General features: G+C 44.6%; 1 protein-coding gene across 1 annotated transcript; it reads right to left on the bottom strand.

The window, feature by feature from the left end:
• Positions 1-27362: 27362 nt before the first annotated feature.
• On the bottom strand, positions 27363-30819 carry LOC144684910 (dispanin subfamily A member 2b-like). The gene is made up of 2 exons (XM_078549315.1): positions 30474-30819; positions 27363-27744 (listed from the first exon to the last, which is right to left on the bottom strand). The coding sequence occupies exons 1-2, from the start codon at positions 30672-30674 to the stop codon at positions 27586-27588; spliced, it is 360 nt and encodes a 119-aa protein (XP_078405441.1). The 5' UTR covers positions 30675-30819; the 3' UTR covers positions 27363-27585.
• Between the last annotated feature and the right edge of the window lie 25582 nt (positions 30820-56401).

The raw sequence follows: 56401 nt of genomic DNA, 5'->3' as shown, positions 1-56401 counted from the left end.
GTCCAACTTTATTGTAGGAGTGCTGCTAATTTTAAATTATTAGCACATAAGTCCATACAATTATAAGTCCATAAAATTAAAGCAACAGATTATGAATTGACTTAAAAGATTCTCCAGCTGTCCCTTCATTTGTATTCACCTTTCATGGATAATTCTTTTAAAGTATTCTCCCTAACCTTCAATTGTCCCAACCTAAATCCCTTACTTTTATTTTACTCCCTCTGACCAACTTTTAAAAAAATTTTCACAGGATGTGTTGTTACTGGCTAGGCCAGCAATTGTTGTCCATCCTTAATTGCCCTTAAGAAGGTGGTGGTGAGCCACCATATTGATTGTCTTAAATCAGTTTCTTTATATGGGATGTGTTGATTTCTTGATGATTTAAAAATGTTGTCTCATTCCAGTGGCCACATTAACCATTCCATGGCATGCTGACTGGTTGCATATGTCTGAGACCCATTCTTCACCATGCATTTTGGCAAGTTAGTTGCTTCTTATGTAACAAACAACACTGATATCTGTATCCAAATATCATGCCACACATGCTCCATGATACAAGCTTCTTGATTTTCAGATAATCTTCTCAAAAGACCTATCTGAAGATCTTTGCTTATCTCTCCCTGCATGGTCCTATGTCTCAGGTAGCGGCCAGATTATCAAATGCAATTTTCTTAAAAAGCTCATAGACAAGGACACAGGCATCTCCAAGATGAAGCTATTAACATCCTAGTCTCATCTACACTTTCTTTTCACTAGAATGTGCATCAATACCAGATTGATATATTCTATTGAATTACATCCAAGGTGAGTTATTCCAATTCCCATTTGATGGTGTCGTTTTCCTGTATCTATCTTTTATTCTAAATGGGGCATCCTGTTATTTATCATTCTATCTCATTCAGGAGCCCTGGAGAAACTTTACTGAACAATACAGTATTCCCATTATATATTTAAAACAGAAATCAAACATTCCCATTTGACTCCAGGCATTAACATTGTTTGCTTGTTTGTTCTTTATCTTAGATGACATTTTATTTACTTAAAAGCAACCCACTAAATTGTGTCTGACATTTTAAAACTATCCCAAATTCAAATCGCAGTGTTGTTGGGCTGACAGGGTTTTTTAGTGTTCAATTTATTTTTCTCCAAAAGAAACTTTATTTTTAGGAATCACTTAAATTGTTTTTCCATAGCTTTCTTTTTTGAAAATTAAATTTGTTTATTCCCTTAAACTTCAGGCAAATTTCACTTTGAGTGCTAGAAATAGCAACTCATATCAATTTATTTTATCAATTCCAACTTCAGAAACAGTTATGCCTAGGCTTGGTGTTTTTAGGCAGTGCTTTTACATTAGGGACAGAAGTGCTAGCAATCAATTTAGAGATAACTTCCACCATCTCTCATTCTCAAGCACTTTGTCTTGGAAGATAGCAAATGGCCTGAATGGTTAAGGCCAACTCTTTGAAAGGCAAAGCCTTCAATCCATATTTGTCATCATGCTGTGCTTTAATTCTCAAAGCTGCTGGATTCCTTGCTGCAACATCAGCATTCATATGGAGCTAGAAAACATTGTCACCAAAATCGCACCAACAGGTGTGGAGAGGCAGTAGGGAGATTGAAAACAGCGTGAGAGGACAGGCAGTCAGGAGATTGAAAACAGGATGAGAGGAGAGGCAGTCTTACCTGCGTGGGAGCACCCTTCCTGAGCTGCTCGGTAGATTTGAAAGAAGTGTGAGAGTGACATCATAGGAAAAGTGATTTGTTCTTGAGCAGCTGCCGTTAGGGATTGTGTTTCAACCCCAGTAATTTTGAAAAACATGAATTTCTAAACTAGCACAGGGAAAGTAAGAATTTATAGGCACAGGAGGGGGAGCTGATTTGTGAGTAAGGGCAAAGAATTTCTACTTTCTATTAATCTCCAGTTTATAGTTAATAGTACAAGAGTAAGGTTAAAGTAAGTTAAAGTAAGTTAAAGTAAATAAAGTGATTTAAAAGTTTAAGGTTAAGGCATGGCAGGACAGCTCAGCCAAGTGGAATGCTCATCTTGTGGCATGTGGGGAGTTGTGGACATTTCTCGTGACCCAGACGAGCCCATGTGCAGGAAGTGTCACCGGCTGCACAAGCTTGAGCTCTGCATTTCAAAGCTTGAGCAGCAGCTGGAGTCACTGAGGTGCATCCGTGAGGCAGGAAACTACCTGGATAGCACGTTCAGAGAGGTGGTCATACCGTAAGTTAGGGGCAAGCAGGAGGTAGGGAATGGGCGACCGCCAGGCAGTACAAGAGAAACAGGCAGGTAGTGCAGGAGTCCCCAGAGGTCCCATTCACTAACTGGTTTTCCATTCTGGATATTGGTGAGGGTGATGGATCCTTGGAGGAGTGCAGCAAGAGCCAAGTCAGTGGCACCCCGGTGGCCCAGCTGTACAGGAGGGGAAGAAGAAGAGGGAAGGGCAGTACTGATAGGTGACTCTTTAGTTGGGGAACAGATAGGTGTTTCTGCAGCCGTCAATGTGACTCCAGGATGGTTTGTTCCTTCCCTGGTGCTAGGGTCAAGGATGTAACAGAACGGCTGCAGGACGTTCTTGTGGGGGAGGGCAAACAGCCAGAGGTCATGGTCCACATTGGTACTAACAACACAGGTAGGAAGGGGGATGTGGTCCTGCAATCAGAATTTAGGGAGCTAGGTAGAAAATTAGCAAGCAGACCTCAAATGTAGTAATCTCTGGATTACTCCCAGTGCCACATGCAAGTGAGTACAGAAATAGGAAGATAAGACAGATGAATGTGTGGTTGGAAAGGTGGTGCAGGAGGGAGGGTTTTAGATCCCTGGCACGCTGGGGCTGGCTCTGTGGGAGATGGCACCTGTACATGTCAGACGGGCTGTATCTGAACGTTTTGCGGCGCGTTTTGCTAGTGCTGTTGAGGTGGGTTTAAACTAACTCAGTCAGGGTGTGGGAACCAGGAGAGAATATTAGAAAGTAATACCAGGGTGCACGGAATGCTGGGAGAGGCAAATAGCACTAAAATAGAGAATAGCAAGGTAATAGATGGAGTTGGAGTAAGGGACCAAGTAATGAAGCCTAAATCAGGGTTACATTGCATATATGTGAGTGCATGGAGCATAGTTAATAAAATTGGGGAGTTACAGGCACAGATTGCCCTTTGGGATTATGATGTTGTGGCAATAATGGAGACCTGGCTTAAGGAAGGGCAGATCTGAGTGTTAAATATTCCTGGTTACAAGGTGTTCAGAAAAGATGGGAAAGGGAAAAAAGAAGGAAGGCTGGCGTTTTTGGTTAAGGAGAATATTGCAGTATTGGAGAAAGAGGATGTGTCAGAGGATTCAAGGACAGAATCGATTTGGCTAGAACTAAGAATAAGAAGGGTGCAATTACATTGCTCGGTGTAATATATAGACCACCAGCTAGTGGGAAGGATATAGAGGAACAAATATGCTGCAAAATTACAGAGAGGTGTAAACATCATGGAGTAGTTATAATGGGAGATTTTAATTACTTGTATATGGACTGGGATAGTGGCAGTGTAAGAGGCAGTGAGGGGCAAGCATTCCTAGATTGTGTTCAGGAGAATTTCCTACAGCAGTATGTGTCCAGTCCAACAAGAATGGTGGCACTGCTAGACCTGGTTCTTGGGAATGAGGTGGGCTAAGTAGATCAAGTGAGAGTGGGGGAATATTTAGGGGACAGTGATCATTGTATCATAAGGTTTAGGATGATGATAGAAAATGACTTTGGTCAATCCAGAGTAAGAATGGCGGAGAGTGGATTTCAATGGGGCAAGAACGGAGCTGGGCCGAATAGACTGGAGCCAAAGGTTGGCGAGAAAAATGGCAGCTGAATAATGAGCTATCTTCAAAGAGGAGATGGTTCGGGCACAGTCAAGATATCTTCCCTCAAAAAGGAAGGGTAGGACAAACAAACCCAGAGCTCCCTGGATAACAGGAGGTAGAAATTAAGTTAAAGAAGAAAAAGTGTGCTTATGACAGGTGTCAGGTAGCAAATACAACTGAGAACCAAACTGAATACAGAAGGTTCAGAGGGGATGTGAGAAAGCAAATACAAGAAGCAAAGAGGAATTATGAAAAAAGACTGGCAGCTAATGCAAAAGGAAATCCCAAAGTATTCTATAACCACATCAATAGTAAAAGGGTGGTAAAAGGAGGAGTAGGGCCGATTAGGGACCAAGAAGGGGATTTACACATAGAGGCAAGAGGCATGGCTGAGATGTTAAATAAATACTTTGCATCTGTCTTTACCTACGAGGCAGATGCTGCCCGGGCCATGGTGACAGAGGGGGAAATTCATTCACTAGAAGGGTTTAAAATTGATAAGGAGGAGGTAGTGGATGAGCTGTTGATACTTAAAGTTGATAAGACACTGGGGCCGGATGAGATGCGTCCAAGAACATTGAAGGAAGTGAGAGTGGAAATTGCAGAGGCACTGGGAATAATCTTTCAATGTTCCTTAGATTCAGGGGAGATGCCAGAGGACTAGAGAAATACAAACATTAAGCCCTTGTTCAAAAAAGGTTGTAGAGATCTGCCCTGCAGTTACAGACCAGTCAGTTTAACTTCGGTGGTGGGGTAACTTTTAAAAACAATTATCCGGGATAGAATTAAATGTCACATGGAAAAATGTGGATTGATTCGGAAGAGTCAGCATGGATTTGTTAAAGGAAAATCGTTCTAACTAACTTGTTGGAGTTTTTTGAAGAGGTAACAGGGATGGTTGATGAGGGCAAGGCGGTGTATATGTGGTGTATATGGACTTCCAATAGGCGTTTGATACAGTGCCATACAACAGACTTGTGAGGAAAGTTATAGGTCATGGAATAAAAGGGACAGTAGCAACATGGATAAAAAAAATTGGCTGAGGGATAGGAAACAGAGAGTAATGGTTAATGGGTATTTTTCAGCTGGAAGAAGGTTTGCAGTGGAGTTCCCCAGGGGTTGGTATTGGGACCCCTGCTTTTCCTGACATATGTAAATGATCTAGAACTTGGTGTACAGTGTAGAACTTCAAAAGGATATTGACGCATTGGTGAAGTGGGCAGATAGGTGGCAGATGAAGTTCAATGTGGAGAAGTGTGAGGTGATACACTTTGGTACGAAGTACATGGAGAGACAGTATAAAATAAAGGATACTATTCTAAAGGGTGTGCATGAGCAGAGAGACCTGTGTGTATATGTACATAAATCATTAAAGGTGGCAGGACAGGTAGAGAGTGCTGTTTCTAAGCTTCATTAATAGGGGAATAGAGTGCAATAGCAGGGAGGTTATGATGAACTTATAGAGGACACTGGTTGGACCTCAGCTGGAGTATTATGTACAGTTCTGGGCGCCACATTATAGGAAGGATGTGAATGCATTAGAGAGAGTGCAGAAGAGGTTTGTGAGAATGGTTCCAGGGATGAGACACTTCAGTTATAAGGAAAGATTGGAGAAGTTGGGACTGTTCTCCTTGGAGAGGAGAAGGCTAAGAGGAGACTTGATAGAAGTTTTCAAAATCATGAGGGGTCAGGGCAGAGTAGATAGGGAGAAACTGTTCCCGCTTGTAAGTGGATCGAGAACCAGAGGGCACAGTTTTAAACTGTTTTGCAAAAGAAGCAAATGCAAGGTGAGAGAAAACTTTTGCACACAGCGAGTAGTTATGGTTTGGAATGCACTGCCTAGAAGTGTTGGGGAGGCACGTTCAACTGAAGCGTTCAAAAAAGGATTGGATGGTTATTTAAATAAAAACTATGTGTAGGGTTGCGGGGAAAAGGCAGGAGATTGGCACTAAGTCAAAGTGCTCAGAGAGCTGGTGCAGACATGATGGACTGAATGGCCTCCTTCTACACCATAACAATTCTGTGATTCTGTGAATTAAAAAAAACACAAACAATCCATTGTGACTTTGGTTATGAGTACACTGGGTGAATTTGTCCAAACACATCTGTAAATTTAGAAACTTTAAATTTAATAATGTGCAATATATAAAGTTACATTTAGCATTACAAACGTTGTGTGATTAATTTTAAAAAAGCTTTCAACTGAAATGGTTAACTTTTCTTCTTGTTTTTCTGAGGGTTGGAACAAAACATTCTCAGATGCACACAATTGTGTCACTTTATAATGTTTTTCAAAACTTTCCTGATCAAAAAAAGAACCAAATGCCATTTTAAACTGTGCTTTTTCCCCAAATTCTTGTTATATTCAACTTTGCACACTTAAATTGTAGAAAAGGGGACAGGATCTTTCCCATATCACTTTTATTTATCCTTTAAACCAATTTTCAAGTTCTGATGTTTGCTGCTTAATCCCATATGAAAAAGGTCTTTAAAGACAAGTACTTAATAAACTACCTTAAAATCATTTATGAGTTCTCGGCTGCCTATTTTGTGTAATCAGTGATTCTCAGGGAATATGGACTTTTTAAATTTGTTCATGGGGTGTGCGCATCGCTCGCTAGGAAAGCATTCATTTCCCATCCCTAGTTGCCCTTGAGAAGGTGGTGGTGAGCTGCCTTCTTGAAGCACTGCAGTCCACGTGGTGTAAGTTCACCCACAGTGCTGTGAGGGAGGGAGTTCCAGGATTTTGACCCAGTGACAGTGAAGGAACGGCGATATATTTCCAAGTCAGGATGTTGAGTGACTTGGAGGGAAATTACAGGTAGTGGTGTTCCCTTCTGTTTGCTGCCCTTGTCCTTCTACATGGTAGTGGTTATGGGTTTGGAAGGTGCTGCCTAAGGAAGCTTGGTGAGTTCCTGCTGTGCATCTTGTAAATGGTGTAACTGCTGCCACCGTATGGAGGGAGCGAATGTTTGTGGATGGATTGCGAATCAAGTGGGCTGCTTTGTCCTGGATGGTGTCAAGCATCTTGAGTATTGTTGGAGCTGCACTCATCCAGGCAAGTAGAGGGTATTCCATCACACTCCTGACTTGTGCCTTGTAGATGGTGGACAGCCTTTGGGAAGTCAGGAGGTGATTTACTCGCTGCAGGATTCCTAGCCTCTGACCTGTCCTTGTAGCTATAGTATTTATATGGCTAGTCCAGGTCAGTTTCTGGTAAATGGTAACCCCTAGGATGTTGAAAGTGGGGGATTCAGCGATGCTAATGCCATTGAATGTCAAGGGGAGGTGGTTAGATTCTCTCTTGTTGGAGATGACCATTGCCTGGCACTTGTGTGGCACAAATATTACCTGCCACTTGTCAGCCCAAGCCTGGAAAATGTCCAGGTCTTGCGGCATATGGACATGGACTACTTTAGTATCTGAGGAGTCGCAAATGGTGCTGAACATTGTGCAATCATAAGTGAACATCCCCACTTTTGACCTTATGATGAAAGGAAGGTCACTGATGAAGCAGCTGAAGATGTTTTGACACTACCCTGAGGAAGTCCTGTAGTGATGTCCTGGAACTGAGATGATTGACTTCCGACAACCACAACCATCTTCCTTTGTGCTAGGTATGGCTCCAAACAGTGGAGAGCTTTCCCCCTGATTCCCATTGATCCCGGTTTTGCTAGGGGTTCTTGATGCCACACTTGGTAAAATTCTGCCTTAATGTCAAGGGATGTCACTCTCACCTCACTTCGGGAGTTCAGCTCTTTTGTCCATGTTTGAACCAAGGTTGTAATGAGGTCAGGAGCCAAGTGGTCTTGGCGGAACCCAAACTGAGAGTTAGTGAGCAGGTTATTGCTGAGTGAGTGCTGCTTGATAGCACTGTTGATGACCCCATCCATCACTTTACTGATGATGAAGAGTAGTCTGATGGGGCGGTAATGGGCTGGGTTGGATTTGTTCTGCTTTTTGTGTACAGGACATAACTGGGCAATTTTCACATTGCCGGGAAGATGCCTGTGTTGCGAGAGCACGTCTCCTGCTGTTGGTCTAGTCTGTTTTCCTGTGACTACTGAGTTCCTGTATCTGTAACCAGCTTTTTATGTCCTCCATTTTCTATGGGGTCTGACAAAAGCTGCCTCTGCCTCTGGTACCTCCTCCTGCTCACTAGTGCTGTGGTCTACACTCAATCTCACCAGATTTAAGTATGTGGAAGAACCCGCTGAAATGAGTATATCTTCACTGGTGGTCAATGAGCTTGTAAACTGTATTGGGTTAATGGCGTTTCTTCTGGTTATCTGGGAACATGGAGGAAGAGGGTGTGTTTTGGTGGATGTCTGCATCTGTGGAAGGCACAAGAAGAGATCGTGAGGGCTTTGGAGAGCAGAAGCGCCACAGTGTTGAGGTTTCCCAAAGCAACTCAGTGTTCGGTATGTTGTTGGATTGGGTGGAGTGCAATCACCCCCTTAAATGCATGTATTGGACCCTGTAATCACCATCTCCATCATGAGTGCCCATTTCACCAGGACCAACTTCCTCATGGTCTAAGCTCCTGACTATTTCCATTGCTTTCTCCTCCATTGCTGTAAGGATCTGAAGGTAAGGTACTCACCATCAGTTTGAACCTTCTCCTGGGAATTAGGTGCCAATTTCTCTTGAAATGACGAAAGGGACTGAGATACGGCTCTGCTGTGTTCTGTGGTCAATAGTAGTTGTTCTTATTCATTAGAAGCTGCATATTTCAGTGCTGGCAAGTCCTCAGCAGCACTATGGCTCTGAGCCATTCTGAGGCATTAGTTAAGTACCCTGGGCACACAACCACCCCATCGTCAAGAGCAGCATATGCCCTGAGGTTTCTCAGCTGGTGTGTCTGCTGGAGGGTCAACACCCACTGGCCTTTCCTGAGGGGGTTGGGTTCCACTCACCTTAGCAGAGCGAATAAAGTAATTGAATCACATACACTGGATCCAAATTCATTTTACAATGCTTCTAATGCTGACAGTGGCTGTGATTTCTACCCGGGCCTGTTTTGTCTGGGGGTGTGGCTTCTTGGAAGAGGACCTTCCCCTCTACCTTACAGCCTCCAGCATGACCTCTAGATTACCGTCAGAAAAGTGCAGACTGCCCTCCTCAGGGTTCCAGGGTTCTGGCTCCCCTGAGAAATCATGGGAAACAACAATCCAGTCCAACGTTCACTGAGAATCTACTCTCCCCTCTTCCAGCTATGAAACAGCAGCCACAGTGATGCTGCCTTGAATGGTTGCCATGGTGAGTTTAAATTGGAACTGCACTTCAGTTGTCCAGCCTCTGTTCCCACCCCAAGTGTGAAAATCCAGCTGAAAAAGGCTGCAAAGAACATGTCACGAAAACTTGCTTTATGTCAATAATGATTTTTAATCCACTGGCTGGAAATCTGAATTGAACTTATTAAAAGCAGATACTAAAGCTGACTTGAGCTCGCAGCCAAAGATGGCTACCCAATTTGCATCACTGTACCTTCCACATTCCAATTCATTAATGTGGAAACCCAGGTCTACAAAGACTGAAGGACAGTGACCAGGGGAATATGAGTGAACCACATACGCTGTCCCCATTAACAAGGCATCAAAGCAGCCACCTGAGGTATTCAGCTGGTGGAGATGAACCATTAAACCTCATTGTTCGGACAATGGGACTCTACCTGAGAAGGGTTTCCCAGGCATGAGCTCATCAAGTTGCAATGGGAAGGCTGTAAGCCCAATCACTTGAACAATGGGACCCTGGCTGAGGGGGAATTCCCAGACATCAACTGATGAAGTGACAAGGGGAAATACACTAGAAATGACCATGTTTGAATCATGGGTGATGGCTGTGATAGGCCCACCCTTTGTGTGTTTGGGCTTCTGCTTTCTCTGATGTAAGAGGACAAGCGGCTGAGACTTGATGAGAGAAGACCTGAGTGGTGACCCTCTTTCTTCCCTCTGTCTCCAACCTATCTTGCAAGTTTTTGAATCCTCTTTTCTGACCGTGACCATCCATGGACGACCCTGCTGCAGACTGAGACTCCTCGAAGGAAATCAACCTTAAACTACTGTCTCCAGAAGGACAGCCAAATCAGCAGGCTATACCCTTAAATCGCAACAACGAGGGAAAAAGCAGGACCAACAAAATCCATCCTGAAGCCAAGCAAGTCATCAAACTACGGACCATATACCTCTTCCATTTCTTTGGATTCTAATTTGATTAACCTATGTGCGTGTGAACTTTGTGTGAGTGTGTGCAAAAGTCGGAGCGTATTTTATTATTTTACTTAGACCAGGTTAAGTGCAATAAAGCTAACATCTTTCTTTGTTAAAGAAAACCTCTCTGATTGGCTCTTTTACAATCACAGTACATGAGCACTCACTGAATTGTCAAGTATATCCTTTTCACAAAAACCCTGTTACAGTCAAATGAGGAGTGGGAAAAGGAGGGGAACCATTTGATCCCTCCTCAACTGATCATAACAGATATAGACTGGTTAAGTGAATGGGCAAAAATTTGTATAATATTGTTTATAATATTATAAATGTATAATATTGGAAAATGTGAGCTTATCCACTTTAGTAGGGAGATTAGAAAAGCAAAATATTGTTTAACTGGAGAGAGGCTATAAAATGCCATGGTATTGAGGGATCTGGGTGTCCTTGTACCTGAATCACAAAATGTTAGCACAGAGGTAAAGCAAGTAACGAGGAAGGGAAATGGAATGTTGGCCTTTATTGCAAGCAGGATGGAGTATAAAAGTAGGGAATGTAAACAGAAAACGCTGAAAAGACTCAGCAGATGTGGCTGCATTTGAGTACAGAAGGATAGAGTTAATGTTTCAGGTCTCAATTCTCTTTCTCTCCATATATGCAGCCAGACCCACTGATTACTTCCTGCATTTTCTGTTTATATGTCAATTTCCAGTCACACAGTGTTTTGTTTATGCAATTGCTGCTGACTAGATTGGCCATCACTTATGCCTCAAATCCCGTTTGTCTTCAATTTCTGGTCAATAAATTCATGTAAGGCAACTGCAGGTCAGCATCAATTGTTGGATGACTATATTCTCATTACAGCCATTAGTTACGATGTCTGGGCCCCACAGGTTGAAAGCTTAGTTTTAATTCAAACCTTTGATAATGAGGCTTTTATTTTTCCATTCTCATTTTCTTATTGTTGCCCTTTTTTCTGTCTGATCCCCATTTCTGTTCCTATGCAGATGTTGTTGCATTGTCTAAGCAGTAGAGGGAACTCTTATCTGATGAAGACTTTGCTAAACACTCTCCATCTGGAGTTGTAATACGATCACATGGCTACGAGCCAATCACTCTGCATGCACACTTTAAATGATTTTGTTTAAATTAAAACAAACAGGGAAAGCCTGAAAGCCAGAAAAGGCTTGCTTGAAAACCTGTGTAAAGTTGCTGTTTTATAGAAGGACAAAATGGTGGGGAGTGTAGTGATTTTTTTATGGGTAACAAGGTGATGGAGTTCAGGACTGCACAATGTTAGAAAAGGGGAATTAAAAACAATGTAAATGGTCACATGATAGTGGTTTACAGCTGCACATTGCAATGTGAGGATTTTGTTTTCACAATCATGAGAATGCAGGGCGGCCCACGCTCTTAAAAAAATATTTGAACCTTACACCACTATAAGTTATCGCCCACTGGTGGTTGGGTGCTCCGCTTCCTCATGGGCGTAGCCATCTTGTCTCCTTATATTGTGGCTGCATTAAAAATTTGATGTTTGCACCTCAACACTGTTTGTATTGTGATTCAGTGTATGCGGCAATGCGAAACTAAACACAGCCTTCTGGCGGTGTTGGAACATTTTCACACATCTCTCCAAAGTAAATTGGTGAGTTTATTTGGCACTTTTACTTGGATATTGACCAGTATATAATCCACAATATTACAGTATTGTAACAGTGGAAACTATGGCAGCCACGCACTGGCACTGAAGCAGTGGTGCTTAGGAAAGATTGAGGCAGTTGATTCATTTGAATATTGACATCAGAACCTAATTTACACTTTGACGCTTGATCTCAACTTCATTCCTTCCTCGATGATGGTTTCACATGGGAGAAGAGAACCAAGGATAGCCCTCTCCGTGGATTCAGAGACGTAGAAGATGAAGGGACATTGCCAAGACTCACTGCCCAATGAAAAGTTAACTTGTTAGACCTGATTCTAGGGCTGATATTGAATTACTGCCACATGATATCACACAGTTAAAGCATCTACTTCTGTCATATCAATATGGTAGGCCATCTGCCAACATTATGGTTTCCAAGCCACCGATGCCCACCTTTTAGATCTGGCTGATTTCAGATCGCAATCAGATGAGAAACATGAGGATTTGTGTAAACATTTGTTGGTTTTCTTTGAGGATAATCTCTTGCAGAGAGGTGGGCTCAGTCATAATGATCAAACTCTTGACAAGGATGAAGAGACGTCATCCTTACTGGAAAACGTAGTGGTTCTAATTTGCCTACAACTCATTCACCCTAGCCTATCATGTCTAGTGAAGCAAAGATATGACACTGAGCTCAGGTCACGCACCCTGCCAAACATCAATCCAGAAATTTCTCAAGCCTTGGATTTACTGTTAGATAAGATTCACGCATTTGCTCGTGTTGCCGCTTCCTCCTTCTAGGAGCACCAGACTATTTCACCTTCGTCTAACAAGACCAGACTCCAAAACTCTGCACCCTCACATACACATCAGGTATCTTGCCCATTATGCAAGCAAGCGTCCGACCTGATAAGCATTTTCTCAGTAAATGCAATTCTTTACCAAATCAAGCCCGCAATTATATGGCTAAAGCTCGTAAGGTAGCTGCTATCTTGGACAAACATGATACTGAGAGCAGATGCTCGTTCAGATGACGGGGATGAAGAACCTCCTGAATCATCATTGGAATCATCTGCACATACTTTGAGCACCGTGCTGGTGACCATTGACAGTGGAGCCACCAAGTTGGATCTGCGAATGTTCCTTCAGATTTTGCAAGGCACAATGCAGCTGGCTGTGAAGACCCCATGTGCCGAATCTGTTCCTTCATACACCAGAGCTCAGATTCAACTGTTCACTGAATATCCATTGAAGACATTGTGTCAGGCTCCATAAAACCCCCTTTCACCAGCAGGCCAGCATGGCTAGCTATCCAGTTTGAATGTCCCTTCCTTCGTCACAAGTATGCCCACCTGCCCTTCAAAGAAGCTTACCAACATTTGTGATGTCAAATGCCACCTCCAGGTTGCTCCCATTGCTTGAGATGGTTTGCTCATCATCCGGTGTGATGAACCCCTTCCGCCCTTCAGCGAATGCATTACCGTTCCATGCAATGTTCTGGAAGGCCTTAACACTGCTCTCCACCTATGTCTTAGTCATCTGTCATGTCATTAGTGAAATTGGTCACCCACCGACATCTCTATTTGCTTGACATGGAGGTTTCCATTGAACGGGTTACAGCTAACTGCCAGACAGGTGTTGCACTCCGGACGATCCCACACGCTGTCATCCCCCAACCCTTGAGTGACTCTCTGGAGGTGGTTTGTGTCTCATTTGCTGCTGATGTTATCAAGCGTGAGTGACAACTCATTTTGGTTGTACGAGAGTTGTCACATTTTACATGTCAGTTGCATCGTTGGCGACGAAGGACACGACACCTTAAGGGATTCCCTTCTCCAGTTGTGCTTCATCCACTGGATGGTCCCCTAGCTTTCATATGGACTGATCCTGTCCCTGGGTTTTCTGCCCTGTTAGGGGATAAGCTGTTTCAGGAGAACCACATTGCTATTGAGCTCGGGAGAGTGAAGAAGTCCAACAAGTAGAAGACAGTACAGGAATTGGAGGATGAGCTCTTACACCACAGACCACATGGAGACCCTGTCACATCTTTAGCCCTGTCCATCGCCAGTGCACGACTCAACTCATGTCTTTGTTCACTAGGGCCTTTTTGCTAGAGATATGTAGACACAGAGAGACCAGTTCACCAATGTGCAGATTCCCCTGTCTGACAAAAAGGTTATTGAGACTTGACATCAACTCCATCAGGTCAATCATCGCATAGCCAGAAGTCCGAGGCTCCCCTTGCAGTGTAGCCAATACTCACTTCAGTTGATATTGGTGATCTGGTCTACCTTCCCACCAATCACAACAAGCCACAGGCCTGCCAATGCTACTTGGTCACCTCCATCAATGACAGCTGGTCGAATGTTCGCAATTTCATCGATTGCCAGCTCGATAGCACAACTTACTGAGTCAAGAGATCAGAATGCAACAAGGTCCTTTCCTTCTGCACTGGCTCTGTGATCTGCTCCACTTCCGGCTATCATGGTGGATGCTTCTAGCCTGTCTAGCCTGTTCCTGCAAACACTGACATGTCGGCTGAGCCATCTATGTGGTCCACAGCTCCAGTGGTGTCGGAAGTGTCAGCCTTTGGGTCTGCCATGCGTACTCCTGCAGAGGATCCCAGAGTTCTGTCTCAACCAGTGCCTTAGCTGACCCCCAATGTGGAGACACTGATATCTGACCATGGCCTTTGTCTCCTACTCCAGTATAGCAGCCCCCAGCCCAGGATCCTGATTCTATAGCACTGGCTTGTAACAATCCTGGCCAGCTGTCTACGTGCACCATTAGCCCTGTTCCCTTGGTGCCTATTTGAAGATGCTCCACTCTTCAGAGATGTCCCCCATCTAGCAAGTTTCATACTTCTGGATTGATGCTGGTCTTCGGGTGCTGAATAAACTCCAGTGGCTGCAGGGTAGTGCACCCCTGCATTTCGTTGTCCAATTTGCACACCATTTGTTGCAATTTCTATGCATGTGCTTGGACTGTCTTTCTCAAAGACGTTTTTGTTCCTTACATTTATGATGTTGCCTTTTGGCCACATACGTTCACTTATGAGTGCATTTTGATGCAAGGACATTGTTTACGTGTATTTATCTAAGTTGATTTTTTTGGGCATTTTAGCACAAGGTGTGATGTATAGGTGAGAGAGAAAGAGAGGGAGAGAGAGAGAGAGAGAAAGAGGCCACGCTCTCTGGTAGCTGGGAGCAGGGCCCAGGAGAGGGGAGTGCAGATGGTGCCAAACATTGGGACCCGGGGTATAGGGAGGGCTCAGGCTCAGTGTTTTAAACAGAGTTCTCAAGTTGTCCACACTGAACAGCAAGAGATGCAGACCTGAAAAACAGGCTTAAAAAAACACACGGATCAGGCTGAGAATTCTGAATTTTTTAAAGTTGGCTTGTCAATGTCAGGTCAATTTCACTGAGTTACTTCTCTGCTGTTTGCGACCTTTAGTCAGCATCGTGATTCTGAATTTTTTTAAAAGTCCGTCAGAAAATACTGAAGCTGCCCGAAGGTCAGCAGTAGCAGCGCAGCAACTGAGGGTGTTCTTGCTTGAAAATGGGAAGTGAAATCCCTGTAATTTTAGAACCAATTGGACGCTGTGAGTATGTTTGTGGGAATGGTAGGGGAGCATTGGAGGGAGGTTGGGGGAGGTTAGAGGGGGTTTTGTGGGGGAGGTTGGGGTGTTGGAAAGCATGTTGGAGGGGATTGGGGAGGTTGGGGGGTGTTAGAGGGGGTTTTGTGGGGAGGTTGCAGGTGAGGTTGGAGGGGCAGTTGGAAGGGAGGTTGGGGGAATTTGTGGGAGGTTGAGGAGGAGGTTAGAGGGGTATTGGGAGGAGGTTAGAGGGGTTTTGGGAGGCTGGGGGAAGTTTAGAAGGTGGGGTGGGGGAGGTTGGAGGGGGGGATTAGGGGGAGGTTGATAGGGGTTTGTGGGGAGGTTAGCTACAGAGTTGAATTGTTTTGTAAATGTAGAGATTTTTTGTAGCCACTTTCCTCACATAATTTGATTGCTCCATGATTAATTGTATTTAGAGAATCAGCATTGGACAAATTTCATCCTTGCCGCACTCACTCTGAAAATTGAATGCAGGTGTAATGAAAGAAAGACAAAACCTGCATTCATACAACACCTTTCATGATGTCCTAAATCACTTTACAGCCGATTAAGTACTTTTGAGTTGCAGTCACTGGTATAACGTAAGCAATGTTATCAAATCACAGAGCAGGCTCGAGGGACCGAATGGCCTACTCCTGCTCCTAATACGTATGTTCATGTATCATTCTGGATGAATGAAATTAACTGGGCTAGATGGACTTTTGTCATTCATAATTATCTTGTGAACAGAGGATGGAATCATGGCTGGAGTTCCATTGATTTTGTGGCCAATGAAGGTTTACTGTGAGCGGGCTTTGAGGGGTGACATTGCCAGCACAGGAGTGCATATTGGGCTCATAAGAACATAATAAATAGGAGCAGGAGTAGGCCATTCGACCCCTCAACTCTGCCCTATCATTCAATAAGATCATGGTTGATTTGTCCCAGGCTTCAACTGTGAATAGTGAATCAGTAACCTCTTTTACACAGTACATGCTTCTCAAGAGTCTTTTCCATTGACATCACTCATCCTTCTGTCTACTTACCTATTATGCCATTCTACCTTGTTGCTTCTTATGAGTTTTTTGAGGCATTGAATATTGTGATCAAGGTGTGTTGCATAATAGCGATTGAAAATATATTGTAGTGAGAAGCAACAATCAGCAGTCTTCAGGCTTTATCGAGAAAACACAGAAACAATTGTGTGTCCTCTGGCCTCTTAAAAGTTATGCCGCACAAATACCTTAGGGCTTCTCGCTGACAGTGAAGACCTATGTTGTTCAATCATTCCACTTTGTTGCTCAGGAGTAATTTGATCTTCCTACCCTGTGAGTTTACTGATAAAATAGAACCCAATTGCACCGCTTGTATCAAATAATTATATTGAATAATATCATGCACTCAGGTAGAAGAAAATCTTAGACCGTAAGACCATAAGACATAGGAGCAGAAATTAGGCCATTCGGCCCATCGAGTCTGCTCCGCCATTCAATCATGGCTGATAAGTTTCTCAACCCCATTCTCCCGCCTTCTCCCCGTAACATTTGATCCCCATACCAATCAAGAACCTATCTATCTCGGTCTTAAATACACTCAATGACCTGGCCTCCACAGCCTTCTGTGGCAATGAATTCCATAGATTCACCACTCTCTGGCTAAAGATGTTTCTCCTCATCTCTGTTCTAAAAGGTCTTCCCTTACTCTGAGGCTGTGCCCTCAGGTCCTAGTCTCTCCTACTAATGGAAACATCTTCCCCACGTCCACTCTATCCAGGCCTTTCAGTATTCTGCAAGTTTCAATAAGATCCCCCCTCATCCTTCTAAACTCCATCAAGTATAGACCCAGAGTCCTCAAACGTTCCTCATATGTTAAGCCTTTCATTCCTGGGATCGTTCTCGTGAACCTCCTCTGGACCCTCTCCAGGGCCAGCACATCCTTCCTGAGATACGGGGCCCAAAATTGCTCACAATATTCTAAATGTGAAACAAAAACAGAATTACCTGGAAAAACTTGGCAGGTCTGGCAGCATCGGCGGAGAAGAAAAAAGTTGACGTTTCGAGTCCTGATGACCCTTCAACAGAACTGAGTAATATTAGGAGAGGAGTGAAATATAAGCTGGTTTAAGGTGGGGGAGTGGGGGGAGAGAAGTGGGTGGGGTGGGGTGTGGTTGTAGGGACAAGCAAGCAGTGATAGGAGCAGATAATCAAAAGATGTCACAGACAAAGGAACAAAGAGGTGTTGAAGGTGGTGATATTATCTAAACGAAAGTGCTAATTAAGAATGGATTTCATTCTTAATTAGCACATTCGTTTAGATAATATCACCACCTTCAATACCTCTTTGTTCTTTTGTCTGTGACATCTTTTGATTATCTGCTCCTTTCACTGCTTGCTTGACCCTACAACCACACCCCCCCACCACCGCCCCCCACTTCTCTCCCCCCACCCCCCACCCCCCACCTTAAACCAGCTTATATTTCACCTCTCTCCTAATATTACTCAGTTCTGTTGAAGGGTCATGAGGACTCAAAACGTCAACTTTTTTCTTCTCCGCCGATGCTGCCAGACCTGCTGCGCTTTTCCAGGTAATTCTGTTTTTGTTTTGGATTTCCAGCATCCGCAGTTTTTTGTTTTTATATTCTAAATGTGGTCTGACCGGAGCCTTATAAAGCCTCAGCAACACATCCCTGCTTTTATATTCTAGTCCTTTCGAAATAAATGCCAACATTGTATTCGCCTTCCTAACTACCGACAAGTTAACCTTAAGAAAATCCTGGACTAGGACTCCCAAGTCCCTTTGCACTCCAGATTTCTGAATTCTCTCCCCATTTAGAAAATAGTCTATGCCTCTATTCTTCCTTGCAAAGTGCATGACCTTACACTTCCCCACGTTGTATTCCATCTGCCACTTCTTTGCCCATTTTCCTAACTTGTCCAAATCCTTCTGCAGCCTTGCCGCCTCCTCAATACTACCTGTCCCTCCACCTATCTTTGTATCATCTGCAAACTTAGCCAGGATGCCCTCAGTTCCTTCATCTAGATCATTAATGTATAAAGTGAAAAGTTGTGGTCCCAACACTGACCTCTGCGGAACTCCACTAGTCACCGGCCGCCATCCTGAAAAGCACCCCCTTATCCCCACTCTCTGCCTCCTGCCAGACAGCCAATCTTCTATCCATGCTAGTACCTTGCCTCTAACACCATGGGCTCTTATCTTACTGAGCTTATTTTATACTTATCTTCTTTTACTTCTACAGAATGGAAAAGATCTTGTGCCATTTATCTGGGTTGCAAATATTCAGTCTTTCCCCCATATATGAATTTACTGCCACCATGTCCATATGGTGCAATGTGCAGCACATGTTAATGAAGGCTGAGGCAGTCACTGAAATCAGTGTCATCATCTGCACAGTGTAATAAATAACTAATGGGATATTTTCCTGTCAAATTAATAATATTGCACAATGCTGTTACACTAAAATTTGTACTCTCTGGTTTGTTTGATAGTCACAGTGGAATCACCTATAAGGTGCACACAAACTAACACTGCATTATATTGTTGCCACATATAGATCAGATGATATTTATAACCAGATGCCAACAATAGATGTTATCATTTAATTAGAACCTTTCCATGATTGTTTGGTGAATCTTGAAAGGGGAAAAAATATCAAGCATGATTGAGAGGGAAGTGGGAGGAATAAGGAGCCCAGAAACAGGAGAAGCACCTAGGCCCATGATTTTTCTCGCTGGCCCTGGTTCGGAGCCCAGGTTCCGTTGTGGGCGTGGCCATCTTGTCTTCTTGTATCTTAATCCTGAACTTTATTTTTTTAATTTCTTAAAGAAAATCATGCTTTGCTTTCTGATAATTCTAAGTTGCGCATGATCAAGAATGAACTTCAAGCTGACTGTTAATAAAAAAGGACAGTTGATCATTTATGACATATTACTTAGTTGTTTGGTGTTACTGTTGTTTGCATTAAAAGTTTGACGTTTTCACTTCAACACTGTTTGCATTGTGATTCAGTGTATGTGGCAATCTGAAAGTAAGTACAGTCCACTGGCATTTGGCAGAGCAAGAGATGCAAGTCACAAGCTTCAGTGTCAACAAGCTAGAGAAATGTCAGCCAAAATTTCCATAACAGTTCCTCCTCAAAAATGAATTCATGTGTAAAAGACGCTTTGATTTTTATTTGAAAAATACTGTGCAAATCAGCAACTGATACAGCACAGGAGGTCATTTGGCCCATCATGTATGTGCCAGCTCTTTGAAGAACAATCAAATTAGTCCTACTCCCCTGCTCTTTCCCCATAGCCCTGCAAATTTCTCATTTTCAAGTGCTTATCCAATTCCCATTTTGAAAATTATTAAATCTGTTTCCGCTACCCTTTCAGGTGCTGCATTCCAGATCATAAAACGTGCTGTGTGAAACAAATTCTTTTTTTTTTGCCAATTACCTTAAATCTGTGTCCTATGGTTACCAACCCTTCTGCCAATGGAAACAGTTTCTCCTTATTTTCTCTAAAAAAAATATCCATGATTTTGAAGATCCCAATCAAATCTGGTAGTGACGGGACTAATGGTGTCCCGTGGGATTAGTGCACATGCCTTATCTTTTCCCCATTTCGCTCAATGATTTAGGTAAAGGGATAGAGAACAAGTTAGGCAGCTAATTTGCGCATAATAAATCCCTACAAACAGCAATACGTTAAGACCAAATAATCAGATTCCTGTGATGTTAATTGAGGGATGTAATGCCAGAGATAACTCTCCCGCTCTTATAGAGTTGCAGAGTAATTATGGCACAGAATGGAGGCCATTTGGTCCATCCAGTCTATGCTGACTCTCTGTAGAACAATCCAGTCAGTCCCATTCCCCACTCTTTCCCCCATTGTCCTGCAAGTTCATTTCCCTAAAATGGCCATCCTTTTGAAATCATTCAGGGTCTCCACTCCACCACCCTTGTAGGCAGCAAGCTCCAGGTCATTATCACTCACTATGTGAATAAGTTCTTCCCCAGAACCCAGTATCTCTTACCCAAAACCTTAAATCTGTGTCCCCTACTCCTTCTACAATCAACTAATGGGAACAACTTTTCTTTGTCTACCATATCTAAACCTGTCAAACCTCTTATTAATGCTGCCCCAATCTCCTTTGCTGCAAGGAGAACAGCCTCAGCTTCTCCAATGTAACTTGATAGCTAAGTTCCTGCATCTGTGGAACGACTCTGGTAAACCTCCTCTTTATCTTCTCAAGGACCCTCACATCCTTCTAAAATTATGGTGACCAAAACTGGACACAACACTAGCTCTGGCCTGACTAGAGCATTATGAAGGTTCATCATAATTTCTCTGCTTTTGTACTCAATACCTGAATTTATGGAGCCCAAGAACCCACGTGCTTTGTGTTGCAAAAATGTTTAATTTCATGATTCAAATGTTTTGGGATTGATTTTTTTTTTAAAAGCAAGATAAATGGGAAAAAAAACCTGGGTTTGAGAAACTGATAAACACCCCTAAAATGATTACCATTAAAATGATGGCCCATGTTTATTTAAAGGGATTAGAGTTAGAGATATGAAACAATAAACTACAGGTGATCCTCTCAACTTCAGATTGGAGCCAGCAAATCTGGTAAGATTAAAATTCATCAGATCAAGGAAAGGTTGGAAAGTAACTGGTGAACAAGGGAAGGTCTTAAAGTCTCCATATACTTTTCAGATCAAAGGAGAGGTTTTAGAAGTTAAAGCTCATTAGTTTGTATCTCTATTTGGGACATCCCTGGGGTGCCACACTACCATGGAGATTGGTTTCAGGGGAGGATTCCTTTTGTGTTATATTTATTGAGGTTTCTCACAGACACAGGCAGTTTTATGTCTGGAGCTGAAATAGTTTGGAAACAGGTAGAGAGAGATAGAAATCTGCCAGGAGCTGTAGACCACTAAGCAAGAAGGCAGTGAAGCCCATGCTTGAGTTGGGCTTCAACCGTGAAGTGCTTAAGGAGAGTTAGAGTGTCACCTGGCCGACTGTTAGTGGAAAGACTCCAAGAAATCTCATACCTTGGAGAATAGCAGGAACACCAAGGAGAATCAAAGTGAATTCCTAAGAGCTGTGCCATACCTTGGGTTAGTCCCAGGAGAAGTGAAGGAACCCTCAAAAATCCTGTAAAGTATAGGGGAACTCTTGGGCAGAAGTAGAATGGGGAGTGACCTGTTGAGATTTTCAGGCTTAAGGAATAAATGTTTATGAAATAGTGTTAAGTTAGTAGTACTTGCTTTGCTAATTTTTGTACTGTGAAAGATTTTGGTTTAAAAACGTGAAACCTTGTGGCATAGTTTTTTCAGGTAACAACGAGGAGTTTGAATTTCTTTTTAAAAGTCAATGGTTTACCTCCCGATAATATTTGCTCATTACTCATTTTATATGTCCTGCCAGCTTCAAAGGTCTACACAACTGTTCCTGTACACACTTCAGAACTGAGTCTACATTCCCTCCCACATCCCTTCTGCCAAAATGTATTACTCTACTCTGTATAAACTTCCATCAGCCATTTTTCTGCCCATTCTGCTAGCCTATATCCTGTTGGAGTTGAATGGTATCATCCTCACTGTTTCCCATACCTCCAAGTTTGATATCACTGGCAAATGTTGAAAGTTTACTGTATTCCAATATCCAAGTTATTTATAAAGATTTAAAAAAGTGGTCCTTGTATTGACCCTTGAACACCACTGTCTACCATCCTCCAGTCTGAAAAATAACCATTTACTATGACACTTTTCTGTCCTTAAGCCATTTATTTTCAATCAAAACTGACACTGGCCCTTTGATTCCATGAGCCTCAATTCTGTTAGCCAGCCTTTCATGCAGTATGTTGTCAAAGGCTTTCTTAAAATCCCAATAGACAACATCCCTTGCATTCCCCTCAAGTTTCTGTGCTACTTCTCAAAAATATTTAATTGGATTAGTCAAGCATGTTCTTTCTACCTTTTACAAATATGTACTAGTGCTCCTTACTTAATTCTCCAAGTGCCTGTTAATATTTTCCAAGTTTTTGAAACATTACCCACCACTGATACTAAACTGTCTGTAGTTACTAGAAATGTCCCTACCTCATTTCTTCAAAAGAACTTCTCCCAAATCTAGGGAAGACAGGAAGATTATTGGCACTCTTTTGCTATCTTTACTCTCACTTTGCTGAGCAACCTGGAATGCAAGCCAACATGTTATCACCCTTTTTGCCCCTATGATCCACCACCCTCTTGTTACTGGCATAACATTTACATACTAGGAGATTTTTGGGTTTCCTTTTCTGGTAACTGTCATTCTATTCTCATTCTCTCTTTGCTAGTTTTACTTTTATTCCCATATCTCCTCAACTTAGAGTTTGACTTTGTTTTCACGAAGAATTCACCTGGATATGCATCATACACCCTCTTTTATTTAATCATATTCTCCATCCAACTCAAAGGAACCCTAGCTCTGGCTCCTTTACCATTCACCTTGTTGGAATGTTTGGAATGAAACATCTCTTCAAGGATCACCCATTATTCTGTTACTCTCCCGCTAGTCCTCAGTTCCATTTCACCCTGATGAGATCCCTTATCAGCACATTGAGGTAAGCCCCCTCTTCCAAATTAAATGAATCTTTAGATTCTTGTATGTTTTTATTTATTACTAACCTAAGCCTTTTTTAAATGGTGATCACTCTTACCTGAATGTTCCCCCACAAACACTTGGTCACCTTTATTCCCCAGCACCCGATCCAGCAATGCCTCTTTCCTCATTGGAAAGAGAACCTACTGGCTAAGGAAGCTCTCCTGATCATATTTCAGAAATTCCTTCCCCAATCAATATTACAGTAATTGAACTCCCCCCATATCACTAGTTCTTACATATTTGATTTCCCTGCACATTTGCTCCTCTTATTTGGAGGCCTATAGAATACCATCTGTAGTGTGATCATACCCTTTTGCTTCTCAACTCTAACCAAATGGATTCTGTCCTTGCCCCCTTAAGGGCATCACTCTTTTCAACACCACAATATCTTCCCTAATTAGTACTGCCATCCTACCTCCCTTATTCCCTTTCCTAAGGACTTTGAATCCATAATTATTAAGCACAGTACTCACCATTTTAAGCCACATTCCATTATAGCCACAGCATCAATTTCCCGTGTGGCTATTTGTCTTGTAGGTCACCAATTTTATTCACCACACTGTTTACATACATGAATTGTAAGTGTCTTTGTATTCTTCAATCTTCTTTTGTCTGCTTCTACCCAATATGGCACCAGTTCCTTCTCTAGGGCTATCCAAAACATTGTGCTGCTTATTCCTCCAAGTTCTATGGGCTAGTGTCACCCCCCTGCCAATTTAGTATAAATCTTCCCCAACCACAAGGGTGAATTTGTTAGGCCCAGTATTGTTGAGGTGCAACCTATTTACATAGATGCCTGCTGCCCAGAACCGATCACAATGTACCAAGAATTTTAAATCCTTCCTCCTACACCATACCTCAAGCCACACATCGATTCTCCCCAACTTATTTCGATTCTCATTAACACATGGTACTCAGATTACTACCTAGTGGTCCTACCTTTCAAATTTCACCCTAGCTGAAAATTTGACTACAGGATCTTAATATCTGCACTGTATTGTTGGCACTGACATGTACAACAACAACTTCTAGCTCACTCCCCCCTGTAGAATATTCTGCATCCTCTGCAATATCCTTTACTCTGGCAACGGCAAGACTAGAGTACAGAAATTTCAGTCACTTCCCCCCACCCCACCAAACCAATGCACACACAGGTTACTTGTAATGTAGTCCCTTACCCTTTGTTGCCATGGTCTGATCTGCACACCTTTAAGCAGTCATCAATCTCACTGGTCTCCAACACCCCAAAATCCCCTGCACTTCCTGCCTCTTTGATGGCCATCCACTATCCTGAACTCTGCCTAAGGAGATGCAGCCTCCTGGAACACAGAAGCCAGGAAACACATCCTCCCTATGCTCCACAGTGACGTCTTTGAAATTGTGGGGTGAGATTTTTGTATCTCGAGAGCACAAATGGGACCTCGATTTAACATTTAGTGGCAGTACTCAGTGTTGCACTCCCACAATGCTGCATTGGGAGTGTCAGTCTAGATTTTTGTGCTAAGTTCCCACTGGGACTTGGATCCACAACCTTCGATTCAGGTGAGCACAATGACCTGCTGAGCCTAGAATAAAGCCAGTGCTAAAAGGATTAAATCGAGGACAGATTGCATAGATGTGGGTTGCATTACTTCACGAATGAGGATTAAGAATCGATAATGATTTTTCTATCTATCGAGACTATTTCCTCTGGTTGGTCACTACATGCTGAGGTTCTACCTGTCCCCGGTGTTGCGAAGGATGGGTCTGGCCACGCTGCTGCGGAACGCTCCAAGTAGTTGGACCGTGCCATACCACCTGTCCCTCGTGGAAAAATTTATGCAGAAAAACACCTTTGACCACAAGTCCATCAGGCAGTGGTCGGCACGAAGCGTCTTACAGGCCCTGCAGGAAAAGGAAAGGGTGGATCCTGTGGGATGGTTCCCCGAGCAGACTGTCAAAGTCATTTGGCAGAATGCCTCATCGCCAGAACTTTCCAACAAGCACCAAAACGTAGCTTGGCTGGTGGTGAGAAAGGCCCTCCCCGTCAGATCCTTCCAACACGCCAGGAGTCTCACCCCCTCTGCATGTTGCCCTCGAAGTGGCTGTGGTGGGGTTGAGACCGTTGTTCACCTCCTTGTGGATTGTGCCTTTGCAAAGAAGGTCTGGAGAGAGATGCAATGGTTTTTGTCTAGGTTCATCCGAGCAGTTCTGTGACACAGGACTCTATGCTCTATGGGCTGTTCCCAGGGACACACACCGACACAAATATCAACTGCAGCTGGAGGATCATCAGCTCTGTGAAAGACGCTCTTGGGTCTGCCCGAAACTTGTTGGTCTTCCAGCGCAAAGAGTTGTCCCCGACCGAATGTTGCAGACTGGCACATTCCAAAGTCCAGGACTACGTGCTGAGGGATGCACTAAAGCTTGGGGCAGCTGCCGCAAAGGCGCAATGGGGAATGGTCGCTGTCAAAGACCTTTCTGCCATTATGCACCAAGGGGCTGGGAACTGTTGAGAGCCCCTTGGGCTGTACAGCTCAAAATGAATGTATGCAGTGAATACTAAGTGTCTTATAAATGTATTGAAGCACCTCAGAGTGCAACATGATGTATGTTGATAACTCCAATGCCTTTGTCTGATTGTCTGTAATGACCATATTGAAATGATTGTAATATTCATTGATTGTATTGATGCACCTCATTATCCATGTGTAAAAGTTGAATCTGATGGTATTTTTTGTGAAGGTGCTTTTGAAATGTTTTGTAATGTTCTTCCAGATATTTTATGAATAAAGTATATTTTTTTAAAAATCCAGAATAAAGGGGGTGAACAATGGTCTCATCCCCACCATAGCCACCTCGAGGGCAACGTGCAGAGGGGATGGAAGGATCTGACGGGGACCAAGTGTTGCAGACTGGCACATTCCAAGGTCCATGACTACATGCTGAGGGACGCACTAAAGCTTGGGGCAGCCGCCGCAAAGGGGAAAGGTTGCTGTCTAAGACCTTTGCAAAGGCACTGCATCTCTCTCCAGACCTTCTTTGCAAAGGACCGATCCTTTGTCCCATTCACCATCAGGGCTGACAGCCTGAAGGTGCTGGGGATATGGTTTGGAGGGACCGGAGCATACGTTAGAAACTGGAAGGAGCGAGTGTCTATGGTGAAAAGAAAACTGGGCATGTGGGAGCGACGCTCCCTCTCCATTGCGGGTAAGAACTTGTTCATCAGGTGTGAGGCACTCTCGCTGTTGCTGTACATGGTGCAGGTCTGGCCCATTCCACATTCCTGCGCGATGACAATCACCCAAGCCATCTTTCGCTTTAGCTGGAGGTCGAAAATGGATCATGTCCGCAGGGACACGATGTACAAGCCTCTAGATAAGGGAGAAAAACCTGCCTAACATCGCCCTCATCCTGATGGCCACCTTTGTGTGCAGCTGCATCAAGCTGTGCTTAGACCCTCGGTACGCAAACACCAAGTGTCACTGCGTGCTGAGGTTCTACCTGTCCCTGGTATTGCGAAGGATGGGTCTGGCCACACTGCCGTGGAACACTCCAAGTAGTTGGACCGTGCCATACCACCTGTCCCTCATGGAAAAATTTCTGCAGAGAAACACCTTTGACCACAAGTCTATCAGGAAATGGTCGGCACGTAACGTCTTAAAGTCCCTGCGGGAAAAGGAGGGTGGATCCTGTTGGCTGGTTCACCGAGCAACTGTCAAAGTCATTTGGCAGAACGTCTCATTGCCAGAACTTTCCAACAAGCACCAAGATGTAGCTTGGCTGGTGATGAGTGAGTCAATGACCTTTCTGCCATAGTGCACTGAGGTGCTGGGAATTGTATAGACCCCTTGGGCTGTATGGCTATAATGAATGTATACATGGAATACTAATTGTATTGATGCACCTCAGAGTGCAACATGATGTATGTCGATAACTCTAATACCAATGCACTGTCTGTAATGACCATATTGAAATGATTGTAATATTTATTAATAGCATTGAAGCACCTCGTGAGCCATGTGTAAAAGTTGGATCTGATTGTACTTGATTGTGATTTAGAAATGCTTTGTAATGTTCTTCCAGATATTTTATGAATAAAGTACATTTTTCAAAAAATCCAGAATAAAGGGGCATAATCTTAAATTAGAGCTGGGCCATCCAGGGGTCATGTCAGCAAACAAAGGGTAGTGGGGAATTTGGAACTTGCCCCCTCAAAGTGGTTATGCTTGGGGGCCAATTGAAAACTTCAAAATTCCTATGCTAGCAAGTACCAAGTGTAACAGAACAAAGACAGGCAAAATGGAGTTTAAATAGAGAACAGTCATGATTAATTGAACTGGCTCAGGGGGCTGAATGACCTCGGTTCTTAAAAATGCTGCATCTTGTAGATGCAAGGTTTCAGTGGGAATTTTTAAAAAAGCACAACAAGTTTTACTGCACTAATCATTGTATTTTATTGGAATACCATACAGAAGTGTTCTTTACAGAAATTAGAATACAAGATTTTGGAATTATTTGGAAAAGTTTTAGCCTCAATTATTTTTGAATGACATTATTCAAACATTACAAGGACAAAATAAAAAGGTCAATGATTGATTATGCATTACTTCACAGTTGAGTCACTGTTCATCTTCTTAAGTGGAGCTCAGTCCTCAACGAGGGTGAATGCGGATCACCCCAGCAACCAACAGCCCAAACAGGATCACAAACACAAGGATAGACAGAAACGTTGCAGCTATATTCAGGGTTTTAGATGTTGAGCTGTAATGTTCAGCCCCATAATTATCTCCCACAACTTTACGATCTCTAGACTGCAAATGAATGAGAGAAAGAAAGAGAGGTGAAAATTTCCCAATGTTCTTTGGCCCCCAAGATTCAGCAACATCTCCCACCAGAGATACCAGTTCCAAAACACTTCAAAATCACCACATCCTCCTCCCTCCACCCCCACCCACTAGCACACAGTATGCAGCACTTAAAAAGATGCAATGCAGAAACTCATGAAGTCGTCTTCAACATGACTTTCCAAAACCATTACCTCTACCACCTAGGACAAGATCAGCAGATGCATAAGAACACTACCACCATCTGCAAGTTCCCTCCAAGTCACACATCATTCTGACTTGGAATTATATCCCCTCCTTTCACTGTAATTGGGTCAAAATCCTGGAACTCCCTTCTCAGTAGCACTATGGGTGTATTGACACCACTTGGACTTTAGCAGTTCACCACCATCTTCAAAGCAATTAGGAACAAGTACTGGTCTTGCCAGCAACACTCATTACAAGGACAAGTTTAAAAAATTGATAGTGCATTGGTGCAACATTGGTTGCAGCCTGGTGATGCTCAGTAATAGCTGCTCTGAAGGTTCTGATCTTGTAGAGTGGTGATAGGGCTGCAGGTACTGTTACAGGGACCCATGACTGATTAAGAACAGAAACAGGAGCTCAAGCCAGCCATACAGCCCCTTGATTCTGCTCCACCATTAAGATCATGGCTGAACTTCTATGTCAACCCCACATTCCTCAATTCATCTAGTGCAGTGATTCGCAAACTAGAGTCAGAGACTGCATGCCCACAAATTAACATGAAATTCAACCCAAGGGTAGGAGCAGAGTGCACCTGCCATATGTACAGAGTGGGTTGGCCATCTCACCCAGGAGGGAGCAGACAAGGATATACAGACTTTGTAGCAAGAAGCAGACATGCCCATCTCTGATATCTGTAAGCAGGCATCCATTTTTTCCCCCTAATTAGTATTATTAAAACACTTCACATGCAAACCACCCTCCTTTAAAAAAAATCAAGTAATATATAGCATTTAGATGGCTAAACTGAGATTACCAAATCACTTGGAATTTATAGATTTCTTAATCAAATGCTTGAGAACTTGTTACCTGAAAAATCTACCAACCTCAATTATAGTCATTGGAGAATCCACAACCCTCTAGGGTAGAAAATTCCAAACATTCTCAACTCTCTGAAAGAATTTCTCATCAGCCCTAAATGGCCAACCCTTTAATCTGGGACCATGATCCCTAGTTTTAGACTTGAGTTGGGGAAACCAACCTCAGCATCTACCCTGTCAAGCCCTTAATTGCATATGTTTCAATGCAAGTACTGAATCTTTATTGGAAGCACTGGAAAACAAAACTATTTCCATTTTACAAACCTTGCACAGGGCTTCCAGGTGAGCTGGTCAAGCTTCACACCACTCTCTCACCACACTATTGTCTCAAGAGTAACAACCCCTTGTTCCAGGTACTTTCCCACTGTAGTTAGTTCTGTGGACCTGCCTCTTTCAAATCAGCAGATTGCTGCAGGCAACAAAAAGGTCATTATTCTGACTAAGGGGAAGGGCTAGAAAGCTCTTGAAGGGGACAGGACAACACATCAAGCCTTGAAACTTTCCTGGGGAATATTTGATACAGATGCTTAAAAAAGTGCTTGGTGCTAAATAAGAAATTGCTTCTCATTATCTGAAATTCCCCTTGTTTGGAGAAGCTATGTCTTTTTTTAAACTTGATGAAGGAGCCAGACAGTTCAAGTATCATACAATGATACAGCACAGAAGGTAGCCATTCAGCCCATGATGGCTGTGTTGACTCAATGGCTATCCAATTGCCTGCTCTTTCCCAACAGCCTCAAAAATACTTTTTAGAGAACTGGTTAGACCTCAGTTGGGATACTGTGTCCAATTCTGTACACCTTTCCTGAAGTGTGGTGCCAAGGGTAGAGGGGATTTACTAGAATGGGACCAGAAATGAGTGTCTTCAGTTGTGTGGGGAGACTGGAGAAGCTGAGATTGTGCTTGGGGCAGAAGGTTGAAGGGAGTTAATAGGTGGTGTTCAAAATTCTGAATGGTTTGGCTAGAGTGAATAAGGAGGAGATAAATTAGAAAGGTAACAGGCAAAAGTACCAGAAGGGAGACAAAAATCTTAAAAAACGCAGCAACTTACAACCTAGAATGCATTGCAAAAACATTCAATAGTAACTTTCAAAACGGAGTTAAGCTTAAAGGAAAAATTTGTTAGGGCTATGGGGAAAGAGGGTGGGGGAGGCGTGGTGGTGGTAGGGAGCAGTACTAATTGGATAGCTTTTACAGAGAGCCAGCACAGGCACGATGGACCGAACGGTCTCTCTTTCTGTGTTCATTATGTTATGATTCTTTGAGCTGTTTACATAAAAGACGTTAGTCAAGGGCAATGATCATTGAACCTAGTGAACACAGGTACGAGCGAAAACAAAAACAGAATTATCTGGAAAAACTCAGCAGGTCTGGCAGCATCGGTGGAGAAGAGTCGACGTTTCGAGTCCACATGACCCTTCAACAGAACTGGAAGCGAAATCGGGGTCAAAAGCTAAAGTCTATTCCTGCCCCACCCGCAATCTGCAGCTCTGCCTTAAACATACACCCAGTACGCGTTTGTACAGAATTCTCAGACTGTAGTCTCTCTCTCTCTGACACAGAAACAATAACTATAGCGATTTGTTGTTTAGACCCCTATAGTTTTTTTTTAAAAAAAAGTTAAAAACTCACCTTCACTGAAAAAATCAAAGCCAAGAACCCAAGGCAACAGAAATTACAGTAAACGAAGTTGAAAAGAGACCAGAGTACGTGGTCTTTGACAGGCAGAGTACTGAGTCCCACCGTGGTGCTGGGCACATTGACGATGTGGTGTGGTCCCTGGAAAACGTGGAGCCCGCTATCTGCAATGGGCTGGTTCATTTTGTTCTCCATAGCAGATTATAGCTAACAGCCGCTAGCAGGAGGTGAAATAAGTAATACGGACTCCCTGCTCTTTATAAGCAGCCGCACAGGGGCGGGGACAAGAACTATGTAATCACAACAGCAATGAAACTTCTCATCCGAGCCCGAGGTGTTTTAAACGAGTATCGATCCATCAGTCTTATATATCAAAGGGAAGTCATTCTGGGCGGGCCCAAATGATTTCCTTAAAATCATTAAGTCTACAAAATTTCGCTCCAATGTCTGAAAACCAAATATTTTCTCACAGGCGTAGGAAGCGCAGTATCCACAGCTGTCCAGCACAAAGATTAAACAGGCAAATGAGTACAGCCCAATAGGAATATCACACAATTAATTATCCACTATCCCTAGACCTATTGCTACCACACAAACCCTCTGACCACCAAACCCAATTTCTTTGTTCAGGGACAATCACACAGTTTCCAGTCCAATGAAATGAACTCCACCCCTGCAGGGAATCTTCCCTTCATCAGCAGGACTCCAGTGCCCATAATCCATTTTCCTGTAAACAGAGCCTGTGGCTGATTCCATAGGAATAGCACCTTGATACTGCACTGCCATTCTATGGCAGATCTGTGACCTAACTCCATAAAGTCACCTTTGCCCCATATCCCTTTGGCTAACAGGATGATTAACCATCAGGGACCTATGGGATTGCTCTGCAGAGATTCAGCATGTCAATGGACCCAATGAACGTCTTCTGTGCACTAATGAGTCTATGATGGCATAGAAGTAATGCTACAGGACAAGTAATAATACTCTGGGCCATGGGCAGAATTATGCCGTTGGCGAGCAGGGGGCTGATGTGTAAAATGACGCAGGATGGTGTTGGGCAGAACCCCTGACGTCATGCCGGTCCATTTAAATTTTCAGGAAGGCGGGCCAGCAGCAAATGCAGCTGCGGCCTGCCGACCTGTCAATGGCCAATTGAGGCCATTGACAGGGTCTATTGTACAAGTAAAGGGCCTGCCCATCCAAGTTAAGGTTGGTGTGCAGGCCAGTGGCCCCAGCGGCAAATAGAAAAAACATGAAACCTCATCCAGCGGCGGGTTTTAAAAATTTAAGTAAAGTTATTAGGTAAATTATGAACATGTCCCATCTCATGTGTGAAGGGGACATGTTAGGGAATTTTTTTTTCTATTTTTAATATTTTTCAATGTGGAACCGATCTCCCTGAGACTGCATTTAGCCTCAGGGAGATGTGCACTCTTTTGTGCGCATGCGCGAAAGAGCGTACTCTCGCTTTAGGGGAATCCCCCTCCCGCCCGCACAGGAAGCCCATGGCGCTTCCCGCCGGGCATCATGCTGGGTGGGCCTTAATTGGCCCGCCCACATAAAATGGCGGCGGGGCCCACTTCTCTGGAGGGGATCTCCCTGCCCGCTGGAGATTGGGCCGGGCCCCCCCGCCCGACAGGCAAAAAATTCTACCCCATGAGTTCAAATCCCACTATTGCAACTGGTGGAATTTAAGTTCATGGAATTAATAAATCTGGAATTGAAAATAGTCTCAGTAATGGTGACCATGAAACTACTGGATTGTTATAAAAACTGAACTGGTTCACCAATGTCCTTCAGGAAAGGAAATCTGTCACCCTTACCCAATCTGGCCTACATGTGATTTTAGACCCATGTGGTTGACTCTTAACTGCCCTCTGAAATGGCCACCGATTTGTATCAAACTGCTAAAGAAAACTCAAAATAGAACACTACCAGACAAAGTACGGAGCATGAACCAAGGCACCAGAAATTACATCAGCACACCCTGCCCAGTGAATAATACACAGTCCTCCTCTAACACCGGGGGGCGCTGTCCACTCTTGATCATCGAGTCTGCCCCGACATGTGAGAAACACATGAGAAGTCAATGGGAATCAGGGAGAAAACTCATCACTGGCTGGAATCATACCTAGCATAAAGAAAGATGGTTGTGGCTGTCGGAGGGCAATCATTTCAGCCTCAGGACATCACTGCTGGTGTTCCTATGGAACACAACCATCATCAACTGATCTATCAATGACCTTACCTCCATCATAAGATCAGAAGTGGGGATGTTTACTGATAATTACACAGTGTTCAGTACCATTCACGATTCCTCAGGTACTGAAACAGTCCATGTCCACATGCAAAACCTGTACAATATTCAGGCTTGGGCTAATAAGTGACAAGTAGCATTCATTTCATACAAGTGCCAGGCAATGACCATCTCCCCTTGACGTTCAGCAGCATTATCACTGAATCCCCCACCATCAGCATCCTGGGGATTACCATCGACCAGAAACTTAACTGACCAGCCACGTAAATACTGTGGCTTCAAGAACAGGTCAGAGGCTGGGGATTTTGCGGTGAGTAACTAACCTCTTGACTCCCCAAATTCTGTTCAGAAACTACATGGCACAAGTCGGGAGTGTGATAGAACACTCCCATTTGCCAGGATGCGTATAGCTCCAACAACACTCAAGAGGCTTGACACCATCCAGCGCAAAGCAGCCCGCATGATTGGCACTCCATTTTTTCGAAGTTTTATGTCATCTGCAAAGTTTAAAATTGTGGTCTGCACAACCATGTTGAGGTTATTAATACAGATCAAGAAAAACAATGGTCCTATTACCGATCCATGGGGAACCCTGTTATATACATGGCATTGCATGGCACCAGGGAATTCTTGGGCAGGGGGAAGGGGATCAGACCATAAGACCATAAGACATTGGAGCAGAAATTAGGCCATTCAGCCCATCGAGTCTGCCCCGCCATTCAATCATGGCTGATAAGTTTCTCAACCCCATTCTCCCGCCTTCTCCCCGTAAACTTTTATCCCCTTACCAATCAAGAACCTATCTATCTCGGTCTTAAATGCACTCAATGACCTGGCCTCCACAGCCTTCTGTGGCAATGAATTGCATAGATTCACCACTCTCTGGCTAAAGAAGTTTCTCCTCATCTCTGTTCTAAAAGGTCTTCCCTTTACTCTGAGGCTGTGCCCTCGGGTCCTATTCTCTCCTACTAATGGAAACATCTTTCCCACGTCCACTCTATCCAGGCCTTTCAGTATTCTGTAAGTTTCAATCAGATCCCCCCCTCATCCTCCTAAACTCCATCAAGTATAGACCCAGAGTCCTCAAGCGTTCCTCATATGTTAAGCCTTTCATTCCTGGGATCATTCTCTTGAACCTCCTCTGGACCCTCTCCAGGGCCAGCACATCCTTCCTGAGATACGGGGCCCAAAATTGCTCACAATATTCTAAAAGTGGTCAGACCAGAGCCTTATAAAGCCTCAGCAGCACATCCCTGCTTTTATATTCTAGTCCTCTCGAAATAAATGCTAACATTGCATTTGCCTTCCTAACTACTGATTCAACCTGCAAGTTAATCTTAAGAGAATCCTGCACTAGGACTCCCAAGTCCCTTTGCACTCCAGATTTCTGAATTCTCTCCCCATTTAGAAAATAGTCTATGCCTCTATTCTTCCTACCAAAGTGCATGACCTGACACTTCCCCATGTTGTATTCCATCTGCCACTTCTTTGCCCATTCTCCTAATCTCTCTAAATCCTTCTGCAGCCTCCCTGCCTCCTCAATACTACCTGTCCCTCCACCTATCTTTGTATCATCTGCAAACTTAGCCAGAATGCCCTCAGTTCCTTCATCTAGATCATTAATGTATAAAGTGAAAAGTTGTTGTCCCAGCACTGACCCCTGCGGAACTCCACTAGTCACCAGCTGCTATCCTGAGAAGGACCCCCTTATCCCCACTCACTGCCTCCTGCCAGACAGCCAGTCTTCTATCCATGCTAGTACCTTGCCTCTAACACCATGGGTTGTTATTTTACTGTGCAGCCTCTTGTGCGGCACCTTGTCAAAGGCCTTCTGGAAGTCCAAGTAGATAACATCCATTGGCTCTCCTTTGTTTAACCTGCTCATTACCTCCTCAAAGAATTCTAACAGATTTGTCAGGCATGACCTCCCCTTGATGAAACCATGCTGACTTTGCCCGATTTTACCATGCACTTCCAAGTATTCTGAAATCTCATCCTTAATAATGGACTCTAAAATCTTACCAATGACCGAGGTCAGGCTAATCGGCCTGTAATTTCCCATCTTTTGCCTCACTCCCTTCTTAAACATGGGGGTTACATTAGCAATTTTCCAGTCCTCTGGGACCCTCCCTGACTCCAGTGATTCCTGAAAGATCACCACTAACACCTCCACTATCTCTTCTCCTTCAGAACTCTGGGGTGTAATCCATCTGGTCCAGGTGATTTATCCACCTTCAGACCTTTCAGTTTTCCTAGCACCTTCTCCTTGGTAATGGCCACCATACTCACCTCTGCCCCCCAACTCTCTTGAACTTTGGGGATGTTACTCGTGTCTTCCACCGTGAAGACTGCCGCAAAGTACCTATTCAGTTCCTCCGCCATTTCTTTGTTCCCCACTACTACTTCTCCAGCGTCATTTTCCAGAGGCCCAATGTCCACTTTTGTCTCTCTCTTACCCTTTATATATCTAAAAAAACACTTGCAATCTTCTTTTATATTATTGGCTAGTTTACCCTCATATTTAATCTTCTCCCTCCTTATTTCTTTTTTAGTTGTCCTCTGTTGGTCTTTGTAGGCTTCCCAATCCCCTGGCTTCCCACTGCTCTTCGCCGCATTGTACGCTTTCTCTTTAGCTTTTATGCTGTCCCTGACTTCCCTTGTCAGCCATGGTTGCCTCGTCCTCCCTTCAGTATGCTTCTTCTTCCTAGGGATGAATTTTTGCTGTGTCTCCCAAATTACTCCCAGAAACTCCTGCCATTGCTGTTCCACTGTCTTTCCTGCTAGGCTCATCTCCCAGTCAATTCTGGCCAGCTCCTCCCTCATGCCCCTGTAGTTGCCTTTATTCAACTGTAATACCATTACATCTGATTCCAGCTTTTTCCTCTCAAATTGCAGGGTAAATTCTATCATATTATGGTCACTTCCTCCTAAGGGTTCCTACACCTCAAGCTCCCTTGTCAAATCTGCCTCATTACACATCACTAAATCTAGAATTGCCTGTTCCCTAGTGGGCTCCACCACAAGCTGCTCCAAAAAGCCATCTCGTAGACATTCCACAAATTCCTTTTCTTGGGATCCACTACCAACCTGATTTTCCCAGTCTACCTGCATATTGAAATCCCCCATGATCACTGTAACCTTGCCTTTCTTACATGCCTTTTCTATCTCCTGGTGTATCTTGTGCCCCACATCCTGACTACTGTTCGGAGGCCTGTACATAACTCCCATTATGGTTTTTTTTACCTTTGCGGTTCCTCAACTCTACCCACACAGATCCTACATCATCTGGCCCTATGTCGTTTCTTGCTATCGATTTAATTTCATTTCTTACTAACAAAGCAACCCCACCCCCTTTGCCAGTCTGCCTATCTTTTTGATAGGATGTATATCCTTGGATATTTAGCTCCCAGTCCTGATCCCCTTGCAGCCATGTCTCCGTGATGCCCACCACATCATACCTGCCAATTTCAATCTGTGCCACAAGCTCATTTACCTTATTTCGTATACTGCGTGCATTCAGATACAACACCTTCAGTCCTGTATTTCCCATCCCCCTTCTCATTGTTGTCCCTTTATCTGATGTGCTTGAAGTTAGATTCCTAGCCTTTTCCAAACACTCTGTCCTATTTTGTGTTCTGGAGACTTTAATAGCCTCTCCTGGGCTCTCCTTTCTTTTCAGTTTTTTCATAATTTTCCATGAAGTTGAATCCACCCCCCGACATGCTAACCTGCTGCTTTGTTTCCCATTAGACATACTTCTTGGAGTTTTACCCTTCCCTTCCCCCCCACTTTCTAGTTTAAAGTCCTGTTGACCACCCTATTTACCCTTTTTGGTAGAACATTGGTCCCAGATCGGTTCAGGTGGAGACCGTCCCAGTGGTACAGATCTCTCCTGTTTTAATACTGATGCCAGTGCCCCACGAAATGGAACCCCTCTTTCCCGCACCACTCCTTTAGCCACGTGTTTACTTCCCTTATTCTCACGTCCCTATGCCAATTTGCACGTGGCTCGGGTAGTAATCCGGAGATTATAACCCTTGAGGACCCGTTCTTTAATTTAGTTCCTATTTCCTGATAATCCCCAAACAGGTCCTCTTTCCTAGTCTTACCTATGTTATTTGTCCCGACGTGGACCACAACAACTGGATCCTCCCCCTCCCTCTCCAATATCCTTTCAAGCCGGTCAGAGATGTCCCTCACCCTGGCACCGGGCAGGCAACATACCATGCAGGACTCTCGATCCTGCTTACAAAGGATGCTATCAATTCCCCTAATTATAGAATCCCCTACAACTACCACTTGTCTTTTTGCTCCCCCCTCTTGAATGGCCTCCTGTGCCATGGTGCCGTGGTCAGCTGGCTCATCCTCCCTACAGACCTCTTCCTCATCCACACAGGGAGCAAGTGCCTCGTACCTGTTGGACAAGGTCAAGAGCTGAGGCTCCTCTGTTCCTGAACATAGGATCCCTCTACCTGCCTCACTTGCAGTCACACCCTGCTGACCCTGACCACTGACCGAATTTAAGGTACTTAATCTACTGGATGTGACCGCCTCCTGAAACAAAGCGTCCAGGTAACTCTCCCCATCCCGGATGTGCTGCAGCATCCAGAGCTCGGACTCCAGCTCATCAATTCTGAGCCGGAGTTCCTCCAGCAACTAACACTTGCTGCAGATGTGGTCACTGCGGCTCGCAATGGGATCTGTCAGCTCCCACATCATACAGCTACAGCACATCACCTGCCCAGCCATCTCTACTTAGTTAATTAGTTTATTAATTATAATAAATATATGAAGTCAAAGACCTGTTAATTTGCAAGGATTATTGGAAGTGTTGGTTGCAGACAACAGGCATGTTGGGCAGACAAATGAAAGTAGAAGGTTCATTATAATGTCCCTTTCTCTCTGGTTGAGAAGAGGGCCCATAATGCCCAGCAGAGTGCAGGGACTGGAGGAGGAGCACCAAACCTTGCTATTTTAACTCCTTTAGAGGTGAAAGTTTTGGATCCGTCAAGCAATCAATCCCATAGGACCACTGGCCTTGGAGAGGCTGGAGGATGGCACGGGGGTGGTGGCATTCCAAGGGCCCATAGCTCTCTCCTGGAAAGATTGTGCTGAAGTTGGGGGGGAGGAGTGGTGGGGGTAAAGTGGGGAAGCAGGCAGGAAGGGAGCATTGATACTTGTGACTTTGGTGGCTTGCAGAATTTAGGGAGGAATGTGTGTCTGTGTTGAAGGGGTTGAGGTTTAAATTTTTCAGATGTGTATATCTGTGTGTGTGTGTGTGTGTGTTTGTGTGTGTGTGTGTTTGTGTTTGTGTGTGTTTAGGAAGTGTGTACCTGTGAACTCATCTCAAATGATGATGGTGCCCTTCATAATCCGTGCTTTTTTCCACCACAGGTGAAACATCGGCAGCTGCAGCCACCAGTCCTGAGGGACCAATGTTGACCACCGAGGAGGAGGAGGAGGAGGAAGCCTCAGAAGGTGCATCGTCACATCCTTGTGCAGCACCTAGTAACAGCGCAGATAGACACACCCTGATGGGTATGCATGATTCAGCCAAAAGGGATCCTCACACTGGTGCAAGCACATCACAGTTGCCAGACTAGCTGTTGTAGACTGAGATAGTGCAAACCTCTGGGACCCAGAGGAGTGCTGGAGGCAAGCTAAATGGTAAGCCCCAGGCAAATGATGAGCCTCTGGAATGTTCTGTCAGGGCTGTCATGCCTGGAATAAGGCATGTCATATTCATAACTTTAAACATGGGTTGTGCTTATAAGGAAACTTCTGGAGCTGCTGTTGTGATCCCAGCTGAGGTTACCCCGGAAAAAGCTTGATCCCAGATTGGAACCCAGCTTGGTAGATCCTAACTTTAATTTGTTTGTTTAGATACGTGGAGAGTAGCTACTGAACAGAGTCACAGGAGTCAACTGATGAACTTTTAACAAAAGAATAAAACATTTATTCAACAAGAAAAAATGAACTAAATTACAATACTCCTTCACCCACAAGTATACCTTTACAGATATATACAGATTTGTAAGGATAACACAGCCACAAAAGCTATCTTATACTCTAATGTTCACAGTAAGTACACAGTCCATGTAAACAAATAGGCACCCTGTGGTCAGACACACCACACCCTGAAACCAAGCGACAGATGCTGCCTTAACCAGATACTATGGATCTCTCCTCAACTCCCCCAAAATGCTTGTCATACCATGAGCCAACCAGCCTTATAGAACTCCATCTTTCACACAAGGATTTCTAAACTCCACTCTCCAAGAACTCACTTTGGAATCTTCTCCCAAACCATCGCTTTCTTTCAGATGCCTTCCGCAAGGGTTCACCTCCAGGTGAACTCTCCTTCTGAGGTTCCTCTGCCCTTCATCTCCACATGCATTCAAGCTGTCTTCCATACTCTCTCTCACTGACTCAGCTTTAACAGTACACCGCTGCCCACAGCAAAGAGTTACAGACCTTCAGCCATCTCTTTGGACCTTCTTGCCTCTTGCAAGTTGTTCTCGCTTTAAATCTGCTTTCTGCAGTTTTTATCTCTTTAAATCCAAAGCTTGGAAGCTTTCTCTCTGCCTCTCACTCTTAACTTCACTTAACTGGACCTTTTCCAGGTTCCTGTCCTTCCTTTTGACTAGAATGTCTTCTTGGGACTTTCTCCAGTTCCACTCCCCTGGGTTTTTGGGTATTTTCTTTAGCTTGGGACTGGCTATCTGTTCCTTTTGTTCTAGTCTCTCCTGGCACTTACTTTCAAAACCAACTGAACTCAAACAGCTTCCAAAATCAAACTGCTGTTTCTCTTCTTCTGTGGGTTTGTCTGTGGGAGGGGCCTGCCCCCCTGGGCCCCTGTTGATAGGCAACAGCACTGTTTTTTCCTACTCTTCTTTACTTAGCTTACAGTCATAAAACTCATTAGAAATGCAAGCACCTTTTAAAGTGAAACTAAAACTCAATTTGATCTTTCTTAACACACAAATACAGAAATACAAATCAAACTTAAACTTTAAACCTAAAACTCATTCGTAACACCTACAAATACCAATATAAATTATTTAAACCATCCCTGTTTCCTTTCCCTTTGGAGGAAAGAAAGCTTCACAATAATGAAGGTCTTTTTACAATGGCCTTACATCGACCTCACACAAGCTTAACATCATAAACCTCTTACAATAGCTTATTACATGCTATATAAATATATTTTCCACATTATTTCACAATTAGACATGTTATCATACAATTACAAAAACATACATAAACAAAGTCAATACATTGAACAAGATTAGCAGAATTTGCATATCATAGTATCATAAATCAACTCTTATCTTTACTTTCCCACTTATTCCCAGTCTTTAACACAGCACAGAATGTTTCATTTAAGTCTACAGCCCAATCGTCCTTTTCTTCGCTGTAGGCGTAATTCCACCCTCAAGCTCATTTTCCAAACTCAAGTGTGGTAAATTCTCATTTCTACTCTGATCAAAATCTCTTTTTGCCATTTCAAGGATGTTATTGAGTTGCTTCTTACGTTGATACAAAAGGGTTTTGTATTCCTGCTTGGTTTGATCTTTAAACTTCTTATGGTTTTATTGTTTCTCCAGATCCCATTTTGGGCAGGTCTTTTTGACTTTGCTTTGAGCAGTGTCAATCATCTTCTCCCTGTGGAGTTTCATAGCATTGTTTTTGTCCCTACTCTTGTTTACCTAACTTAGCTTATAGTAAAAAAACTCTCATTGGAAATGCAAGCACCTTTTAAGGTGAAGCTAAAACTCAATTTGACCTTTCTTAACACACCAAAATAGAAATATAAATCATACTTAAACTTTAAAGCTAAAATTCATTCCTAACACCTAGAAATACCAATATAACTTACTCAAACTATCTCTATTTCCTTACATTGCCTTTATTTATTTAAAAATGGACCCTGATGAACTGTTAAGATGGCTGCCAAGGAAATGCAGTGACCGTTGCAACTTCAACAGAGACTAAGAAGCTTCCAGAAAGTTCTGAGTTGAATCATAATGGGTGGGGATCTCCTACTTGAATGGACATACATAAAAAACATTCCTTTGTCGAATTTATGCCCGCCATTGTTCAAAGCTTACTCCAAAACACAGGGTCAATGGGCTCCTAAACTCTTTGTCTCCAGGTTTGCAATGTATCAAAGGAAAGCAGACAAGACCAATTATCCACAAGGTAAGTGTGAAAGACCACTATATGCCATCCATTGACAATGTGGCTGAAACTGGTTCTCTGGTACTGAAAGACCATGATCTACCTTCCATTGTAAATCAATGGCCATTTATCATTTCACTGAAACCGGTTCTCTGGTATTGACTTCCTTTTATCCCAAAACCTAAAAGAGACCTGGGGCAGTCTGCAGAACAACACCAACAAGATAACAACTGCAGAGAAAGGCTGCCACCATTGCCTTTTAAGAACCAAGAGGCTTTTAAATAGCCTCCCAATCTGATTCCAAAGCTCCAAGTTTATCCGTAAAGAAATTGCGCTTCCTGATACAATAGCCATGAGTGCCTGTCTACATGACCTGCTGAACAGTCTTCTCTTTGAAGGAACCCTGCAGTTAATCCAGCTATTGAATTTACCTGAAATACAAGTCAAGAGCGGGAGAAAGCTTCCTTCTTCACTGGACTCTCAAAGACACACGAACTGTTAACTAATCTTTTGGTCTAATACTTGTAGAAGTGCATTATCTTCTTCAATTGTATATTTCTTGAGTGTGTGGTATATGACTAATGGTGTAGTGTTAGATCTTCCGAGATGAGTGTGTGAATAAATAATCCTCTTAGCTTAAACCCACAAAAGCCTGCTGCTGGTACTTTTTAAATTGACTACACACTAAAGAGGAACAAAACAAAAACAGAATTACCTGGAAAAACTCAGCAGGTCTGGCAGCATTGGTGGAGAAGAAAAGAGTTGACGTTTTGAGTCCACATGACCCTTCAACGGAATTGGTTCTGTTGAAAGGTCATGTGGACTCGAAGCGTTGACTCTTTTCTTCTCCACCGATGCTGCCAGACCTGCTGAGTTTTTCCAGGTAATTCTGTTTTTGTTTTGGATTTCCAGCATCCGCAGTAGCTTTTTGTTTTTACACACTAAAGAGGGTTTAGAAACATACACCCATCTACCTTTTCAAAAATAAACCACACTGATTACAGACAGAAGTAAAGGGAATTGGGGCTTTTCAGTTTATCTTTCCTTCCCTGTCTGAAACAGAAATTGGGTGCTGCATCCGGAATTTGAATAAATTGGACTAAAAAAGGCCAAATCCAAAATTAAAAGAATAAATTGGAAGCTAAAATGTAAAGTTCAATAGCTGAAATTATTTATTTAAAACACGTAACTATATTAGCAGATTTTGTGTGTTGACACTAGAAAGTAATATGGCTAGTGTCAATGTAAAATTGTTCAGAGAACAGGGGGACTTAATTTGGCAAAAAAATAGCCTCTCTAAATATAGAACTGCTAAAAGCCATAGATAAGAAGGTAGAACTTAATATGCAAAATAAAGCATGGAGATCCGAGGGTCTAAAGATGCTGGTCACGCATTTGGGTCACACTCCAGAGTTGGAACAATAGAAGAAACATAAACTAAAACAGACCATGTTACCCTAACCAAAATTTGCTTGGAAGAACAACAGCCAGAGTTACAATTTAATGTAATGGAAAAAGAGATGTCCAAGAAAAAAGGGAACTATCCAGCTGCAGATGGAATTGAAAGCACAGAAAGATACAGACCTGTGGCAGGTTGTGGAAACTAATGGTAATTTAAATTCCCTTAGACCAGAAACAAGTTTTGAATTCCTGAAGTATTCCTGATTTGTATCCAAATTTGATTGTGGATTTGATTTAATTCCAGATTGTGGAATCTTTCTTTACAACCTTTGAGAAACTGGCAGCTCAATTACAGTGGCCAACAGAGTTTTAGACATTCATGATTCAAGGTCAGCTGGTGGGAAAAGCCCACAGGGTTTATTCCATGCGACCTCCTTAAAGGAATGCCAGTGACCATCAGACAAAGAGGGCTATTCTCAGTGCCTATGAACTCATGCCAGAGGCATACCACCAACAATTCTGGAATTCCCATAAAAAGGCCACAAAGAACTCTGAGGTGCAGAGGGATCTGGGTGTCCTAGTGCGTGAATCACAAAAGGCTAGTATGCAAGTACAGCAAGTAATTAGGAAAGCTAATAGAATGTTATCCATTATTGTGAGGGGAATGAATACAAAAATAGGGAGGATATGCTTCAGTTGTACAGGGCACTAATGAGACCACATTTGGAGTACTGTGTACAACATTGGTCACCTTATTTAAGGAAGGACGTAAATGCATTGGAAACAGCTCAGAGATGGTTTACCAGACGAATATCTGGAATGGGTGGGTTGTCTTATGAGGAAAGGTTTGACAGTCTAGGCTTGTATCCACTGGAGCTTAGAAGAGTAAGAGTGATTGAAAAATATAAGATCCTGAGGGGTCTTGACAGGGTGGATATGGAGAGGATGTTTCCTCTTGTGGAAGAATCTAGAACTAGGGGTCACTGTTTAAAAATAAGGGGTCACCCATTTAAAACAGAGATGAGGCAAATATTTTTCACTCGGGGGTTGCGAGTCTTTGGAACTCTTTTCCTGAAAAGGTGATGGAAACAGAGTCTTTGAATATTTTTAAGGCAGAGGTGGATATATCCTTGGTAAGCAAGGGGGTGATAGGTTATCGGTGGTAGGTGGGATGCAGATTGCATGTTTCTATTAGATCAGTCATGATTTTTTTAAATGGTGGAGCAGGCTCGAGGGGCTGAATGGCCTACTCCCGCTCCTTGTTCGTATGTAGACATTTTTCGAGTTTGGGAGAATTAAACAGGTAGCTTTTGACCAGTGGGTCTGAGCCCTAAAAATTGACTGCAGTTACAAAGGCTTAGGAGAAATAGTACTGGAGGAGGAGGAGTTTAAAAACTGACTCCCATACAGTCTCAAATCTCATATAGAGGAACGTAGGGTCTCCAGATTCAGACATGCAGCTGTCATGGCTGATGATTATGATTTAACCCATAAACTTCTACATCAAAGAAAATTTGGGTCTGGGAGCTCTTACCAGCAAGGGAGAGGTAAAAAAAAAGGAGGTAGAGGGAACAGAAATAGACCCCAGAGGGAAGGAGGGTAAGGAAGATGGGGCAGAGAGATCCTCAATTTTTAAAAGAAAGAACCTGGAAAGCAAACCAGCAGAACCACGGCCTGCTTGCTTCCAATGTGGCAAGCAAGGCCACATTAGAAAGAACTGCTGGTTCACTGAGAAACCAAGGGGGGAAGCTGTGGTCAGAACCTTGTCCATAACCTTGAAAGTACCCAGTCCAAACTCAGATGGAATGGGGGTAGGACAAAATTCCTACCAAGGCTTCTTGAAAAAGAGACCATGACTCCTTTTTGCTTAAAATTCTCCCAGAAAACAAATAACCATTTTCTGAGATACAGGGTGTTTTCAAACACTATTATTGGCAGAGATTGCTGCTTTGCCACATGAAAGCAGGATAAGCACCAGAGTGTGATTAAAGTGTGAGTAAACTGGCACATGTTTAAAGGTTCTTGTTTTGAAAATTCAGAAATTGTGCCCAGAAGGTCTGGGGAAATGGGAGAGATCAAAAAAGAAATACTGTTCAGCTGCAGGAAGTTGAAGATGACTCTAACATCTTACAGGGGGCAATGGAGCCCACAAGGATTAGGGAAATGGAAGGAAAGGCAGAATTTTCCAGAGGCCAGGAGTGTCTTTTGAGGTCAGGATAGAACCAGGAAGGTTAAAGGTGCCAAAACCAAGCAAATAGTGTTCAAAGAGGGCAAGGAAGGGCCTATGGAATTTAAAAAAGAATGAAGGAGCTGAACCAGAGGTCTGATTAGCAGACACTCAAAGCCATTGTTATCTTCAAAACGACAGGCATAGGCGGCGACTAACACAATCAGACGCTATCTCCCCAGCCAATATGCCATACAGTGATGTGGCTGTCTCCCTGAAGAGACCCATCTTCTAAGGCACTCGTGCTCTGACATCTGCAGGTATGTCACCCTTGACCTGTACACTTTGTTGGCAGGACAGTGTTGTGTTCTGCCTCTGAGTGCCTGCTGCTGTTGCCTCCCTTGTGCAGACCATGAAACTATCATTGATTATTCTAAAAACCCACCTGGTTCACTAATGTCCTGTAGGGAGGGAAATCTTCCACCCTTACCTGGTTTGGCCTACATATGATTCCAAACCCACAGTAATGTGGTTGTCTTTTAACTGCCCTGTGAATTGGTCTAGCAAGCCACTCAGTTCAAGGGCAATTAGGGATGTGCAACAAATGCTGGCCTTGTCAGTGGCACTCACACCCCATGAAAGAATTTAAAATAAATCCTGCGCAGCAGAGGTCCCTACCTCCTAGCTGCAGTGTACACCGGTTCCTGGCCGGCAGCCCTCCTCTGTCTCCGCCGGAATGCAATATGATCGTTGGGGACAGGGAGCTCTGTTTTCAGTACCCGTGTTGATGGTGATCCAATGTCATCACGCCGAAATTTTCATCAGAGCTGAGAGGGGGTTGGGGTGGGAGGCAGCCCACCAGATTTGGCAACGTAAAATCTAAGACACTGTTCCAGTGTGGGTGAGTCTCTCTGTCCCAGTATGTGAGCCTCCCTGTCCCAGATTGAGTCTGACTGTCACAGCGTGAGTGTGGACCTCAGTGTCCCACTGCAAGTGAGACTCACTGTCCAAGTATCACTATCCCATTGTGAATGAACCTAACTGTCTCAGTGTGCGAGAATCTCATTGCCCCTGTGTAAGTGAGTCTTACTATCCCAGAGTGACTGTGGGCCTCACTGTTCCAGTGTAGGTGAGACTCACTATCCCATTGTGAAAGAGTCTGACTTTTCCAGTTTGAGTGAGTTTCCCTGTCCAAGCATGAGGAAATCTCATTGCCCCAGTGACAGTGAGTCTCATTGTGCCAGTGTGAGAGAGTCACTGTCTCAGTGTGAGTCTCATTGTCCTGCTCTGAGAGTGTCTCACTGTCCCACTGTGAGCAAGTCACATTGTCTTATTCTGAGTGAGCCTCACTGTCCCAGTGTGAGTGAGCCCTAGTCTGATTGAACTGAGTCTCACTCTCTCAGTGTACAGGTGTCTCAGTGTATCCCTGTGAGCGTGTCTCACTGTCCCAGTGTGAGTGAGTCTTATTTTCTCAGTGTGAGTGGCCACTTAAGTTCCGCCCAGCATGTAACCCATCTTCTGAATGGTCGGGAAGGGCCGGGAAGGGTGGGGGGTGGAGGGTGGGGGCCGCCTGTTGGGCACCGGGTCCAATGTTGACCCAGTGGGCGTCATAAACCCGGCAAAGGCAGCTCCCTGAAGGCTGCCTGGGGAGAATCTTTAGAGCCGGTCCAAGGACTCGAACAATGGCCTCACCAGTGGCTGAAAACGTTAAGCGGGTGAGCAAGTTGGGTGGGCACTCGGCCCCCCCATTTCTTGGCCGAGTGCCTCGTGGTCCTCGTGGAGGAGGTCGGTGTCAGGTGGGACACTTTCGTACTCAGGAATGGCAGGAAGAGGCACCCCACCTGACCAAAAAAGCCTGGGAGGAGGTGGCAGCCGTAGCCAGCGACCACGAGGTTGTGCGGCGCACATGGGTGCAGTGCTGCACAAGGTTCAATGACCTGCTGTGCTTGGCAAGGGTGAGTACCGAGGTGCCATGGATCAGTGTGGAGAAACATTAAGGGCTGGCTATCCTCCGGTGGAGCTCATGGGTGTTAGGGTCTGAGTGCCAACTGTCAATGATGCCAAAGCTGGCCAAGAGGGTGATCCCTGGCTGCTTGGCCTGAGTACCTTGCACGTCAAGGGCCATGACTCGGATGTGCTCTCCAAGGTTCCTCAGCTGGGGTTGGCCAGGCTGCAATGGCGCTGCAGGTAGAGAGTGGACTAATCAATGCTCCTCTGCCCTTTCTGGAGAAGAGGAACCATAACACCATCGAGAGATCACAGACAGGCTGAGGTCCCCCGAACCTCGTAATCATGACGAGGTGCGAAATGGATGCTTTGGAGCTGGAGAGCCGCCACCCACCTCGGTCAGCTGGCCGTGGAGAGGCAGGGGTCTCTGACGAAGGTAAGAGTGCAGTGCACAGAGGTGAGAGTGTCGGATTGTGCAAACATTCTTGTGTAGTCTCATCATTAATGGGAACCTCAAACCTGGAGATACCATTGACTATTGAAAGACGATGGCACCATGATGCAGATCTCCATTGTCTCACCAGGGCGCCTGGTGTGCACAGTGACAGTGTGATGACTTAAACTAATGACACACTGTTCTTCTCCCTTAGATTCTCCAGCAGGACCCCGAAGAGCCACCCTTGATGCCAGAGGACCACGGGCCTTTAGGTGCACCTGCGTCACATTCCCTCTCTGCACCAGGCACCAGCGCAGATACCAGCACCTTGGTGAGCGTTAGATCGTTGGCTAGAACGTCAGTGCACAGTGATGAGGGCATTTCACACTCGCTTGAGGAGCAGGTGGAGGCAGACAATGCCCAGGGCGCCACCGGGATAATCTGGTGGAGATCCATGAGGGTATGCGTGCCATGGCCTATGGAGGAGTCAATGCAAAGCATGAGCACTGTGTTGATCCTCATCGCCGAGCACAATGCCTCCTCCATTGAGACAGTGGCGACGCTCATGGAGAGGGAGCTCCAGGGACAGAATCAAGGGTTCCTGGCATTGTACTCGGACCTGCAAGCCCTCACACAGGTAATGACCTCAGGTGATCAGTGTCAATGTAGGAGATGGATGAGGCACCCAGTATCCCAGCTAGGTGCCTGTCGATCAATGGTGAGCAGGGAGGTCCAGAGCGACCTCACATTGGCGCATGACTTGCTTGTCATCTCTGAGGGCTCCTCTCTGGGTGCTCTGGATGACGGCAGCAGCTCTTCCACTGCTCTGCCAGTGACCGTGGCATCTGATGAGGCTGCAATGACTGGGGAGATGCCAGCCATGGCATTGGCCTGTCCTTCCCAGGTAGCCAGCACAGGCTCCACCGGACAGAGGATAACCGCCAAGGTCATCAAGGCCAACAGGACAGCACAGTCAGCAGACCGCCTCCAATCCCACTGCCAGCGAGGGGGGCGGCGGTGGTGGTGAGGCATCAAGACGCAGCACTCGCAAACGTAAGTTTAAGGCACCATGAGCATAAGAGGGACTGTTCACGGGTGATCTTCTGTTCTGCCATGTTTTGTTAATATGTTTACTGGTGTGGCCATTAACACCATATACAGTTTTGTTCATTTGTTGTGAGTGTCAACATGATATAAATTTTACTTTTGCCTTAATGGCCTGAATGTGCTTCACTTGTTTTGTCGGTGCAGGGCATGCCAATATCTAATGCTGGGTGTGACTGGCTCTAAACCTTATTGCACAGGCACTGAGTGGACTTTGGGTTCAAAGCAAAGGGTTATTTCAAACATCCTGGCATGAGGTACTAGCAGATCTTTGGTAGCCTAACTGAAGGAGCGTTGGTCAAGGCATCCTTGGTGTCCCTGCCTCCCTGAAGGACCCAGAGGTCTGCCTCCACACCCTCAGCATTCTCCTCACTGTGCTCCTCTTCTGACTCACCATTGGATTCATCCTCTGTGGCCTGTGGAGCTGCCTCAAGATCATCTTCCTCCAGTGGGTCCCCCCCTTGCCAGAGCCAGATTGTGGAGAGCGCAGCATGCAACCACTATCAGTGACATTCACTCTGGGGGGTATTGTAGTTCTCCCCCTGAACGGTCTAGGCATTGGAAGTGCATCTTCAGAAGACCTATGGTCCTCTCTATCACCGCCCTTGTGGAGGCATGACTCCTGTTACACTGCTGCTCTGCCTCTGTTCTTGTGTGGCGGAGAGGCGTTATGAGCCAGCTTTTCAATGGATTGCCCTTGACACCCAGCAGCCATCATCCAGTCAAGCTGGAGCAGTGAACAGCCTTGGCACCTGTTAGTGTCTGATGTTATAAGCATCATGGGAGCTGCCAGGGTACCTTGCACAGATTTGCAGAATCTGTGTCTTGTGGGCCACAAACTATCTGGACGTTCATCGATTGGAAGCTCTTCCTGTTGACAAAGGCACCCAGCTGACCCCATGATGGCCACATGTGTGCAGTCGGTTGCACCCTGGATGCGGGGGAACCCAGAAATCGCTGCAAACTCTCTGGCTCACTCAGCCTGGCTGGCCTCATCCATTTGGAAATGAATAAATGTCAGTACCCACCTGAACACAGCATCAGTCACCAGCTTGATGCAACTGTGGACAGCTGATCGGTGCACTCCGCAAAGATCCCTCACTGACCCCTGGAAAGAGCCAGAGGCATATAATTTGAGGGCCACTGTGACCGTCACAGCTACTGGCATGGGGTGTCCACCCACACATTTGGAGGTGACCTCAGGCCCAATCATCTGACAAATGGAGGTCACAATCTCCCTTGAGAGGCAGAGACTCCTTCGACATTGCACCTTGGACATGTTGAGATAACTGCATCATTGCCTGTAAACCCTGGCAGCAAGATAGTGGCTTCTTCTGCGGCCCTTGGCCCTTACGCCTTGGACTACCTGCTGGTCCTGCGCTTCTTGTGCCTGTGCCTCTCCTCCTACAGGTCACTCGCTGGGAAGCTGCATAGGGATACCTGGCCTGCTCTCCCATCTGCCCTTCCCTCCTCAGAGGTGGTGCCACCAGCGGAGAGCACAATCCTCATTACCAGGGTACAGAAGGCTACCTGGTGCCTGGAAGGGTCCACATGGTCAAAATTCTCCAGGGGCCTTGGAGGCATCAATGAGTCCTGAAATGAAGCCTAGAAATGCTAAGACTGAAGCTCAGAACAGAGCTGAAGCTGTTAAGTTCAAATAAGCAACCAGCAGCAAACTATCTCCTAAACTCCTCACTACTCACACTGGCACTGCTGCTGACTCTTTTTATCCCGCCCCTGATTGAGGTTAAAAGGGGGCTGCCCACCTGCCCGTTTTGCCCGTGTGACAAGTGCAAAATCTCACAGGCAACGTAAAATCATGAACAATTGCCTTTTTAATGGCCTTAAGTAGTCTTTTAATTGTTGGCGGACGCAGCTAAGACACCCGCGCGCGCCCGCCCGCCAACCTGAAGATTGTTCGCGCATGGGATGACGTCGGGGCGCTCACCTGATGTCATCACGCGTTATTTCACGTCCGTTCTGGTCGGGTGTGCGTCCGCCTGTGAGGCTTAAAATTCTGCCTAGTGAGTCTTATTGACTCAGTGTGAGTGAGTCTCACTCTCCCAGTGTGAGTGAGTCTTATTGTCTCAGTGTGAGTGAGTCTCACCCTCCCAGTGTGAGTGAGTCTTATTGACTCAGTGTGAGTGAGTCTCACTCTCCCAGTGTGAGTGAGTCTTACTGTCTCAGTGTGTGAGTCTCACTCTCCCAGTGTGAGTGAGTCTTATTGTCTCAGTGTGAGTGAGTCTCACTCTCCCAGTGTGAGTGAGTCTTATTGTCTCAGTGTGAGTGAGTCTCACTCTCCCAGTGTGAGTGAATCTTACTGTCTCAGTGTGAGTGAGTCTCACTCTCCCAGTGTGAGTGAGTCTTATTGTCTCAGTGTGAGTCTCAATGTCCCAGTGTGAATCTCACTGTCACAGCGTGAATGAACCTCTCGATCCCAGTGGGAGCCCCACACTGTTATTGAGCTGTCCTTCTACCCCTGTGAAATATCCATGATTAGTTTTTAATTGAGGTGGGAGGGAGTCTGTGGTAGCCTGGGCAATCCGTGATGAGCCACCGAGTCCGGGGTTAGCCTGACAGAAAGATATAAGTGCAACCGCCCTTAATGCTTTTGAGGGTCATTCAAAAGGCAGTCCTTGGTACAGGGTGAACTTAGATCTGACTGCTGTAGTTGTCTAATCCATGACCTCAGTCTGGAGGCAAATGTGATCACCATCTCTTCCCCTGACAGCTAGTGGATGCCATCTTCATCCCATCTTGGATGCTGGGGTAATTGAACAGAAAGGAAGGCAAACAATGGAAACTCCAGGAGGGAAGCTGTCTCTCTGATCCTTCTTGTTGATGAGGGTAGAGCCTGTGCTTGGGGCAGGGGGATGTTCTAATCGCACCAGGCCCCTCACAGACTGACGACAAGATTCTCTGCTGGGTGGATGTGCAATATTTCCAGCTCCCAGCAGATGGCAATCTTCTCCCATGAACCAGGCTGAATAATTACCACAATATAAATAGGATGAAGGGTCACTCCCTAAACTTTCATTTGCATTCCTCTTTCAGATGCTCAGCATTCACATATTTTCATTTCAGACTCCTAGCAGTCATACTTCATTTTTATTATTTAACTATTTTTGATATAATAGGGTTTAATTTCCTGCATTTGTGCACAGAGAAAATTAAATCCCAAAGTGAAAAAAAACTGCCTAAATAATGTCGGTGAATGAGTCTTACTGTTCCAATATGAGTCTCACTGTCCCAGTGCGAGTCTGAGCCTCACGGTCCCTGTGTGAGTCACTGTATTCCACTTTGAGTCTCACGCTCCCAGTGTGAGTGAGTCTCACTCTCCCAATGTGAGCAAATCTCTTGATCTCGTGAGCAAAATTACGCAAGTCTCTTTATTCAGCCCCCTCGGTTGGTTGCAACAAAGATTTTTCAAAATTTAATTTCCCTGTAAATGCCTTTTTCAATCCAAATGTATTTGCTTTTTAATAAGGAGCCAATCAAACCAGGTTTGCTCGAGTCAAAGAATGAGTAAGTTTATCAGTTACTAAACCTGAAAAAAAGTCAAAAAAAGTCACGATGACACACGCACAATAACAGATCTCAGAAGTAAGAAAAGTTAGAGTCCAAGTAAAAGTTAAAAGAATATACGATTAAGTACTTTGCTTGTCCCTGAGGCATAGATTGTTGAACATCGCGGCTGTTTGATGTTGACTGGTTTCCTTGACATTGATAACCCCGAGGTGTAAAATTCTATGCAACATGTTAGGGCAGGTCTGCAGTGCTATCCATATAGAAACATTCCAGAAAAGTGGTCAACTTACAATATCAGACATCAGTGGTAGCCATCTTTGGTCAGTGTCCTTTTCTTGTATTTTTAAAAACCACAGCTCCTCTTTAAACAGTTCATTATGTTTTTGGTTAGCGAGTTAAGCTGTAGGTAGATCTCACTTTGTCACAATTTCCTGTCATTGGGCAGAATTTTGAGTTTGACGTGCGGGGGTGGGTGGGACCGTGTGTAAAATGATGTCGGGCGAGCGTCCCGATGCCACCGCGCGCCATCGCGATATTTCGCTGGGCGGACGCACAATGAAGTCTGATGCGTGCCCACCATTAATTAACGGGCCAGTTAAGGCCCTTTAGTCGTCAATCGACGGCGATTTTTAGGCGCCCGTGCGATCTTCGGGTTGGAGCATGGGGGCAACGGGCAGGCGGGTAAGAGACATTTCTATGAACCTCATCCACACCTCTGACTCTATCACTCTGTGACCGAGCAATGTTGCAACAATAACAAATTTAACAATCATCAGCGCTATGGATGTTGGGAGGACATTGTGGATCTCACTGTTGGCCTCAAATACCTGGCCGTTCCACCCCAGCCTCACCAACACCAGTTGACCTGGGTGCATGCCGCCTCTCCAGCTCAAGGGCCTCCTGCTTGAAGCGGCTTAACATGAGGAGGTGAGCCTGGCTGCCTCCAGTCATTGCACGCTCCGAGGCATTTATGAGCATTCTTCTCCTGAGAAAGAGAGAACACCATTCATTACGGAAAATTGCACATGGACTCTGCCCGCGCACGTCGCACTCCAACCACAGTGGGCCATATCAGGCCTCCAGTGCCCTCTCTCCCCGCTACTGCTGATCATTCACACAAAGATAGTACGCCTGCTCCCAACCCCCCCAAAGGCCACCTTGGACACATGCTGCGTACATCACTTTAGGAAATACACGGTCTTTGCTCCCGTAGTAAGGATGTGCAACTACGTGCAGTGTCGAGGGCAGCAGATGCCACGACACCTTGAGGCTCCCCTTCCGCCATCTCATCACCGTGAATAGGACATGTGTTGGAGTTCTGAGTATGCGCCTAGCTGCATCTCCTGCAGGTTTCCCCCAGACTAGTCATGTGTGACTAAGAGCAACATATGGTGCGGGAGAGAACTCACCGCCTCATGAACCACTCAGGCTGATCTAAGCATGGGCACTATCTGCTTGCTCACCCAGCGAAGGAAAATTGTCCTACATGATTCAATGCAGTCACGACAGTAAGACTTGCGAAGGGAGGGCCTCAAAGGCTAAGGTTACCTGCTGGGTTAAATGCCCAATGCCAACATGGTACTCACTCTGCCAGAGCGCAACAAATCATTGAAGCGCTTACAGCACTGAATCCAGGTGCGCCGCACCACGTCGCGGGAGCTCACCACCTCCGCCACCTCCTCCCAGGCACGTTTCGTCATGTGGGGGGGCCTCCTCCTCCCATCCTGGGGGACCAGCGCCTCCCGCCGTGCTGCCACCTCCTCGAGGAGGGCAGCAAGGCATTCATCTGAAAAGTGAGGGGCACAGTGGACCCCCGCTGGCCGACCCTGCAGCCTGCCCTGCTCCTGTGGCAGACACTGCAGCCTGGCCTGCTCCTCTCCCCTTCCCTCCAGTCTGGCCTGCTCAGCCGACCCCCTGTGGTGCGTCCTTGAACTGGACATTGTCACCAGCCTACAGGAGGCTGCCAGGCCTTTTAAACAGACTGCTGGGTCGCCATTGGACCCGGAGGTCTGTGCACGCCCGCCACCGCCCGTACACTCCCGCTATCCATGGGAGTCGGCAAATAAGCTGTGCGGGCCTTAATTGGCCCACCCGCGTAAAATGGCGGCGCAGATCAGATCATGGGCGCCAACCGGGTCTGCGCCCACCCGCACCTGCACCCGCTCTCCCCCCCCGCCACAATGGAAAATTCTGCCCATTGTGACAACCCATTCTGATGTACACATAAATTTCCATGTGTTTACATTGCAGCCTTTCCCAAAATTTCATTTTATATTCCTTATTCTATTTATGCGACAGTTTTATAAATTTGTACATTTACATGACTATTTCAAAACTGCGAAGCAGTAAATAATATCAAAGAAAGTAATTTAGCCTAGTCCGCTCTATTGATTATTGATTGTGTAAATTGCAGATAAAATCATCCAGTAACTGTTACAATAACAGTATTACATCAAGTGAGCCATTTTATACATTATAACATGCATTTCTTTTAGTGCATATCCTGTGAAAAGTGTAGAACCATGAAAATGTACAATCAGTGCCATAACATCCCTCTTTTCCATGTAAGATAAATCTGTAATTATAAATGCAGAATTTTTATTCATACTAATGCATAATATTCATTTTTGAAAGTTAATTGTTTGCGGGGGTGAGGAGTGCATGCAGCAGAAGCCTAAGCCAGCTAATACTCTTGCACCAGCTCTGAGTAAAGTCCACCTTTAACTCTGGTGTAAAATGCCTAGAGTTGTGATTGGTCTCAACTCAGAAGCACAGCATTTTGGCTTCCAAAACCATGCACAATTTTGACCGTTCATATTTAGCTGAATAATTTCTTGCAACATTCTGCCAAGGTCTGCATTTCTAGGAAAAGAGCTGGAAATGAGTCGACTGCTAATGAATTCAAAGGCCTTTCCATTTTGCAAGATCACATGATTTCCAAGAAACCAGCTTGAAACTCAGGCAACAGAAACTTCACAGAGCAGCTTTGTTTACATCAGTCCTAATTATTTAAATTCTTTTGTGGGATTTGAGTGTTGCTGGAAAGGCCAGCATTTGTTGCTTATCTTAAATTTCTTCAAATAACTGTAGCATATGCTCTGAGGAATCTTGATCCAGTAATTTGTGGGCCAGTAGTACGGTTGTTCACTGGTGTGAGTTTCCTGGGGATCTCTGTCACTGGAATGGAACAGTCCATTCAGCCCATCAAGCCTGTAAACTGAAACAGAAGAAGAGCATTCAGCCCCTTGAACCTGTTACATGGGAACAAGAGGGAGTCATTCCTTTGGTCATTGATCCTTTGGGTATAATTGTTAATAGTTCCCTTTCTTCAGATTCTGTTCCCATGTTCCTCCTTCTCAAATCTGTTGTCTTCAACCTCCCCTAAGGTTGGTCAATAGAATTAGTTGACAGATCAGCCACAATCTAATGGCAGAACAGGCCTGAGGGACTGAGTGGCCTCCTTCTGTTCCTGTGTAACAAGCCCTAGGGGCTGAATGACCCCCCCTCTTGTTCCCATGTAACAGGCTCAAGGGGCTGAATGCTCTTCTTCTGTTTCAGTTTACAAGCTTGATGGGCTGAATGGACTGTTCCAATTTCTGTGTGAAAGGTTCAAAGGGCTGAAGTTTTAAAAATTTTTTCATGGGATGTGAGCGTTGCTGGCTAAGCCAGCATTTGTTGTCCATCCCTAATTGACTGCAGTTACAAAGGCTTAGGAGAAATAGTACTGGAGGAGGAGGAGTTTAAAAACTGACTCCCATACAGTCTCAGATCTCATATAGAGGAACGTAGGGTCTCCAGATTCAGACATGCAGCTGTCATGGCTGATGATTATGATTTAACCCATAAACTTCTACATCAAAGAAAATTTGGGTCTGGGAGCTCTTACCAGCAAGGGAGAGGTAAAAAAAAAGGAGGTAGAGGGAACAGAAATAGACCCCAGAGGGAAGGAGGGTAAGGAAGATGGGGCAGAGAGATCCTCAATTTTTAAAAGAAAGAACCTGGAAAGCAAACCAGCAGAACCACGGCCTGCTTGCTTCCAATGTGGCAAGCAAGGCCACATTAGAAAGAACTGTTGGTTCACTGAGAAACCAAGGGGGGAAGCTGTGGTCAGAACCTTGTCCATAACCTTGAAAGTACCCAGTCCAAACTCAGATGGAATGGGGGTAGGACAAAATTCCTACCAAGGCTTCTTGAAAAAGAGACCATGACTCCTTTTTCCTTAAAAATCTCCCAGAAAACAAATAATAATTTTCTGAGATACAGGGTGTTTTCAAACACTATTATTGGCAGAGATTGCTGCTTTGCCACATGAAAGCAGGATAAGCACCAGAGTGTGATTAAAGTGTGAGTAAACTGGCACATGTTTAAAGGTTCTTGTTTTGAAAATTCACCTACGTAATAAGTGTGTCACCAGGGTGATTCTGAGCTTTCTGCTGGGGAGAATAGACCTATTGTTGAGGAATTACTTGGTGAGGGGCCAGGCACTGTGCCCAGAAGGTCTGGGGAAATGGGAGAGATCAAAAAAAAAATGCTGTTCAGCTGCAGGAAGTTGAAGATGACTCTAACATCTTACAGGGGGCAATGGAGCCCACAAGGATTAGGGAAATGGAAGGAAAGGCAGAATTTTCCAGAGGCCAGGAGTGTTTTTGAGGTCAGGATAGAACCAGGAAGGTTAAAGGTGCCAAAACCAAGCAAATAGTGTTCAAAGAGGGCAAGGAAGGGCCTATGGAATTTAAAAAAGAATGAAGGAGCTGAACCAGAGGTCTGATGAGCAGACACTCAAAGCCACTGTTATCTTCAAAGCGACAGGCATAGGCGGCGACTAACACAATCAGATGCTATCTCCCCAGCCAATATGCCACACAGTGATGTGGCTGTCTCCCTGAAGAGACCCATCTTCT

The sequence above is a fragment of the Cetorhinus maximus genome, chromosome 9 (genome assembly GCF_964194155.1).
Source record: "Cetorhinus maximus chromosome 9, sCetMax3.hap1.1, whole genome shotgun sequence".
Lineage (NCBI taxonomy): Eukaryota > Metazoa > Chordata > Chondrichthyes > Lamniformes > Cetorhinidae > Cetorhinus > Cetorhinus maximus.
Note: the sequence above shows the minus strand (reverse complement) of the source record. Positions and strands in the feature narration are given on the sequence as shown.

What these genes read in the sequence shown, in the direction of transcription:
- LOC144684910 (XM_078549315.1), bottom strand. Translation starts at nt 30,674, where the DNA reads ATGGAGAACAAAATGAACCAGCCCATTGCAGATAGCGGGCTCCACGTT. An exon ending in CTTTGATTTTTTCAGTGAAG is followed by an intron (nt 27,745 to 30,473) that starts GTGAGTTTTTAA and finishes ATTCATTTGCAG; the next exon opens with TCTAGAGATCGTAAAGTTGT.